The 68,718-nt window shown below is 38.1% G+C and overlaps 3 protein-coding genes and 1 long non-coding RNA gene across 5 annotated transcripts; 1 reads left to right on the top strand and 3 right to left on the bottom strand.

Annotated features, from left to right (window-relative positions):
* Window positions 1-3,619: 3,619 nt before the first annotated feature.
* LOC124218155 (anoctamin-4) lies at window positions 3,620-13,201 on the top strand. Of its 2 annotated transcripts, none has more exons than XM_046624607.2 (14): window positions 3,620-4,373; window positions 5,010-5,412; window positions 6,816-6,993; window positions 8,304-8,586; window positions 8,684-8,835; window positions 9,100-9,345; window positions 9,544-9,743; window positions 9,949-10,086; window positions 10,190-10,407; window positions 10,486-10,794; window positions 10,872-11,181; window positions 11,298-11,503; window positions 11,621-11,908; window positions 12,005-13,201. In XM_046624607.2, the coding sequence occupies exons 1-14, from the start codon at window positions 4,164-4,166 to the stop codon at window positions 12,311-12,313; spliced, it is 3,450 nt and encodes a 1,149-aa protein (XP_046480563.2). In that variant the 5' UTR covers window positions 3,620-4,163; the 3' UTR covers window positions 12,314-13,201. The 2 variants fall into 2 exon arrangements, with proteins under 2 accessions (XP_046480563.2, XP_046480564.2); XM_046624608.2 differs by having other exon boundaries at window positions 3,992-4,373; window positions 6,825-6,993.
* Window positions 10,485-11,986, bottom strand: LOC138190775 (uncharacterized). Its single transcript, XR_011176849.1, has 2 exons — window positions 11,601-11,986; window positions 10,485-11,531 (listed from the first exon to the last, which is right to left on the bottom strand). It is a non-coding gene; the product is annotated as an uncharacterized lncRNA (long non-coding RNA).
* Window positions 13,202-13,259: 58 nt separating the features above from the next.
* On the bottom strand, window positions 13,260-25,474 carry Sos (Son of sevenless). Its single transcript, XM_046624605.2, has 20 exons — window positions 24,852-25,474; window positions 23,639-23,902; window positions 23,437-23,520; window positions 23,220-23,300; window positions 20,685-20,861; window positions 20,218-20,426; window positions 19,749-19,932; window positions 18,780-19,026; window positions 18,468-18,698; window positions 17,855-18,218; window positions 17,534-17,726; window positions 17,170-17,406; window positions 16,898-17,053; window positions 16,565-16,747; window positions 16,351-16,468; window positions 15,969-16,258; window positions 15,668-15,896; window positions 15,181-15,503; window positions 14,855-15,110; window positions 13,260-14,619 (listed from the first exon to the last, which is right to left on the bottom strand). The coding sequence occupies exons 1-20, from the start codon at window positions 24,957-24,959 to the stop codon at window positions 14,528-14,530; spliced, it is 4,026 nt and encodes a 1,341-aa protein (XP_046480561.1). The 5' UTR covers window positions 24,960-25,474; the 3' UTR covers window positions 13,260-14,527.
* Window positions 25,475-27,312: 1,838 nt separating this feature from the next.
* On the bottom strand, window positions 27,313-33,167 carry LOC124216626 (uncharacterized). Its single transcript, XM_046621331.2, has 4 exons — window positions 32,585-33,167; window positions 31,126-31,248; window positions 28,602-28,725; window positions 27,313-27,674 (listed from the first exon to the last, which is right to left on the bottom strand). The coding sequence occupies exons 1-4, from the start codon at window positions 32,692-32,694 to the stop codon at window positions 27,624-27,626; spliced, it is 408 nt and encodes a 135-aa protein (XP_046477287.1). The 5' UTR covers window positions 32,695-33,167; the 3' UTR covers window positions 27,313-27,623.
* Window positions 33,168-68,718: the final 35,551 nt, after the last annotated feature.

Here is a 68,718-nt window from a genome sequence, read left to right on the forward strand (position 1 = left end):
TTTAGAAATTCAAGATTCGTGATTCATATTCTCACAATACAGATTATGGGATATTCAAAGGGATTCGAAACTGTCGGACAGTTTTCTTATCTTCCCGCTATCTCCACTTTAAATAAATCAGAATATTCCGGATTCGTTACTACTGGAATATAAAAATAAATCTGAAATATGGAAATATTGAATTCGAGTAAGGTGTATATTGTACCTACAGAACTGATAAATAATGTGGGAACTTTAACTACACTGATTCAACTGAATTATTAATTCCCAGTGACCTGCTGAATATTTTGATTAAAGAAATACGGATTCGTGTAAAATCTCGCAGCTTGTATGATAGGTAGTACAAATTAAATTGCATACTCAAATATCTTTTGAATACCGTGATGCCATTCTCATCATCCTCAGCACTAGAAGATCATGCAATCGTATACGGATCGATGAATCATACGCACAGCGAATGAATTGAAATAATTAATAATCAAGATTTGAAAGGTGCTTGGTTTTTGATCCCGAGTATATTTATAGCACCAGCTGATAATACAATTCTCGGTGATGAAATTGGCATGAATTATTTCAACGAACTCCTTAGAATAGCTCACTGCACCATGACATCCAGGGTATTGGAGAGGGCGGCTAATTCTAGATTCGAACGTTAAATTATTAACCATTCAAGGATTTTGCCCTCCGTTTCTCGGACGTCATGTGGTGACGTATACCTCACACATCTGTAGCACAGCATACATGTAACGAACGACGTACATAAAAAAAATGAAAAGGGTGGCCCACTGCTGTCGATATGCGCACAAGGTGAGCACTGGATGACGGTTGGACTGCTGACATTATTCTGGCATATGGTTCTATAAATTAAATAACGTATCTTTTTGTAGGCCACAGCACGTTCCTGGGGCGAATAACATAATACAAGTAATGCTATAATTTGTGAATCACAGCTATTATTGATAAAGTATAACATTGTTCTTGCATTATCCGATACACATCTGAGCGTGTTATGAATCTACAGTATTCATCACTATTGGCATTTTGACACTAGATTTATCGTGATATACTTCCTTTAAGGCATGTCGGCGCATTTTCCAACGCGTTGTACGATCAGTTCATTTCTCACTTGATGATATGCGCTTTGTTTTTCTTTTAACCACTGACTGATTCATTCATTACATACTATGTATGACGTTCATCCAGTAGGGTCGCAATGGCGATATATTGCTGTGAGTGTTTGAAACACATTTCCTTAGAACAAAAAATCGTTCGAACGAGAGGGTTGTTCCGTATTTGTCATGGAACGTGCGTAATGGAGTTTGATTTGCCAACCTGAATCGAGCTGCTTTTATTTCACTGCTTCATCAAGTATTTATAGAGAATTTTAGTGCGAATACGGCTTAAGTACAATTACGCGAACGATCGGACGTCGGCTAATCACATGTTGTATCACTAGCTTTTCGTGACTTCCAATTAGAATTTAAAAAAAACTTGCGAGGTATCCGAAAAAAGAAGAATGCTATACTGTTTTTTTTTTTTTTGTTTATTTGCCATGTAGTCGCATTTCCATTACCTCATCGCTCTGGGCAAATTGACTGTAACAAGTTTGAAAAAGGGAAAAGCCACAAACGTTAGAAGGTCATATACACGTATCGTTTCTCCCCCTGAATCTAAAATTATTGACAGACTATAGTAAACGTAACGAGTAGAATTTCATACCGAATAAGCGTGAATTTGGGAAGCGCAGCAGCGGCCAACTTCGGCAAGTTCGGTGCTTTAAAAAATCGTTTCATCGTAAGTCTAGTGACAATTTTACTAGGCCAGGAGGAAAAACGTCTATCTGGTTGAGACTTTTATTCGGACATTATGTGTTGATTTAACCCTGTGCGTTATACGTGTTACGTGTCGCGAGGCATCCTTCATCGTCCAACAAGTGTTACAACGGAAGGAAGGACGCGCCGAGTGACCGAGCACTGTCCGCTGCACACATACAAGGAACATAGAGCGTGTTGTCCACTCGGTCACCATGGATATGATGTGGCTCATCGGTAGCTTTCCTGGGGCAGGGGTTGCGTATAGAGGGGTTTTATGCCCATACGGGATCGTCGCATCACTCGTACATCCACGCAGCAGTTTCCTTGTGTGTTTATCGTCAGTCCGTCCGCCCGAGTTGAGCTGGTATTAGTTTCGTCCAGCTCCCAAGATAGTTTATGCTCCGTTCCTCAGTATGCATCATTACACCAAACCCAACGCCGCAAACGTTCGGAGATTTCCCCCTCGATCGTGTGAAATAAATACACGAGTGATACCGTCACGCAATAACGGATAAACAAAACGTATAGATTACAAATTTTTAGGGCTGCGATTCGCGATGCGCCCATCGCGATCAGTTGTTGCTCCGTTTTCGCGGGATTCGACTTCTTCGCAACGAATTGACTCTTGACTGTAATTCTCTTTTTCTCAAATCTTACAATCTGTACGTGGTTCGTTGTCGTCGTCATGCTCCTACGTTTGAATTTACCTATTTTCATTCGAATTTGCCAGAATTTTTCAAAAGTTGCCTAACGCCTTGTCGGAGATCACTATATGATGATTTAAAACTGTTACCAAATTACGATTATCAGCTTTTTACTTGTTGGCTGTCAAGTAGACCGCCGTTAGTCGTTGCTACGACGACGACGATGACGCTGCGCGTCGACGACGAGTTCTGAAATTTGTTTTAGCAAAAGTGAATGTCATAGTGTGAGCGGAATGTAAGTTTATTGCTCTCGTATTATTCAATGCTGCATCGTGGGGTGCCAGATTTAATTATTCCTGCCGTAAAAACCGACACAATCAAAAAAGACAGAATTTCAAGACTCATCCGCTTTTGGCAGTGCGATTGAATAAATTCGGTGATAATTTATACGCGGCGATCACGATCATACGAAAAGACTACAAGCTAAGCTCTTCGCGAAACACGTGTTGCGCTTAATTTCATTAATCTGATTATCATAACACCCGTGGTGTTTTAAATTTTCTTCAATGACGTCGAAACGCTCCGCGCGTAGTCGAGTATAATTCTTACAATGAGGGAGAACGCGGAGTACCTGCAGGTAGTGCATTAATAATTAAAAAAGGTCAAGAAAGGTTTGAAGAAAGCAATTACATCTGAAATGTTAATCGCGAATCTATTTTCGCGCCGGAGTCATGTGGCACTCGTTTTGTACTTTAGGGCTCGCTTGTACTATATGTATTATACATATTTGCGTTATGCCGTACAATTTATTTCATTGATTTTATCGGAACACTGAAACAGTGGAGTAGGATTTTGTTACCTGCGCGTATTTTTGTCTCCCGCATAATATAGACCTGTGTAAAACACAATCCGCGTTATAACGTGCAACAATTTAGGCATATATATCTAGTTCAAACGCGAAAAATTAAATTTCGAAAACGTCGGAATGGAAGAATTAATATACTACCGTGAAATTGCAGACTCGTACGAGTTGAAAAGCCAACTTCAGCCAAGTATAATAGGGGAGACTGGGGCAAAATGGAGCAAGTCAAAAATTAATTGAGAAAAAAAAAATATTGTTTTTTTTAATCGCAGCTTAGAAAGTGGTAAGTTTTTGTTGATTATTACAAGTTGTAAACAGACGTAGAAAAATATTAATCGAACGATCATGCAATCATGTTCCGTTCTTCACGCTTGTCCCATTTTTCACTGGCCCCCCACCCACCCCCCTCCCCCCAAACTCCAAAGCCTAAGCCGACGAGTCGTTTAAATTCGGGATATCATTAACAAGAACAAGAGAAACTAACAAGAAGATGTGAATGAAAGTAAAATTGAAAATGATTATGCCCTTGGCAGCACGTGCATTCGAGACCTATTTTTATTTTATACGGTTGAGATTACTCATAAGTCAATTCGGTGCGAGAAAATTGGTAAAAAAATAATCGTGACTTGGTATATACTGTGGGGGGTAGCTGATTATCAAGACTCAAGCGGTACGCGGGGTCAGAGGGACCTTCTTGAAGAGAAAAGAGGGTAAAAAAGGGAAGCAAGGTCTGCCTACCCCTCTGAGCGTTTCGCCGCTTGGGGCTTGTGGTTAGCCATTTATAATTAACAAGAAGTCGACCAACGCCGGGTCTCCACGGCTCCGAGCGATCAAAATTGATCAATGTCTGTTTCGCGCTACAAGCAGACTGTCCGCGTTCCGGATCGGGACGCGTTGCAGTTACCCACACCTTCCTTCTCGTTACCACCCTCGCCCGGAAATCTTCCGGGGAGAAGTCCGAACGATACCGTGTCCTCTTCACCGGAAATAAAATTCAATTTCGTCGACGAGGCGATGGACGCCGACGCGATCCGCTTGGAGAATGAAACCAAGGTACCTACTGCACAGGAAAATCCGGCAGATGATGTTTGAAAACGAAGACCCGTGTGTCTTTCGATCATTAAACTCAGTTCCGCGGTAAAAGAAGTAAGAAGAAAGTGTTCAAGTTCAGTTGGTGAAATCCTCTGAAATTAGAAAAAGGAAAGATCATTATTCGTTATCACACCGACGACGTATGGTTGTAGATGAAGATTTCGAGTTCTTCGGACGAGTGATCCTCGCGAATCACAGCCACGTGGTGTTCGACGCTTGGCGGTCAGGAACATGAATAATTGAAAACACTTGAAAAGTTTTCAGAGAACTGTGCAATCTGCGGTAGCAAATAAGAAAGTAATAAAAAATATTTTGACAAGCGTCGAGTACCTCGTCGCCACATAAATAAATACGCATACGAGGTCTATACGTAGTGCTGCTGTCACATCGAATCGATACACGAGGTCGACCAGTGTTTTACAATTCTGGTATAAAACGATTTACTTTCCACTGACGCGCTGCGTAAAGGCGGAAACTTGTCGAATAATAAATGCTTCTCTAATTATCAACGGCGTTTGCACAGCGAGACGGGGATGGGTTGGAACGAGAAGAAAACAACCCCCGCGATCAGATTTTATCATGATGAAATTTCTGCAGGACACTCACAGCCGGAGACCGAGTCGAACCGAGGGAGCTTCTCAGGTTATCCCAGAATTCAGCCCCAGCAGGTCACAGCTGAGCGATTTGGTGCATTCGGTCGGATCGACGGAGACGTCCCTGGTATCGTCGGCAACGCACACGCCGAATCGCGAGGGGAGTCCTGCGGGAAGGAGCGTGGAAAGACGTCCTGGAACCCCGTACGACGTGACAAAGCCCGTTCTCCAGAGGACGAGCGACGCCCTCTTCGAGCTGGCCAGAAATGGCCTTCAGCAATACAATCCGACGAGCGGCGAGTCGCCGTCGGGATCCGGGAGCCCCAGGATATCCAGGCGGTACTCGAGGGCGAGCGTTCATCCCTGCGTCGTCGGAAGCAAGTCCTTAACGGCACGCGACTTATTCGGTAAATTTGTCACGAACTTCAACAGCCGCCCCTTATTAGCATTAATTTCATTCTCACAACCGCCTGTTGCTGCGCTGCGTGATGAAGCGCTATACAGCGCCAAGGGTATTATTGCGATACTTGCGACGAAGAGTTTATTAGACGAGGTGTAATGGGGAGAAATCCGGATTCGTTGCAGTTGCCTGATCGGTCGGGAATTTTTAAACCAGTATATCTTTGTTTCGTCAAAAATTCCCCCTATTCATGCGATGAGTAGAAAGCTTTTCCTTGCAGAGAATTGAAGACCCCGAGGTAGGAATTTATACTTACAAACCAAAAGGGTGGGTAGTTCGAGAAAAAATATTCAAATTCGTTTACCAACTTCGATCCCTCGATAGTGTCGCACTATTGATATATACCTATATATATACCTATATATATATATAGATCTATATATATTCCACTGACGTGCTGTGTAAAGGCGGAAACTTGTCGAATAATAAATACTTCAACAATTAAATACTTACAGTATATATATATATATATATATTGATGTACTTATGATTACGAGATTCTGCAGACTGGAAATAAACTTTTTCCCGACTCAGTAATCCTTTCCAACTTGGACAAAAACGATAATAGTTGCAGTGATAAATGTGAGGATAAATGCATAGACAAACTATAGAAGCATAATTCGAACGTGAAGAGAATGTAGGACGTTTAACTGCAGGAACTTTGAAACTCGATGTAGGTACCCTGACCTCATTAGACAAGAAGTAACACACGAAACAGAAATCGATGGCTAATAGTTCCCATAGCATGGAATTGAATATCCTCGTGCCTATTCATATACGTACATGATATTTACAGTCTACTGTTTCGTACAAGATATATGATCGCCAAGTGGCCTGTTATCGCAATTGTCCACCGAGTTCGATATATCAGGAAAAGCTGATTAATTCGACCCTGCGCAAGTACCGTGAGTCGTATAAAAGGAAGATTCGCGGACTTTGCACAATGAGTTGAATGAGTACATTCGTAAAAAATTCTAGACTTAATACGATCACAGAATCCTTTTTAGGGGTGAGCTTACAGGCACTGATAGTTATACATAATTAATCATACACGATAATCACCTATCCATGAAAGATGTGAGATGCTGAAGCAAACTTGTGTAAAGTGATAAATCGTCGAGTGAAATTCTCACATTCGAACAATTTTCTAATATTACAGAAATAGAGGGATGAAACGTAACTAGTAGAAATCTTCTTTCGAATTAAACGATTCCATTCTGCGCGGAATATCGCGATAACGTTTACCGTTATACTTTAATAAATATTATAGATATACGCGATAATATTAGTCGAGGAACCGCTCGACTAGAAATATTCCATTGTTTATGAAATTCGTCAACATTTACTTAGCGTTTTTAGGACCAAAATTAACACCCGCACCACCGGACGCAAGCCCGTCGTTGCCTGGAACGCCTGCCCCCCAGGACTCGGACAGCGAACAGATGAGCAAAGAAGCGTTATCCCGAAAAGATGATGGATTGGATACAACGGTGGGACCGGAATCTGACCCTGAGACGTTATTTTTTCGGTGAGTTTTCATGATTTTTTATATTATACAGTTTTATAGTGTCGTAGCTAAATAATCGCAATTCGCATTTATGCATGAACTCATCATATATATTTCGCATAATGTACATGGAAACGATTACCGACAGTCAGCCAAATAATGTGGTTGGCAGTACGGTGCTAAAAATAATTCAACTATTGTAGAGTCTGGCTTAACTGCGTTGGAAGAAAATAAAAAAAAACACGGCGAAATGGACGAGATAGCGATTTTTTCAAATTTAGGCTCTAACCGTTGAACAATTCAAGAGGGGTTAAATTATTCATGCCACTCGTGACTGTAGATATGCTACATACGTGCTTCGTGGCCGGCAGTAAGCTAACAGCTTTTCAGGAGTGAAAAAATTCGAGATAGTACACCTGAGGCTTTTGCGTTATATTACGTGCTCGAATATCGCTCCGTATTATCACGAGAATGTTAAATTTGTTTCCATCTGCTTCGGGGTAAACACAATGAATTTCTGAGATCTCGCCGTGTTAATGATCACAGATGTCTGTAGGTACGTCACGTCCACAAAAAAGAAAAAAAAAACAGAAAAAACGGGAACCCGTAGAAACAAAGTATTCACGTACAAAAAAAAGTATGAAATGAAGAATTTTTTTCAGTGGGGTGAAAAATTTAGTGGGTACCACTTCGAGTTATTAATTATAATGAGATAGGGGAGACTAAAGATGTTAGCCACGATATTTAGAAGAGCACCACGCACCGCGTTATTTTTAAAAACTATAACGATCACATGCAGTACTTATACTAGTCGCTTTGTTCACGTGGTTATTAAAAAGTATGACAATTCTTTACCGTTTCTAACGCCGTTGCGTACAATTTCGTGTTGTATTCTCTATTCGTGGATTTTCCATGCATATGAATTTATGATAAGTCCTGCAGATAATTCAGTCAAAAATTTGGTACCGAACAATAAAAGGACTGAGACTGAAAATTACTGGCATTGCAAGAACCCGTCAAACGGTGACCGTCCGGAATCTTCCTGCGACAAAATCACCACTGAAAAAATCCCCCCGGATAAAATTTCCCAAAATAAATAAATAAATAGATAAATAACTGGGCGGACATTAATAAGCGTATAATAATATTCGGGAAGGGGAATTTTGCTCAGGGAAGATTTTGGAAAATGAGATTCTGGATGGGAACCGGTGAAACTTATATAGCTTGAGGTAAATGGACACATATCGATAGGGTAATTATACCAAACTGACTACGAATTACTAAGAGTGATTATTGAGAATTCATTTATTGTACCTTTTACCTTTGCGCAGCGACGGTCGCCGTCGAATAGACATGGTATTGGTCTACCGGGAAGAAAACGAGGGTGTGATGACGGAGACCGAAGCCAGAAGGATAGAGCAGCGGAAAGTCTTCGAGCAGAATCTCCTCAAGGAAGGCTTACAACTGGAGCTTGAACACAAAAACACATCGTTCGACGGCAGAACGTACTTTTTGAAGCTCCACATACCATGGAAGACAAAGATGCAGTACGCCGAAGTGATGAACCTGAAACTACCGACGAAAAGGTTCATCACGATATCAGTAAAAGCCTGGGTGAGCTTTGCTCGATAACTGTTGTTCGTCGTTTTTTGGAAATCTCTGAATATTACGTACTATCTGTCCTTTCTTACAATATCATCCGATGTGACAGGGCGGCGAAGGTGGTAAAGAGAAACCGAAATATTGGGCAAAATGGTCGCCGTGGATAGAGTGGATCCAGAGACTCCACTCCTGGGATACGAACAGAATCCCCGAGGAGCCGAGTTTTTACGCCAGTGCTGACGCCGGCGACCGGGAAGAAAGGTATAACAGTTTATACACTAATACACATACCAGCAAAAAATTTCGTCAAGTGGATTAAAAATCGCTAAGATCTGTCGGCTTTGATTTTTTTTAAGGAGGAAGGGCCTTTTCTACACCACTGCAATTATTTTTACATGCTTATGCTCTTTGCAAATTAGATCCTTTATTATATCAAGATCTATAAAAATTCTACTGTAGCTGCAATCAACTCTAATTATTAAATGGACTGTCGCACTTACCCCTTTACACGTTATCTGATATCAGGTTCGTAGTAAAGGACAGAGACACGGCTTTCACCCCGGCCCAGAGGTCGTTGATCGTCATGCAAATTTTGTTGAGGGCACGGTACGATGACAACCACGAACGAGCCGGGATCCGACGTCTTCTGGCGGACGGTACTTATCTCGAATGTTTCCCACTCCATGAAGGGCCTTACGATACTCCCGGGCCCAATGGCGAACTCTTCGACAGACATTTGTTGTACCTGGAATGGGCTCGGCCTTCTAAGTGGTGAGAAATAATGTCGAGACCAAGCTGTGGGAATCGGATCTAATCGCAACGATGTATTTTTTTAAATATCCTCTTTCATCATCAGGCATTTGCAAAGCTCGTTGATAGCGAAAAATTTGTTCGTCATATCTGAAACAGAGTTAAAGTTAAAGAGCAAAAAACATGAATTTCTTCCCCAGTCTTTAACTGACGTTTCAGGTTCAAGAAGCAACCCTTGTGGTTGGTCAGGAGATACTTCGGGGAGAAGGTAGCCCTCTACTTTGCCTGGTTGGGTTTTTACACGAAGGCGTTATACCCACCAGCTGTTGTTGGTTTGCTCTGCTTTTTTTACGGCCTTGGAAGTATAGAAAGCGAAGATAACATACCCAGTAAAGAAATCTGTGATCCCACATTGGCTGGTGAGTTTTAAAATATAGTGAAAAAATTAATTCTCATAAAATACGATATTATGTGTGTATTTTTTGGTAGAGTGTATAATAAACTTGAGGGAAATGATTACGTATGCGGGTGTTCGGATTGATATTATTGATACTATTATTAATTACTATGTATTAATAAATAATGTGATATTATGGATTACTTGATTTTAACCGATCATTGCAGGAAATATAACACTTTGTCCTCTCTGCGACAAGGCGTGTAAATATCAAAAGCTGAAAGATTCCTGTCTTTTTTCTAAACTGACATACCTGTTCGATAATCCAGCAACCGTCTTCTTCGCAATATTTATGTCTTTTTGGGGTGTGTACGAAAACAATATAAAAGAATCAGTATTAATTTTATGCCAAATTACAGTCACGAAGTAAGAAAAAATTATTTTGATAAATTAAACGTTTATACACAGCGACGACGTTTTTGGAGTTATGGAAACGTCGACAGGCAGTGATAGTTTGGGAATGGGACCTCCAAAACGTGGACGGTGACGAAGAGACCAGACCAGAGTTCGAGACCACGGTGAAAACGTATCGCGTCAATCCTGTGACCAGAGAAAGGGAGCCTTACCTTCCAGCATGGTCAAGGGTTCTTCGGTTCACGGCAACCGGATCCATGGTATTTTTTATGGTGAGCATGGGGGGGTTACTTTGGGTCTCTTTTCTTCACGTGTTCTTCATTTCACTAACGGACCGAGCTCTGTTCCAGATTTGTGTTGTACTGGCTGCGGTTCTCGGCACAATCATATACCGGATATCATTAGTGTCAGTATTTTATAACAGCGGCGGTGAATTCTTGAAGAAACATGCAAAAATTTTCACTTCCACGACCGCCGCCCTCATCAATTTGTTCATCATAATGATCCTGACCCGGGTTTATCACCGATTGGCAAGGTGGCTAACGAACATGGAAAATCCGAGAACTCAGACTGAATACGAGGATAGCTATACTTTCAAGATATTTCTATTTGAATTTGTCAACTTTTACTCGTCGTTGATATACATAGCTTTTTTTAAGGTAAATGCCGTTTCCGAATTATCGCAAGCCTGATAACAAGAGGTACAAGTTTAATATACGGAAGTGATTCGTTGCAGGGAAGATTCTTCAAGCACCCAGGTGACCGGAGTGCGAGATCTTCAGAATTTTTCCGTATTAAGACTGATGTTTGTGACCCAGCCGGTTGTTTGTCAGAACTCTGTATCCAACTGGCAATAATAATGATTGGCAAGCAATGCGTCAACAACTTTCTGGAGATTTTATCTCCAAAGATGTGGAACTGGTGGCGAAAGAGAACTCAAAAGGCAGCGACGAAGGATCGAAACAGACCTTATACTCGCTGGGAGAAGGATTATCAGCTTCAGGATCCCGGTAAAATGGCACTGTTTGACGAGTACCTTGAGATGGGTGAGTGTGAAATAATTTCTCAACATTTCCTGCCGAATGTGTCGAAGGGACGGCGAATATCGACAGATAATTCACTTTTCTCACGCATCCCCCTCGTTTCTTGGTATACTTTTCAGTCATACAATACGGATTCGTCACATTGTTTGTCGCGGCGTTCCCTTTGGCTCCGTTATTCGCTTTGTTGAACAACATTGCCGAAATACGACTTGATGCTTATAAAATGGTGAAGGAAGCCCGAAGGCCTCTTGCTGAGAGGGTGGAGGACATCGGCGCCTGGTTCGGTATTCTCCAGGGTGTTACTTACGCAGCTGTGGTATCCAACGTAGGTGAAACGGACGTTACAAAGTTCTCTGACAAAAAATAAAATTAAAATAAACAAACAAATAAACAGGAATTTTATGATTTTAATGCGAACCAACCACTTTCTCTCTGCTTCCAGGCGTTCGTGATCGCTTATACTTCAGACTTTATCCCCAGAAGCGTGTACGCCTTTGGATACTCGGACTCGCACAACCTGACCGGGTACATAGACAGTTCATTATCGGAGTTCAATACTTCTGATTATAGGGAGGACATGGGAAGTGCTGACGAGGATCCCGATCCCCCCACATGTCAGTACCGAGGTTACAGAAACGGTCCAGATCACCCGGACGCTTACGAACTCAGTCCACACTATTGGCACGTTTTCGCAGCGAGACTCGCATTCGTCGTGGTGTTCGAGCATGTGGTAAGTTAATTGCTGTAACATACATCCATTCATTATCACAGAGTTTCTCACTCGGAGATAACAGAGACTGATGACGATAACCGGTTGAACTTACAGGTGTTTGCACTGACGGGTATAATGAGCTACGCAATCCCAGCGGTGCCAAGGGCAATTGCGACTCAAATCCAGAGAGAACGGCTGTTGGCGCAGGAAGCGAAGTACGAGAAAGGTATCACGGGTCGGGAAGACGAAGACGAGCTGTTAACCGCTTTGCGGGAAGCCGGAAGTATCGGGCGACCGCAAGGAGGTCGAGGAAGCTGGGCGAGGCGTTTCAGTAAATTGAGTGATGGCCTCGACGCCCACGTGGAGGTGGGCCCTCGGGCACACAGACAAAGTAATTCGTCAACGGTGTGGGAAGTGATGTAGGTCTCTTTGATGCGTACCGTTATCTGAAAGATACGAAAGAGTCACGACGTTATAAGTATATAGGTGACAGGTTGGATAATTAGCAGTACAATACCTACCGCGATCAAATAGGTCAACGTTTGACGTCAAACAGACTGCAAGATCGCCTGTTTACTCAAGTCCATTCATATACCTAACAAGTACAAATCATCGTTTTAATCAAAAGAAGACATAATGTTCTTTTTTCCACACTTATCGGATACAACATTGCGATTACTTGTATATAGAAATGTAGTAGAAATAATGATACCTAAGTGCGCTGTGTATACATACCTTTGTTTATGTAAATAGAAAAAGGCCACAAGATGTCCGAAAACTCAAAACATATCGTGAATCGTAATACGATTATATTAAGGTATATGAAGTCTGGTGGATAAAATTTATGAAATGTCAGAGAAATTGGTATTATGTACATGGAATTTTTTTGAACTCTCATTTCTAATTTGTACAAAATTTTTCATATTTAAAAGCAACATGGAATTTGAAAGATTTTCACCAGTTTTATACAGATGGAAAATTTTACAACTTCCAAATTCCTGTGGAAATCAAATATCAACTAGAGAGAATATTCAGGCTTTAATGTTTTATTTTACAATTCAAATTTCACCCCGAGGCTAATGTATTTTGTCCAATGAAAATCTGAGATTGTCTTGAAATCACTGTTTCAAATTTAATTCTAAGCGTAAAAAACAAAAATTATATGCCATGTTCAAGCATCGTTATCATTCTTTAAATGTTACGCTTATTACGTCAATCCAGTAATCTGTTAAGACTTAAAAATCATGCCTGCATCATGTAATATATACAATATAACATAAAAAGAAATGATTAAATTCGTATTAAATGAAATAGGTTGTTGAACATAATTTTTCAAACAACTTTCCGAATAACAGAGATCCGTTGCACATACTACACAATATACTCTTTATTTTACACGACCTCAATATTTCAGTTTTTTGTCTTACGTGCGTCTGACATTATTACAATAATAACTATCAATAGAATATATTTATAATAATATACATATACATATTCATTCTTCCAATTGATTCAATTTATATATGTATAATTAGTTAGGTATATTGGCCTATCATTCGTTCAATTCTGTACTTTACTTACGCCTGAAATTTTTTCTTCAAATATTATCGTATGATTTTTAAAAATTTTTTTAAATTTTTCTCTGCGTGTGTATTATTTTTCTTCAAGTCTAAACGTATAGTTTTACATAACATACATACCCACGTTTACAGTGTATCACAGTTGTATTGGGGGGAGAGGGAGGGAAGGGGGGGGGGGGGGGTAGACAGGGTTGATTGGGAATTGGAGAGGGGGCCAAAGCTCGATTATAGTCTAATCAGTAAAATTCTAGGAAACATTTCATACCACACTCAGAGGTTACATCAATGTTTTGACGTTTCACGTGCTTCTGAATTCCATTTTTTATAGATATTTTTGGACAAAAATAAAATAATAATTTTTGACATAAAATGACATAATTTAAATGAATTCAAATAACAAAAAAGAAATCCTTTTTGAACACATGTACGTGACACAACAGGACTTTTTCCAACAGTTAACCCTAGAATTGTACACTGGGTGTGCAACACTCAGTACTTTTTCGCCACCGTGTGGTCCTTTTATAAATCAGTGTTGCAGAATTCGACTTTATCCTACTTCTCAGCATTCTTGACCGTTCAACGGAAAATTCTTCGTTGAGTTTATAAAGAAATCTTCATTGCAGCCACAACCACCGCTTTTTGAAGTCGGCCACGTGGCAAACACCCAAGTGTATCGTTAATGATCGGCTGCGAAAGTGCGCCGTTCTAGGGTTGAAGGTCGTTCTGTCTATTATAATTAACACTACACACTTTTTTTTACGAACAGTACTACAAAACACACTGTTTTATCTTTTCAGACAGTTGAAAACCAAGTTTAACAAAGTTAGTAATTGTTGGAAACATGTGAAAGCTGTGAGAGATGCTGTAAATAATGTTGCGCTGTAATACTTATGACAATAACGTGATGCGTGTGATCGTTCTTGCAATCTCTACTCAATAGCTACCTAGAAAAAAACAAATAAAAATTTACAAAACGTATAACTGTCTTCCATAAGCTTACTTAAAAGAGTACAAATCAGCCTTGTGGAGTTCATTAATAGGGAATGGGAGAAGGAGCTTAACTAGGCCCAGGCGGGGCGCTGAAATTAAACATTGTCGTCGGTGGCCTTCCAGGTAGCGGCTTTGGTGGTAACCTAGGAGTCACTGATCCTGAAAATTAAATGCTATTTGTTACGAGGTTATTCAAAATTTGAGGATTATTAAAATATGATGGATTTGTTATTTTTGTTAAATGAAAGAATCGAAGATCTTTCTGGATGTTCTGTAGTATTCTCACTAACATTTTCCAAAGAAAACAAGAGGCTCTTGCTGTTTGAAAAATTGATATCACATCGCACACGAGAATCAAGATTAAAATTCCAACAGAATACTTTCATCTATATACCGTTGGGTTGAGCAGGGGGAAGTTTGGTGGGACTAGGCCCGTTGAAAGACATGTGCCGCCTAGGGTGGGAGGGAACTGGTCCCGTTGCTTCCAGAGTGGAATTCCGCCTTGCCAAAAGTCCTGAACTGCTAGGGTTCAGAGTAGCCGAGAGTCGAGGTGGTAGCATAATGGGGGGTACATCTCTCCGTGGGGGTAAAGGAGGCGGAGAAGTACCCTCTCGTGGTGGAAGTATTGGAGCATTTGGAGCTTGTCGAGCCTAAAAACAAACGGGGAACACAAAACTCATCACTGTGTTAGCAATTTTCAGACAAAACGAAAAAACACACCTGCTGCGGTGATTCACTGACAGAGCTGTCTCGTCTCCGGTGAGATCTAGGGGGTAAAGGTGGTGGCGGTTGGTTCGGAGGTAAGTGGCTAGGAGATGACGGTGGAGGCATAGAAGCCCCAGGACTCCCACCGGATGACAAACCCGTCAAGGCGCCAACGACGCTAATTGTTCCCGAGTTGAAACCAAAGTGGGTTGTCTGAGATTGGTGATACGGTGGTGGAAAGTGACCGGGCGATCCAAGTTGCGGACTGCTACCAGGCGAGCCAAGCGAAAGACCTGACATACTGAGAGGACCAGGGGATCCAGGTGGAGGGCCTGTTCCTAGAAAAGGCCAAGAAAAAGCAATCATTGAAGGGCAAATTTGAGTATTAAGTTTATAACTCCATGGGATTGTAGAATAGTTTTATTTCCAAATATTTAGCATGTTTCCATAGCAAATATCTGGTATTTTCAATTTGATGTAATATAAAATGAGGAATGCCCACCTCCTAGTAGTACAGGAGCAAATACGCTATGATCTCCCGTGTGCGGAGGTGCCATTTGAGAGGTGTGCGGGGGAGTTTCAGGCAACTCAGGAGGAGGTGGAGCTTCCGGCGCTGGATCATGTAATTTGACTGTAGTCGTCACTGCTTGCAAGGGCGCTGGTAATCTGCCACTTAGACTCCTTGCCTTGATGCCAGGCGACTTCAAATTTAGATCCGGCCATTTACGTGGCTGAAAAAACGAACATACTTGTGATCAGACAATTTATTCCGTCGTTTTGTCAAGTTCAATTGAGACACTTACGACTCTGGGTGGTTGTCTACAACCTCGGGGCTCCACTTCCAAACTCTTGTTATACAAATAGTTGCCTATATCGGCGTCTTTCATATTGGGGTCAAAAGGAGAAAGGTTTTCAATAAAATGTCTTATTCTAGGTTCTACGCTGAGACAGTAGGGCTGATTTTGATACTGCTGAATTTCGCCTGTGATTTCTGCGACTTTCCGTCGCTTACTAAAGTTTATCAGCTCTGGACTACCCTGAAGATAGTCAGAATTTCCTTCCTCAGTGTGTAAAATATTTGTCAGGTACATGCCTGTGAACGGTTTACAAATGTATTCAATTGTCAACAGGTATTCCAGATATTAAAGGTACAGCAGTTATGAAATATTGGGATATCATAATTACCGAAAAAAGGTACGCAAGGTGGATTAATAGATCGTAATTTTTCTTGGTACTTTCGAAAGTGATCACTATTCAACTCTCGGGCGTCTTCCAATGCCTTTTCCAATCGCGCCGGTATTTGCTATGATAATGTAATTCACAATTTATTTCTCGTCTTACTTTGAGATGTGAGTTAAGAATCTTAGGTATTCGAACAACAGATAATCACATGATTTACCTGAAAAGTGAACTTCAGCCGATAAACAGACGCGGAACCCATAGCACTTACAATAGCTAAAACGCCATTGAAATTGTTCAGATCTTGTAGCACCATCATAATTTCAATTGCCCGAGACACAATGGCGACACGCTCTTCCAAATTCTCGGCTTCCACTATAGTTTTTTCAAGCCATCGTGTGACCTAAGGAGTATAGAGATTATTTATTTATTTATTTATTTTTTTTTTTTGAGAGAAAATTTCACAAATTTTAGTATTCTAATGTACAATTCAATTTAGTATATTTAGTATGACTAATAAAAAAATTATACAGTAAATAATCATAAGGCTTACATTGTTTGTGTGCTTAATCATCTTAAGTAGATTTGGTGATGTCTGTTCTTTATCTTTCTTGGTCCAAACTGAGCCGACTAATTCTGAAGGCTTTACTGTTCTATACAGTTCGAATTCTAATAACGTTAATTGCCTCGCTAATTCGATAGGGTGTAACTATAAAAAACAGCAATATGTTGGTCAAGTGTTTGTAAAGCAATATGATGTGATATACAATGATCATGAACGAAGGTTCAGCAAAATTCTATTTACGATTACGGAAATGCACTCACTGTGAGTATTCCCCACGTTTCTTCAGGAACTTTAAGGTGCCACTCAATTGCAGGTGGGGATCGTTCAAAACTGAAAGTAATTGGCCTTTGTTCGGATGGCTCGCATTTTCTCTGAACAATTTTCATAACTGAATCCACCCATTTTCTCATCGATTTTCCGCCTACCGTGTCTAAAAAAGCCTGTAACTTTTCCAAGAGTTCTCTGTCGCGTTCAAAGTCATAAAAATGATGGTCTACCTGTGAAAATAAATGCAAATGAAGATTAAAGGGGTATAGAAAATTTATTGCACTTTATTATTGGTTTTAAGATCGGTTTAAAAATATCAAAATAGCTATTATTAAACTTGATACTTTGTACACATACCCAATGCCTCAAAACATTGAGAACCCTGAATTGAACAGGTTGACAGTACTCCTTTTTGTACCTTTTCCAGTCTTCTCTAGCCCCAGCTTTACACCCTGGTGCTTTGTCCTCATCTCCATACACTACCGAAAGCTCTGGTATGTCAAACCTCTTGATGAGTAAAGACAAAAGCTTTTGGGGCGAGCAAAAACTCCTATTGAAATATCAGAACACAATCTTCGTCATTACAAGAGAAAATTGTGAAGCCAATTCATTACTCTGCTGAACTAAACGCAATCACTATGTAACATTGTCATCCTTAATCACTTAAATCCAACTTACCTATAAGTAGTAAGGAATGTCCGTACAAAAGCTGGATCTGCGTATATATGGTAAGTTAACCTTTCAACCAGTTTGATCAGTGTAGCACCTTTGATCAGAGGCACACCTCCATTTTCTCTAGCCTCCAGTACTATATTTTCAGGGGAATCTTGTTCGGAAAATTTGTACAAATGAGGTGGAGGAAGTCTTAAAGGATGTTTCGTTTCTTCATCCAACAGTATGCTGTCAAGCGTTCTCTCTAGCATGCTTTTAGTATTAAGCATTACAAGATCGGCCATCCAGCTATTTTTGTCTTCGGGAGATTTTGCAACGAGTGTAACATTTGGGTGGTCTCTTGGAGCAATTTCAAAAGTGTTTTTCAATTCTGTGAAGATTTTTGTTAATGAGTAAATGAACCAGTGAAAAATTGGAAGTGTTACCAGAAATAAATGTTTGATCAACTTATTTGTAAAATTTCAAAAAATTAATTTTAAGGCTAACACCATTCAATATTCAACAAACAGAAAATTTCAGTCATTTTAACGTATCGTATTTGTTGGATAATTAATTTTACATGTTTCAATAATCTATTATTATTGCATTTACGTTTACTCAGTAAAGTAACGTAACTGACCATCAGTGTCTTCTCTGTCAATGATCTCCACTTTTCTGATGAAAAAACGCTCTTTCAGGCGGAGTTCAACTTGGTGCGCCGGATGTCCCCCTCCTACCGCAACCGGTCCGACACTAACGCTCACTCTTTTTCCTCCAGTTGGTTTGCAGAGTACCAAGAGCCCATCGAAAAGAAAAGCTCGCCTTTCGGTTAATCTTCGCCCGCCGCTTCCAACTTTTCCTAGCATATCCTCTGTCATCGGACACAATCACGTCAAAATTACAGTTCGGAATTTTGCCCTGGTATTTACGACGAATGTTGCGAACTAATCACCTCTTATAAACTCGTTGCAGCATTGCCCGATATCCCTTTGGTCCCAACCATCGACAGTCTTTTGCAATTCACTAGTCTTCTCAAGTGCAGCTTGCCTTCTCGCCCTACTTTGCATCCGTAGGCCTGTGTCTTTTTTTGGAAGATTTACGACGGATTTCATCAGTTCCATTTGCAGAGGTCGCAAAAGACCTTGCACTTGTTCTAAAGTCTCACGATCGTCTGAATTTGGAGTCAAGTTATGTAACACCTGTAATTGATGAATAACGAGTATGACATTAATTTAGTACTTTTGTCGCGATGCAATAAATAAAATTGGTAACACGTCAATTAACAGTTGTGACAATGAGGTATGAGTATAATGTAACTAAACAATGACTAAAACTGTTTATACATCAGTGTGTTAAATCCTAGCTTAGGAACCTAGGTAGTAGTTAACGAAAGAATAAAAATCAACTCTGTAGCGATATCAAGTGATATCGTGTAAAATATGAATTATGTCCTGGACTAGTGAAAAATAATAACCATAATTTCGGCGTCGGTAGAATCTGCACTTGAGCAAATCATAGGCATAATATACAGTCATTGCCACTAGACCTATAAGAAGACTCCAATAAATGAATTTTGCTATAGCTGAAGCACACATCAAAGCTATTATTCCCATAAAACAACACAAAAGTCTTTGCATTCTGGTCGTTTTTTATCAAGGTTATCATTTTTAGTACTGGCGAATTTTGACAGCCGAAATAATTGAGCAGTATTTCAGTGCAAGCTTTGTTTCATACTGAAAATTTTGACAATCATGAAAGTCGCATTTCCCTTAATGCTTCGAAGTGAATCAAACCTTATGATATTGATATATGATGATTTCCAAACCGTTTTATATAAATAATAAAGTATAACGTTATCAAAGGCACGTTTAATTTTCATAACAATTTCTCACAAACATAATATCATGTTTATGTCACTCACCTTAATGTAGTCAAAGTACAAGAAGCAGTGCCACACAGGTTGAAGCAATAGTTTTGGTAAATAATATTTTACAGCTTCCTTAAACCCATGACCTGCTGTCCGCAATGCTTCGTTGGACTCTGGTCTAGCTAATAACCTCGTCAGGACTTCCCTACTGGTCGGACTGTTCATGTCCCTCGCATATCTGTATTAAGATTCATTCAAAGTTGATCATCTGTAGTGTTATTTTGAAAATCTGTGTTCGAGTTTGAAACATTCGAATTATTTTTTATTCAATTCAGAAATCTTTTTTAGAAGAATTATGAGAATCATATTTATGTAAATTTATCTTCGGTCTCAAATCGTTTTTTTTTTTTTTACTATTATAAGAAGCCGTTTATTTGACACGTAAATAAAAGAAGAATTTATCGATCACATACCATTTTCTGTAAAACATTCTAATAAAATATAAATATTGTAACTCACGTACTTTATGTACACATCAAACTCTGCAGCCTCAGCCAATTCTTCAAAACAGGATCCAACCGTAGGAGTCTGTTTCTCTTCCGTAATTTCCATAATATCCTCTAAACTTCCCAACAGTGTTACCGTTACTTCATAAATATCCATTATATTACTAAATAGTGCATCGAGTTCGTGGGGACCTTGAGCCATTTTTTCTATCTCTTCACGAAACACCTGCGATAAACAAATGCTTACTAACACTGAGATTGTTAGTAATTAATGCTAACACGTAGATTTCATTATTCACTTTTTGGACTCGACATTTGCGATTGTTATAAAAGATTCTAAATACTTAACATAGCTCAAATCAAAAATACGGAACTGAAACATTTGCATACAAATGTTAGGGAAATAAAGAAATCGATTCTTTGGAAAATCTAAATAACAAAGATCTTTCCAAATATTTTTATGTTACATCAATAATGTACATACTTTGATTATCATGTGGAGATCACGTAGATAGTGTCGTTCATCATGTATAAGGTCACGAACAAAATCTTCGTAAGACGTTCGTGGGGAAGGTCCTGGATCATCGACTGATACAACCGCACCTAAGCCACTTTGGGGACCTTCGGTACAGTCATCTTGATAGAACATATCCAACAGGACCTGTTGAAGGATGGGAATTTATGAGAAACGATTGAACAGTGCTTCCGACTATATTCCATTAAGAATATGTAAATATCCAAAGTAGGTATGAAGGAAATTTGCAGAAAAGTAGGCATATACTCAATGAGAATATAACAGACAGGATGTTGAGATTGTCGGAACAAATTTTGTCGCAGACAGAACCAACAGCTTATGAAAAGCAGACAAAGACAGGATCACCTTGTTCGCACATTGAAATAATGACATAGTTGGAATACAGTAAAAATATATCACTGAGTTTTGAACATTATCCACATGTGAATTAGTGAGCCAACTGCTGTAGCTCAGCCGCTACAGCACAGGCCGCGCGGCAAAGTAAGGTTCATAGTGGTAGACGTAACAGTAATTAAATTTGAATTGAATGGTTAAATGCAGACAGCCAAGAGTTGAATAGGCAATACGTAGGCTGAGGTGTCCAATAACGGAAAACTGACTGCTTAAAGAAGTGGCAAAGACTCTACCAAGACTCTGTCTAGAATAAATATTATAAGAACATTTACTTGCGGTCGATGGTTTTTGAAATGAACCCACGCAAGATTGAATAAAGGCTCAACAACATATAGACAGGTAAAAGATTTAAATTTGAATTGATTTCTCAGTCTAAGTGACAAATATGAAAAAGAAACAAAATAATAGGCACAAAACATTCATTAGCTAATTTATAAGAATATATACCAGCCATGGGTAAAAAAAATTTTTTAAAATAAAAGTTGTTCACCTCAAATCTATTACAGATACAATATAATAGTAAACCAGAAATATCAATGTTGAGCATTAGCATAAACCTTGAACGTAGTCCATTCCAAGTGTGCCAATTTTCATGCTTGGTATTCCAGAAATGGTTACTCGCGCATGCTAGTTTAATGATGAACTCGAGACAAAGAATTTCAAGTAGAGTTGATCGTAGATTTTTCTAATTAGTATACAAGTATCAAACAGCAACAACGTGAGCTAATTAATGTCGTAGCATGTGATAATTCACTAATGAATAGATACGATAAGCCCGCTTGAGTTGTGGGCTGTGTTGTAGGGAAGAAATTTACTTTCATTACCTATTTTGACACAAATGGAGTACCATGTTAATTATTTTGAAAAACAGTAAGCCTGCCAAATTTTTTTTTTTCAGTAATTTACAGTATCATAAAAAGTTAGTTATTTAGCTCCGTTGTTCACAAAATTTCACAAACGATTAGAGGATCATGAAAATGTAATAATTACTGAATGTGTTCAAATAACTTTCTACAGGGGCGTCGCAGGTACGTACCACCTAGAACAGCGTGAGTAGAGGGCGAACATTGTTGGTGTTGTTTTTAGTTGGTGGAAAGCATGTAACCAAGCAGAGAACATTTGCAGCCACAATTACCACTTAGCCTGTGTCTAATCTAGCATAGCCAGTCAGTGGTTTTTGGATTACAACAACGGTTATTACTAACTTCTAAGATTTGTTTGCAATTTATAGCCCCCTTTGACGAGTCAACATATGTTCGGTATTATGTATACTAAATTGCAATGTGAATTTCATAAGGGAGGGGGAAAAGAAAACCAAGAGAACAAAACACGACAAATAACCACATCTCCAGAAAAATACTTTTAACGAATGTCATATGTGATTCCGGATAACTTCATTTCTGTAAAATCCGTACTTTTTCAAAGTCAATACACATGTACAGATAGCAAATTGAATTTTTGACATACGAAACATTTTTAAATAACCGTACGAATACTTAATAGCGATAAGCTGATGCAAATGAATTACATTTATTTCAGAACCCGTCTATCTCGTAACACTAATTGTTCTCAATCCAACTTATTACCTAGATAAAGCTTATAACTATAAGCTATGTTACATTGTATGAAAAAATGATAAGTAGGCCCAAAGTTCCACAAAATCTTCTGACACTAAGGTGACGTAGAAACGTATAATTAAACAATTCATAGAAATTATTTCGATTTTTGGGGTTGCAATAATTTTATTGTAGCTGTTCCATGTACAACGATAAACTTAATCTTGAATAAATTAGTATTTATTAAACGAAAAGAAAGAATTTCAGTAAATATGTTTGGAATTTTCAGAAAATTTTTCCGATTACTGACATGGAAATAACTTGTTTAAATTTGTTCCACTAGTCCACTTACTTGAAAAAAGTAAATAAAAATGATCCCTCATATATTTAGGACGGACTTTCCAATTCAATTTTACTAATTTAATTTACTAATTAATATTTGATGTACAACAGGAATGTAGTGAATGTTGAGCCAAAGGACACAGACAAATTAAATATAGTGTAAATGGCAAAATTTCAGTAAGTCATATGTTACCTTGTCAGCGTACATCGCCACCCTGATGTCTTGACAGGAAATTTCAACATGGCGTATATTCTTAACATAGTTTCCAGCCAACTGAACAAAAACATTGTTGTTCATTAATTGAAACAGTTTAAACCTAAATACTAAAATATCTGCGAGGCGATTACGGCAATAAGGTTTTCTGTACTACGACTCTTAGTAGGACAATGTAGTGTTCAAAATTACAAACCTTCAGAATATCAGCCGAGATGTACTCCAGTACGGCTACAACGAACAAGCTGACTTGCGAGTCAATTTTGTGCTGCAATACTTCCTGCAATTAAAAATAAGAATTCAGAGTGTATATTTAAATAGTTCAATCGCCTGAGGACAAGGTTACGTTTGAAAATGTAGATTCAAGTAAGAACCTAAATCTAATCTGTACTACAAACCTTTTGTAGCAGCTGATGTATTTTATCCACAGGTAATACAAGAGGCGATTTTTTCTTTCCCTTTTCTAATGCTTCCTTGGCGTCGCTTAAAGCCCACCTATCAATTGGCGTTGGAAAAGTGCGCCTAACACGTTCTTCAACATCTTGAGGAGTGTGTGGTGGAGGTCGGCCACACAACATTCCTAGCATTCGAAGGATCAAACTTTCCACATAATCAAGTGCGTCTTGCCTCGCTTCCAAACTCGGGTGAACCTGTTCCAATACCTGCAATAAAAGAGATCAATAAGCGAAGTCAAACGTAGCAGTAAACACGAATGATTGGTTGCCACACTCGTCTTAGGAATTCTGCCTAATTTACAGATTAATCAGATTTTGCTAAAGAAAGCTGTATGTTTCTGTGACAACGAAAGGGCAGATTGTGTTTTTTACTGAGGTTAAAATTAATACCATTAATGTAACAAAATATTGTTGCAAAAACCATGAGTTTGCCATTTTGTTCATGATTCAGAAGCAATTAAGTTATGAAACAGTGTGTCTGTGTTGCTTCGTAATGATTTACCCAAGTTCAGTCAATTCTGATATTGTAAGATTGATTTTTCTTTAGAAAAAAAATACATAGTTACATTAACATTACGAATTTCAACTCCATTTCTTCGAAGATATCACTTTTATAAATTACTACAAATAACTTTTCAATAACTCTAAAATCATCATCCTTGTCAATAAAACGACACTAATGAATAAATAATGGTGGAAAATTTGCGCTTTATTTTTTACCAAACGTTAGCGATGCATATATTTTAATTTAATTATTTGTAGATTTTCATTGTACATTTTATGGTATAAATCGAATCCATATAAATGAAGTTCTGTAAGCTGAAGATTTGACGATAAAATGGAAATGAGAATATTTCGATTTGTTGTTCTACAATTGAATAAGTTACTTTACAAACGATTACCCGAAAGGTGATACAAAGTTGATAGAATACACCAGCTGATTGAAAAGAGTAAATGCGGGGTGTCACCTGACTTTGACAAGGCTGTACGTGTGCATACGAGCGAACTGGTGTGTAGTAACATCGCCAGAGAAGTCTGAAGGTAGTAATAATTGAGGAAAGAGAGCCGTGAAGGAGGCTCGGAAATTGTGGAAAGTGCGCGTGGCGATCGTTTAGGGAAAAGACGGATCGTGAATGAGGATCCGAAGAAAACAAACCTTGCGTAGGGAGTTGACAAACACCCCCTTCCACTTGGCGGCGTTCTCTTCTTTCTCAAAGTCGTAGCCCGACGACTCGCCCACCACAGACGCCGGCGTTGAAAACATCTCACTTGATTAACTGGCGGATTTGATTCAAGTTGAACAAATTTCACATTCGATATACATTATTTTCTCTCACAAATAGACTGAGTCTCTCTCTAGTTCGCGAGACACGTTTTTAGAAAAATCACAAAAACTTGACAGAGACGTTCGTCTATCCGTCCGTCGTTCGGGGCGCAGACATCTCTTCTTGTCTTTCTCACTCTTTCTTCCTCTCTCTCTCTCTCTTTTTCTCGCTCGCGCTCTCTCGCTTTCTCTTTCTCTCTCTTTCTCTCCCTCTCGTTCTCGCTGCAAAGATGCGACAGCTAAACCTTTTCACCCATTTTTCGTCCACTTCTCCGTTTTCCCGCACTGTTTAACCTCGATATCACTTTTCGCCGATCCCCTAGCTCCTTGTATTCCCTGTCTTTGCACATTTTTCACCTCCTTTCAACTATTTCTTATCAAAACGTCGTTCAGAGAGACCCACCAGTATCGAGAACTGCCATTGCGCGAGCTCGCTCTCCGCGTTGCGATCGATATTGCGATACTCGTCGACTCGTCTCACTAACGCGATATATATCGAACAACGTCCATACCCCGCGAAACATATCTTTACTCAATCTTGCTGGAATTTTTGTCGATGACTGTATTCGCGCCTCCCGGATAATACGTACTCGTACCGATACTATTACCCATTACCACGCGGGGAACTCATAGTTGGACATTACTGTACATAAATACGTATATCAGCATATTTTAAACGTCGTTTATGCGCTAGGCGTTCCTATTCGATTCTTTCTTCAACCGAAATATGCCGTGTTATTTTGTGTAGATTTTTTTTAATTAAATGTAATTTATTCCAATAATATTATAAAACATTGCGATGAATTAATTTCAAGAGCAATTTTATTTTAATTTGTATATGCACCTCTGACATAAGTATTAACTTGTCTAACTTTCGTATTCACGTCTAGTGCGTGGTAAAACCCACGAAGTAGTTAGTATTACCTCGTGGTAAGACCGTAGGTAAAAGGAATTGAGCAGCCTACCATGCACATCGATATGTATGTCCGGTGGCCTATAACCAGGCATGGGAACATCGTGACGCACATCATTGACATTGATCATTATTTACTGTACAGTTACGTAAATGATATTTTCATCAATTATATTATGCATTACTGAGAATCAGTTTATCCATTAAACGAATTTCAAGGTTGTCACAGCACTTCGCATGAATCATATAGAACAGTAAATACTAATTACTTTTTGGTGTCTTTTCACAATTATCGTTTGAGACGAAATTAAAAAAAAAAAACTACAGTATTATAATTTGCATACACGATGCATACAGTCCAAAGTCTGTTAGGTAATAGATCTTATAGTACATGAATTTTTTTGCATAAAATCCAATTAATAGTTACGAGTAGGAAAAGCGACCAAACTGCATTCGTTTTCGGTACCCGAAGCAACGGTTTCGTTAAAATTAAATGTTTTTAATTTCGGTTTTAATTTTAACAAACTGTAACAGCATGTTTGGGAGGTACAGACGAAGAGCTTGATAAATGTATTATGTGGATTAATTTTATTGCGTACGCACTCACGTACAGTAGCAGGTTGTCTATGGACATGAAATTAATGTATTTTCACATTCCGGCGAATGCGGTAGACAACAACACGTGCATAATTTGAATAAATAAAATGACAAAGCAGCCGTTAACAATAACATCTTAAATATATCACATGTAATTGAGATACAAATGGTGAAATGATAATAAATAAATCTCTCTTTACGGAACGTTAAATACATAATTTGATCTTTGCTGTCAGTTTAGAAGTGATAAAATCTCATGGTTTTACCGAAACGTTCTATTCAAATATGTAGCACATATGGACTTACGTAAATTCTTAAAATACTACAGCTTATAAATCACTCTAACAGTAATCACTAAAATTAGATACTGTCTTGAATGTATGTTATTTCGAAGCAAAGACTGTTGCAATTTACTGAAGTACTAAATATCGTAGAAATAATTCAACAAATGGATTTTCAATAGTTTCATCGTTATTTTTTAATAATTGAGCTGCAAAATTTTATCTTATATATATCATACGTATATACGATTTAATTCGGCATGTAGACGTATCATTCATTTGAGCATGAATTTTTCAATTAAATAAACGGAATAGAAAACGGTAGAAAATTAAAAGTAAGAATATATTATATTTATAATATATACTTAACGTCAATAAATTAGGTAAATTGAATAAATAAAAAAATTTAGCATACATATTAAATATAAATTAAATAAATTACTAAAATTTATGACATGTACGAAATACTTTCGGAAAATACCATCAGTTACACACACCGTACACTACATCTATTCGCCAGTGCAGACCATATTACGCTCGGAATCTTTGATATAAATTCTTTTTTTTTTTTTAATATATAGAGAATGGAATATCAAATTTTCGTAGCGCAGTTCTTGTTACGATTAACGCACGAGACATATAGTCGAATCGTTTGATTCACCTTAAAAAAAAGGAAGAAAAAAAAAATTTAGACTAAAGCATAAAAATTAAACTAAAAATCAGACGGCAGAGTTTTTCCGCTAATACTGTAGAGGGACGAGGGCTGAGAACCTCTCGGTTGACTTCTTAAAACATCTCCGTAAGTTTTTCAAATTATACTAATTGTTCCTCCGTCTCCTCCCCTTGTCGATGTTGATGGTTGTTCTGGAACCAAAAAAAGGCGAAACATGAGTTGACATGAATATGCCAAGATGAATTAATGCTAACACGGTTCACATGCTACAAATTGCGTAAATCACGAGTGTAGTTTATTAGAATTCTAAATTATTGCTACAACTCTAATTAATTAATAGGTTAGTCAACGGGATGATAAGTCTCGCTGATGGAAATTCCCTAACGATTGAATGCACCGACATTCGCTATGAGCGTGTGTGATAAAGTAGACGAAATAGTTGAATCAAACTTTATATTATAACGCGTACTCGTAATTAATTTCACCTGTGAATGAGATCATTCAAATTCAATAAGTAAAACGCGTCTAATTGGTTATGAAGTGGTACAAGTTGCTCTACCCGAATATAAATTGCGAAACTGCAAGTAATTATATGAGTCAGCTGATGTTTCAGATCGTGGAACTCTGAATTCTGCCTGACTTCAAAAATTGCAATATTCATTTGTATTTTCTGGCCAGATGCAGTCAGTGAAAATGACAATTAGTAAGTACTGTGAGGCGTATTACAATTATTAGTTCGTTGAAGCGGATGCATGTGCCACGTTAACTAAATGGAATCTGTTTTTATCAGTCTATACCCGATGAAATCCTACTGTTGTGAGATATGAAATCAAGGTCCATGTTTGCATAGTTTTCTCATTAAATAGAGTGCAGTAGTGAAGGAGGTAAAAGATCGACATTTACGAAAAAATTTTATCACTCCTTCCACGAAGAAGAAAACAAATTCGGTGTTTTCCTAATTAATAAAAGGTTCAGCTATATTTTGCAATAAGATATGTAAAATCGGTTTTAAAGAATAAAAGAAATTCTCCTGAAAGTCGAGTAGTATGAACTGCGGTAAAAATTATTATTATATACCATGTACTGGGTATAAAGCAGCGAGTAGAAACTGAACTTACAAAATACGATTGAAAAGATTCGTCACTTTCTTGACCAGCGGACAGAGAGTCTCGTTCTTCAGCTTCTTGCAGAAGCCGTTGAAGTCTTTGAAGCCCACTTTCCATGGATCGCCGCCTGCGGCCACTAAAACAGAGAAGAGACAAAGATAAATTAACGCGCGGGTCAGGATAAGGTGCGAAAAAAAAAGAGAAGAACAATTAACAACAAACAATTACTGAACCGCACTGAGATTGTGGTAAACAATTCGAATATGGTTCGCGCCATTCTCATTGCGTGACAAATTCTACAACCCGGAAGTGAACGCGAACTCACCGGCATCTAATTGTAATTTAGAAGAATAAGATGCGTTTGCATTTGCAGCGAAGCACATGCAAGTGGAGGAATAAACCGTTAGTTGTGCACAAAAGTGTCGTTTCTTCTTCTTTTTCTTTTTCATTCTCTGCGGCCCCGTTTTATAAGGAAGGAAGATATAAATGCAAAAGACTCGAGAACGATAACCGAGTTAAATGCTCCATTACCGGGACAGTGACAAATTGACGGGGTGTAGATATAAAGTAGGTATTATTGCGTCAGGCTTTTGCCCGCTGCAGATTTAATTACCGTAGGAACTTCTTTGGCATTTTTTATATTTCTTAATACATTAAAAGAGAGCGAGGTAAGACAGGTAACGGAATATACTTAAGCAGGTACGTGTTTCATCTGAAAAGCATCCCACTTGTTCCCCGAAAGGACTACATAGAAAAAAAAAATATCGTGTCAATTCAATTTCACACGTACGCGGTAGATGTGTGTAAATATTTTGCGGAGCGTTCCGAAAAATCAAATTATTCCATTATGAAGTTTTGCAATGTTTCGATCTCCGCGAATGATTATCGTTCGATTCAAATGTTAAATTTAATTCTAAGAAACGATTAAAGTATGTCTTTTAATCGACTAACTCAGATTGGTGAATAGTTCGAAAAGCGACTTGAAAGGGATTATTATTGGCAGCTGAAGAAGTTAATGCGTGTAGTGATCACTCGGTCTGGAATGTCGGCACTTCTCATTGTCAGCTTATCTTTCACGTAAACGACGAATGCTCCGGTACGCATACGCGCGTGATAAAATTTGATAAAATTTCGAATCGGCCACTGACTCACTAGACGGTAAAATGGTATAATGTCAGGTATGAAATATGATGACACATTTTCACCGATCAATATAGTAATTACAATGCTTTACATTATCGCGTCTGGACTTGTTAATTCAATATCGATGCTCGTCGATTCGCAGAAAATCGCTCACACCCGTGCCGTGTATGCAAATGTACATATAATGTTACTCATCACGCCTGTTGTTTTTTTTTTTCCTTTTACAAATTTATTAACCTGTGGTTTCAACCAGTAAAATTGAAGAAAGCGTGCAAGGAGTATAAGACGTGTGACCTGGAGGTGGAATTAGACCCCCGAACGATTGAATGACGTGAATCATTGATTGAAAAAAAAAATCAAGCGTATTTCAAATTAAAATAATACTAGGTAACGGAGTAATTATCGATTATTTATAAAAATCGTTGAGAGAGAATGAAGAATTTTTATTCTTCGTATTCAAACGCGCAGAGAAATACCACCCGACAATCTCACGTAACAACGTGTCATTAGAATCGTTTGTCCGATAAGCGCCACGACCAATCCAACTTGAATAAGGGTAGACCGAGATCAATTTTCACGCGTATCGGACAAACATATGTATCAATATAGGGGATCAGAGGTATGAATATAACGTTTAGACTTCGCACGTAAGCTTGAATGGATTTACGGGTGGACGTGTTTCAAATTGCAGCAAAGTGTATAACTCTTTCCAATTTTCTAATTGATAAAACGTGCACAATTGAAGTAGACACGTATTAACGAACACAAGATTAGGTGCAAGTGGACGTGCAGCCTAAACTAGAAAATCCAACGGAGGATTGCCACTCTGCACGCCGTGCACGACTTATTATACCTGATAAGAATTGTATCCAGTTTTTACCGGTTTTCTACCGAACACTTTGTCGTTTGCACAGATACATTAATAGATTATTTCAGTAGTGGATTGTGCATGCCCACGTGATCGTTTTGCACGTATATTACATACGCACATGATGGGACATGTAACAATCACGACTCGCGCTCACGTCGACGATGGTTTCAGTCTGTACAATCGGTTAAGAAATCGTTCATAATTTACGGTCTGGCATATTCGGGAGTTCCCTTTGGTTAACAAATTGCGAGGTTAACGTTGTCATCAATTTCGTCTGGCACGTCAAGTGCCTGAGATCCGGAAGCACGTCAACGAATAACGAAACTATAAAGAGTTTTCAGGTTACTATGGTCCGACTGCGAGACGTTCAAAAGCCACTCTCTCTCTCTCTCTCTCGCTGTCTCTTTCTCTGCCTCTTAACGAACATCAAGTTATAAGAAATGTTTCACGCGGTAGAAGATTGGCAAAGTTCATCCGGGAGAAGAAGAAGCGACATTAATTTGGAATACGTAATATACTTACATTATAGTCGGATCTACTTGGCCGAATGCAACGGGTACGGTAACCAGCCGCCCACGTAATTTCGACAGTGCCAATAACGTCTCAAGTTCCGCCAGACGCTGATCGGATACTCGTTTCTGCCTGCTGTAATCATTGCGAAAGAACACAGGTTCAATTAAGCCTTCTCATTCGAGTGACTTACGCAAGCGTGAGAAACCGTCCCAAGCTTCGAACATTATTTCCGTATTTTCAATTTTTGGATCATGTCTGTTTAAAGATTCAGCATTATTGTCATCTGACATATTTCACTATGCCAATAAATCACTTGACTGCGTGCAATGTCTAGAGAAGTAAGCTTAGCGTGACGAAATTTTCGTTTGAATGATCGGTAACTTCAATCTTATTGCATCACTTTACACGCATAGACGATTCTACGTACAGCTCGTATACACCAATGAACTTTTACGTCAACGAAGATAAAAAGTTGTTAACGATAAGTGGAACAGAGATCTGTCCGCGTGCGTACGCGTGTCTCGTAACATAATTGCACGAGAGTGAACGTACTGCGTTTTAAATGTTCAACACACGCATGATGGAAGCGCATGGTAATAATGTCGATGAATCTCTCATTCACTCTGCGTGCATGTCGTTCAATTCCGTATATACATACATATATACAATATATATGTACGTATATATATATATATATATATATATATATATGTGCGTATGTATGTATAATTCGTATGGGAGAAAAATACGATAAATATGTGATACATTCGCTCGTGCAACTTTGATAATTATCATTCTATGTGTAATATACGTGGTGACACAGCAATGTTCAAGATTATCGTTCACCGAGTTGTCATATTTATAACGTATACGCAAAGACGCGGAAGTTGAGCTTTAAGTGAAACGAAGTTTGGTAAAATTAAGTAATTTTATGCAACAACATGGGGAGAAACTTTCGTCTTTATGATAATACCAAAACTACACAAGACATTGCTATCCCTTATTATAATTTCGCGTGTAAATATGTACATATATTCTTGAGGATTAAACGACCTCGCGCAAAGTATGCCGGTTGCGAAAAGTAATAATAAAATGGCGGAAACCGCGCCAGGCAAAACTTGTTGAATTTAACTGGGCATCTTTGCGACGCGAGAGTTCAAGTTAGCTTCCATCTTTTATTTCTCTGTAGAAAAGAAAAAAGAAAAAACAAAACGCTAATGCAAAAGAAAGGTGAAGAGAAAAACCAATCACGATCAATGAATTTCTATATGATTAATAATTTGTAAAGATCAGTATGAAAGTTGCCTTCTCAAATTCTCAATTCTCAATCCCAGGCGTGCAATTATCAGGCAATATTCAACTCTTCACAATGGGTGAAAAAATTGACAATTTTGCTAGCCGATGTCTCGGCCAGATGATCAATTATACGATAATTATTAAAAACTCGACGAAAGAAGTTTGTTCCAACCTGAGAGGTCCCGATGGTCGAGCATCGGTGTCTGTAGCCAGCAATGCGAGAATCAGAAGAACGGCACCGGCGGTTGTGAAAATGGTCATCCTCTTGACTGGCGAACTCATTGTTTCACGATATGGGAATGTAATTACACTTGCGAAGAACTCGGCGAATGTACGAAAGAAAAAGCAAACAATAATAATCACTCAGGGGGTTGACGACGATTGCGACACTTGCAGGTTTGTAATCTCTGCTGCACTGCGATCACGAAAAGTGGGCACAGATACGAATAACGAATAACGAGTAACAGTAAAAGTAGCAGTAGCAGTAGTGGTGGTGATAGGCAGTGACGTTAACGAAACGAGGGTTTGTTTAACGTCGAGAAGATCGTTCGGCGTTTGCAAACTTTGCTTCTTAAATCTTTTTTTCTTCGATATATCTTCGCAACGATGTTAATAACGACGTTTCTTTTCTTATACAACTGTTTGTTGAATTTTTCTTCTTCTCCTTTTTCCTCTCCTTCTTCTCTTCCCTTTTATGTAGGTATAATATGTCTTTATCTCTCCGCTTGTCTCTTGCGAACTCTTGCACGGTGCTGACTTTGCTCCGTATATATACTCGGCGCCCAACCGACGCTCCCCCCTCTTCACCCGCTGCAGGTCGGGTATAAGTCTAACTTGATCCGCGATAGGGAGACACCCACTCTTTTTACCGAAGGAACTTTTCCCCGAGATTTTCATTTTCCTAGGTTTCCTGCAGGACAACGGTTTCAAAAAAAAAAAAATAAACAATATAAAACTACAGTTTATAGTTCTCATTCGAGACTTTGATTCTTCCTCACCCGAATAAATTTTATATTTTATCCGAATAGCACTCTTTCGGCTAATATCATTTTCCGCAACTTGATTCTGCGATAGTTGATCTCTGATCATCGCCTCGTTTTTTTTCATTTTTTTTTTCTTTTTTTAACTTCCGCTACGCGATGGCAGATAAATTTTTACAATATCCGGTTGAACTTACCGATGACTCGGTGACAGATTCATGTCGGACACGTACTCAAACTCATCATTTCGTAATAAGCGGATATAATTAATCGATCTCGCCGATTCGCGTACAGCGTTGCATGCGCGATAGTAATTATACACAACATCTGAACAGTTTCGGATAAAATATTTTTGCATTAAATGCAAAAGGGATTGCAAGTAATATAATAGAGAACTAAGCGTTATAATGCTGCGTCTTTGATTGTTTAAACAATAGGCGCGTCATTGCATTGATGTCAGATGTAAATTATATACCCCGTATCGGACAGAATCGACGTATAATTATAGGAAATATACGGACGCGTTATCCGTACGGCGAAGCCGCGTGGCCTGACTTTTGAACAGCTGTAATGTCACGGTATTATACCTATAACGCAAGCGTGCACGCACCTATTTACCTGATTTTCTCGTATTACTCGGGACTGAAACTGCGTTGTTTACCAAGCATACGATGAAATACAAAGGGGGCGATAATTATCGTCAAAGCGAGTCGTTCGAGACGTTAATTAATTGCAAGATAAAAGCCCGCGCGTATGGCTAACCGCGATGATCGTTTCCGGCAAGAAAATTGGACAATGGCGCATCTCTGGGAAAACTAATGCGAGCCGGCAAGGCAAAGAAAAAAAAATGATATAACAAATTCCCTCAATATGTACTGATTTAAAAAACGTCTCTTGAACTCTGCAGGATTGAACTGAATTCGATCAATCCAAATGCTTCGACTCTCCTGATTTGTGTTTCTTTTTTATTAACTGGGGTGTGGTAAAATCTTCGTCATTAAAGGTTTGAAAAATAAATCGCGGGTCGAGAAATCCGTTGCAGCTTTTTTAACTAACGCGTAATTCCTTCACCTTAAAGTTCTTACCATCTTTTAGCGAGCCGGTACGGCAGTAAAAACTTACCGGAATGATATGCGAAATATTGACGCTCCGAGGCTTTTTGTTTATCACACTTTCCACATCATCCACCCTTAACGATACTCATCGTTCTTCCCATGGTACCATAAATATATACTTTCATACATCAATTACGCAAATCCCCCGCATTAGAAATCGAGATAAAAGCTTTCGCATAGAATGTAGAGAAACTTCTTTCTTTTCTCATCGTCTTGTCTTTTCCAGCTGCTGTAAAAAAATTAATATTTAAAAATTGAGACCCGGCGACAATGTTGCGCTGTAGCAATATCGCGATTAATCCTCGACAAAAATTGGCGAAGATTATAATTAAATGTTGTCTGAGTTCCGGTTCCACTCGAGAATTCGAAGCGTAGGTAGTCGCAGATAGCGGCGTTTCGCACGGATTACATTGTTTTACCGAGTCGTAAATCGAACACTAATACGTGTGTAATTATATTATCTATTCGTGGAAATTTTTATAGAAAAAATATTGCACAATCACGCGCAATCTTGGATAAATTGTGAGTGTTCTACAGCGAAACGACGTCGCACGTATTCCTGTATTATCAGTGATTTATACATTATACATACAATTTTCCGAAACATAATCGGTCAAATGCACATTTTCATCGTATCTCTGGTGCGTACATACATTCATCGTCAAAGCGGCGAGATTTTTTTTCTTTTTGTATTGTCACACTGACGCGTGATATTTTACCTGCAGTATCATTCCATCATCCCATCATCGAATAATATTCAACACTATCAAAAAACCAGTTCTCCCCACATCGAAGCGTAGGTGCAGCTACGTGGCATAATGATACAGAAATGCACGACGCCATTTGCAATGTTGAATTATCCGCCGTGGTGCATAGAGAAAAAGAATCGGTGTACTTGGAACAAAAGTTTACGGTTGAATGACTTAATTTGTCGAAAATAAGTATTGATTGATTGACTATTGACTACTCAAATGACTGATTAAACTAAAATATAATATTTGCCTGTTATACGTGTAGTTTCATGCAGCCAAACGGTTCATGAATTCTATCACATCACGATATTCAATGAATCAGATTGGGTCAAGATTCGACGACAATGGAACAACTTTCTTAGATAAAATAAATATTTGGTTGATCGCACGACGTAGACATAAATTCAGGATTTTGTTAATTCGACAAAAATTTTGCCCAACTTTTTTTCTGAATGATACGTGCTTTTGAATCGTATACCGTTGAAATTATTAATTTATACGTAACATAGGAGTGAGTGCAAATTTAAACGTGAACTTTTGATTGAGCTTAAAAGCATTCGGTATTGGTAAATTCGTTTCGAAGATACAAATTTTCCGTCCTTTCCAATCGGTGGGTTGATTTCGAAGATAAAACTTTTCCTTATACATCGTGCATGCAGAGAAGAAACTTCTTACTCGCACATAAACCGGGCACAGGAAGACAAATTCGAACTCACTGGTGATGAGAGAAGTTAACGACAACAGAGTCAGGGCGGCTAGGTGGTCTGGTGGAGTAAGGCTCCGGTCGAGCATCTCTAGACGCCAGGTTCGATTCCTAGCTCCGTTGTTAATTTTTCGAAATCACCAATTTTTCGAATTTACATTCTTTCATAAAACTTTTCCGTTCCTTCCGATCGGTGGGTTGATTTATATCAAAGGAAGATAACTCTGTTCACTTTAATTACTAAAAGCCTTATGTCGTCATGCAATGAAAATTGTCCTGCATTCGAATCACATGTATTATACATGTTTCTTTCCATTCCCAAATTGCTGACGTTTGTACTTGGAAAAAAAAAAGAAAAAAAAAATGAAGGATTTCCACATGCTAATTTCGCCGAACCGTAGAAGAAAACGGGGGATATTCTGGCTTCGAAGATTCGTTCAAAAAAGATTGATCGAGCAAAAAAATGTACACAACGTACTCGCGCTGTGAATCAGTATACGTATATATTCGAGAGTGACAAGTACCAATGACGCTAACGGCGGCTTGCTGCGCAAAAAATGGTTCCTGCATCCGGTCCAGTTACAGCATCCTTAAAACGTCACATGAAGATGATCTAGGCATATAGCTCGAAGAAATCTCGGCCAAGTCTTTACGCTTTGAATTGCATTAGAAAATGTCTTCATTGTATTTGGTCTCTCTCGTTCTCTCTCTTTCTCCGCAGATGCCATAAATGAATCAGTTAAGATTTATCGCAATTAAGCTCTTACAGCTGCATGATATTATTTTACGCAATCGAGAGATAACCTCCGTGAAACTGAAAGAAATTTCTAGCCGATTTCTTATGATATGTAACACATATCAATGTGAACGATTTTGAAATCTAGTATGGTATAATACATATAGTAACGATTGAATAGTCGTGCTAAAAACGTACAGAGAGAGTAAAAAAAGTGATGTAACATTATTTCAACATTTCAGGGTCATGTTCTGGTGTTTAATAACATGAGGGACTGAAGCCTGATGAATTTCCCTGAAAATTTCCGGACATGACTTTTCAAAGGGATACAAGATTCTGTACCTACCGTGTAAAGTCTTGCAGAGTTTCTTTTTTATCTTTTTTTTTTTTCTTTATTCGCGTTCCATCTTTTTCTCCCCCGAGACTCCATCTCATCGCGCCAAGATGAAGTCGATTTCTTACAAACGCGTATACAAAATATGTAATATAACGGATCAGAAATGAAACTAAATTAATCCGAACCAACGCGAAGTAATATCCAAAGTTATAATATAACAAAGTATCGAATATGAGCAAAGAAGAAGAAGGACTTTCTCGTAGTACAAATAATAATAATGTCGACAGCAATAATGATGATAATTTGGACAACTTTTCGATGATCCTTCAACCCGGATTGTCGTATGTATCTACTTTTTCCACGAATTCATCGATACTCATATCCTTGACGACGTTTCAAGTAACTCGCAGCTATATATGTTATGATATCAAAAGTTTTTTCCATTTTTTTTTCCGGGTAGATAGTTGGACGTTAACCGAATCTCTCTTCCTCTGGTCACGCGTAATATTTTCGCGATCGCACTGATTGGACTTTGATTGAAACAAGTTGGCGAACATGCATGAGGAACTTGGAGGGATTCAGTCTGTTGGATCAGAAGGGTGGACTTTATCAGCGCCGAAAATAGATGGGCGTTTCTAATTTTACTGTGCAACGCAGTGTCATTTTTGGACAACTGGCTGTTACAAAATCGTTATCCAAGATAAGATAACATCTCGTTATTAATATTGTCGGTTTGCTAAATTTAACCACGTCGTATTTTATTACTCCGTTCCCGGGTCGTTTACCCGTAATTGTCGATAAGCCGAGCGGATTCGTTCATGACACGCGACCGCAACTCATAGCTGCAGTTTTGAATGCAACAAGTGATCCCCTTCTAAAGCCTGCAGTTATGAAAATACTTGTCCCTGCTCAATTCCGTAGGAAACTTTTGCAAAGCTTTAATTTTCCACTGCGGAGATGAACTCGGAAACGATGTGGACTTCTCAAGTTTTACCAGTCGGTCATTACGCCCTAGATTGCCGATTCCAGATTCAACAAATGACGCAATTACACCCACCGCCATTTTCTTCAGCCTTCCTCGTCGCGTTTCTTTTTATTTAAATTCTTTTTCGTTCCACGTTTGCTTCTTAAAGTAGCGTTATGTATTATACATGCACGCATTGCTCAAGGCACAATGAATAATTACAAGTCAAGTTGTAAAAATCGAACATCGTGGTATCGTAGAAGCCAAAAAGCAACAGGACGATAAGCGGACGATGTTGTCCTTTACAGACGATAATACTTCTACGACACTGTTGATAACGTTGTAACGTACAAGCTTGTAATGGGTGATAAACGATCATGCCAGTGACGACGTGCCTTCCAGCACGTTTCGAACTCCAGGAGAAAGTCTAACGTCCCCGTGTACCTACCTCGAATCAACATACGTACAACGTGCAGTGACTGGTCCGTTCTATTCACTCTCGAGACCATTTGACACGGTTTTATTTTCATCCGTCTTTTAGTCATATTCGAATCAGCTGGTCTTCGACCATCCCCTTTCACCAAAGTCCATCATTCCTCACGAAACGGCCGAATGTACGAACGTAACAAGCCAATTGTCATCTCTCGGCATTTCCAACGGTCGTTTATTGGAATATCGTCAACTTTCGTAAGCGAACAATTATTGTTCTCATCAACACCAACGTCCCTATTTAGTTAGTAGTGGTTTAGTTAGAATTAGGAAGTCGTTGCGTGAATACGCGAAATTTTACTTTCCTAACAGTCACGCGAACGCCATGGCGATCTGATTACTTGTAATCTAGGGAAGTGTAAGTCAAGCCCTTACTTTCGTCATTTCGCCACGTGCGAATGAACTCGCTGAAAGGAGGAAGGACCCCCAAAGTGCTAAATCATCGATTACATTACTCGAGTACAGAGAATAAGTAGCACTTGTTGGCCAACGTGATGCAACACGTATATTCGATTAATCATCGCCGAGTTTCGAAGGCTCGGTCGTAGATTCGTTCGGTTGTGTGTAGGTAACATCCATTCATCAAACGCGCCAAGAATAGAACCAGAGATTTCTTCTGAGCATACTGATTCACCCGTTGAGCCTGTAACAATTAGCCAACGGTTTGGACCACCTCTCTAAAATCCGTGAAAGTCACTTCCTACCGGTGACGAAAAACCCAAAGGCGGTACCAATTGTCGAGTGTAAGTCAAACGTGTCAATTGCCACGCGTAATTATGTTCTCGGTATCTTCTGGGATGACCCGAATTCTCATTTATACACTTTCGCATCCTGGATTTCATTTTCACCTCTACGATTAACCTCGAAGAGTAAAGAAACTACGATTTTATCAGGTCGCGAAAATCTGCGGAGCCGCGTGACTTAAAGTTTCCTGCGAAAATGATCGCGGCTGCATCCAAGAGTCAGATTCGCGTCTACCAACGACGCGAATCAACCGCGTCACTCTAGCGAGCATCGTAGATACATATCGCGGTGTTACGATATCGGCAAGTTTAATGACGCAATCGCGCCTCCGTTTCATTCAACCGTTATAGTGCCGGCGTAACGTCATCCGCGAAATTTGGCTATCTGTGACCCCCACGATTCGCCGATTCCACACGCCTTCGCACTCGATCGGCACGCGTCGTCAATTACGTAACAAGTAGATACGTTATACGTGTAATGTAGGTACTACGTACGTCTTGATTTTTCCTGGTAAGATAAAAAATCTTATGGAATTCACCCTATCTTATCGGTTTATCACTGGCAGACGATTACAATCTAACGCCAAATTCCAATTCGAGCAGCTGCGAATTCCTCGCCCTGAATGACCGCGTACAAGATCGTTGACTCGTAACGCGTGTCAAGACTACCATCCTCGTCCATGAAACGACGAACCTTCGACGATTCTTTCGCTGCAGCGCAGTTTGCACGCGTTACTTAACTCACTTCGACTCGCGCACCTTGTAGACTTGTAGTTATAGACAAGCTTAGTTACTTGCAATCGGTGCTAATTGATGCCCGCTTGCTTATAAAATGCAAGGTGATCGTTGCGTGCACATGTCACACTCGCAAGGCTTTACCCAATCCTGGTGCAGTTCTTTAAACGAGTTAGCAAGTCGATAAAAAAGTGAATAAGGCATAGTCACGGATAACTCTTGCCGACGACGAATATACAGCGCGTCTCATGTCGTCTGCAAACAGAATCTACATGCATCGTATGACGAAACGAATTGTAAGAAAAACATCATCCCAACTTTCGAACTTGAGGGACATACATGAGAGTAGGTACCGATAAGAGCAGGTACATACAAGAGAAGCCCGAATGTGCATGCATTACGGGATGAATGCAGACGATCTTCTGTCGCGGGTGCACTTGCATGTGTAAATATGCACGTTTATGTACACCTAATTCTGCTCGATTGGCGAACGGTGTGTATAATATCGGAACAGTTCGGTGGTGGAAGAGCGTTCCATGCAGGGCACGTGGAGAGGCGTTGTTCAAAGACACGCTCCTTGATTCGTCCTTGATGAGTAAGGTCAGTTCGTTCACCGTCGTAGCACGGTGTGTACGTACGTACCTGCGTATTATACATATACTCTTACGAAAGGCCCGACCTCGTGGACGAGCCACGAGTCAAACTGGTTTTTGTTACTGAAAAATGGTACACGTAAGACAATTCTCCGCGAAATGGTTACACTTATGGTTATACATAACCCAGTCTGCGACGTGCATATAATATTATATGTATAAAAATAGAACGGTGTTGATTATTTTCGGCCGGCAGTCTCGTAACCGGTACCCGATTTTACGACCAAGTGTGGGAGAATCCGGTTATTACAGCTATGCGATAGTGGGAGAACTCTATACGTAGAATGATAATAACTCCGGAGGCTGGTCGACCACTGTTACAACAGCCTTACTTCAGGAATCGAAGACGATTCGACTCAATCTGCCCGATGATTTCTGACCCATGTCAACGTTTGTTACATAAAACATAAAATTAAATCGACTCGCTTCGAAATTTGTGATAAAGTCTCTGCGGAGGACGAAATTGGGAGTTGGTTCGTTGACTATTTTTATGATAAATCGGGAGGATGAAAAGAAAATCTTTACCCGGCATTGACTGAAACGCCGATCGCGATTTTTGGACGTTCACGTCTTGGTGCAAGCACGCGAGGTGTTAGATCCGTTTTATCGGGAATTCTTTCGCAACTTTCCATAACTCGGTTCTCGCTGACGTCCTCGCTCAATTTGACACGCTTGTTACATGCGCAGTTTTTGACAGCCTCGAGTGGCCAGCGGCTGAGCTGTTGTTTGTACTTTTCGAAATTTTGCAATTCAAAGACGGGGAATTTCAACGTTCACGTTTTTTCGCACCGCACCGGTAATTAACTTACGTTGAAAATATATTCGTAATACCCAGAGTGCCGCACCGCAGGTCTTTGGGCATAAACAAAAATTTACAGCTGATCAAAATTCTCAGAGAGAACTCGCCAGCTTATTATTACACAACCCCCCCATTATACATAGTAATAAAAACGGCGCGAAACGTTACTCGGGTATTAAAAGACTCGCATTATATTTCATTCGAATTCCATTAATCGATTCGCCTTTCGAAAACATTTAATGGCAATTTTGCACCCTCGTATAGGTTTGATGGATCAAACCTATACTAGGGTGCAACATCTACAATATAAATCTAAATAGGCCTTCCTCACCCTTTTAAAAAAAAACCCAGGCACAAGTCTATAATTTGGGAAAGAATTAAGAAGAAACGCAGTTTGACTCAGCTACACTGCACCGACGTACCGCAACCGCAGGTGTTTAAAAAATGATCATGTCGACCGCTGTAAAATTTCACCGAAGTCAGCCAATGGCAATCTTCGAACTCTTTCGCATCGGCATTTCCGTTTGGCGCTGAGGTTTTTCTACATTATAGGTATTTAATCCGCGAGCTGATCTCGTCTCATTTATCCGCAGGGTTTTCCGATAAAGAACGGGCTTGGAAAGTTCTGGAATCCAGTCACCCTGCTAAAAACTACGGAGTTGAAAGCGTCTTGCAGGATGTAGGCTGTAGCCTGGAGGTCTGGATGCCTGGAGGCTGTGCAAGTGCGGAACATTCGACTTTGCGTCATTGCGGCGGTATTCCCCAGGATATTCTTTTGTCTTGCTTGAGCTGTTACGGGGAATCGTGGCCGACCATTTCAATTTACGTCTGTGGAAATAATCTCGATTTATATACATGCGGACGATACAATCGAGAAGAAAAATCTATCGTTCAACGAGTCTGACCAGTCAAGTGTGCCTGTATCCGTGTACATAATCTACACCTGTATGGTAGGTACGTAATTTCGGGATGAGGAACAGTGACGAATCGCAATTTTTAAATTAATTACGTAAGTCTGCTTCGTGATGTACGTGGGCATCGATCGCAGTCTGAATAAAGAGAGAGGGAGAGAGAAGAGAGAGAGTATAGTAAATTTTTATATTATCCACCTTTGCTTTTACCAAGAATTTAATTCCTGCTATCCTGTAGGTAAAATCGAAGATCACCTCCAATCTTTTTCTCGCTTTTTCTTCGCGGAAATACCACGAAGGTGCAACTTGTACCTTTTGTATGCATTCCGATCACGACTGCAGTGACGGTGGCGGAAACCCGAAAACTGGTACCAAACTAAAGCGATAAAAAGCAAGGTGAGTCCAGGAATCCGACGAACCTTGATATTTATAACCAGGTCACGTATCGGTTGCTTTTTGTTTGATTCACCTGTAACGTATTGACCAGGAAAATTTCAACCATCGACTAAGGAAAAAAGTACATTTCAGGTATCCACTCGGTGGGGAATCAGCGATTTTCCAGAAACGATGAATTGCGTAACATTGTGTTACGGATCCGGGACATTATAAAAAGGCAGTTTGTATTCAAAGAACGATTTTATGGAAGATTTTGTGTTAATCGTTAAAAACGGGTCGAGGAAACGCTATCAATATAGGTACGAAGGTTTTACAGAATGGCAATTGCGACGGTTTATTACTGCGCGTAACGGAGAACGCACAAATATTTCACGTTTTTTCTGAAATGAGCATATGTAAACATGATTTATTAATATTTTTACGTGTACATATAATCGGAATACGGACAATTGTGGACAACAAAACGAGCAAACAGCACGGTTTCAAATTTTTTAAAAGTTATAAAATCTGGCATAAAGCGTGGTATAACTGTACAGATATTCGTGGTAATTGAAACAAGGATGTCTCAATGTCGGTTGGGTCAAGTGCGACGAACAAAAAATGTCGTTACAGCTGAGAACATTCTCGATCGCGATGCAATTCCATGCGTCACTCATCACGCCAGCGGCTAAGTCAGTTTTAAAATTATTACAAAGTAAGAAGCCTTCGGTAAAGAGTAACGCCATCTTGATTCATCGACGCGTTACAATTGCCGCCAATTAATGTTCAAACACAGCCAGTAATTCAAGAGCGACTCGCGTTACACGCATGCCTAAAAGAATAGATGAATTCTCATACAGTTATATACATTTAAATCATGTACAGTAATGTTCACTAATGGCTTGGGCTTCGGATTAGCTTTTTTTTCCATCCAAAACCAAATGCAAGTTTCGATTCTATACGAGTTTTGTGACAATGACTGGCGATGTAGCCGACGTGAAAGATTGGGAGTCATTGTCACATAATTCGTATAGAATCGAACTCGAATTTTGTTTCGGACCTTAAACAAGTTTGCCGAAAGCCAAAGGCATTAATGAACAATACCGTACACACGAAAAGGCTGATTTGAAATCCATTGAAAATTGTTTCGTGTTGAATCACGCCGATAATCAGTAGTTTGCAGGTGTCAACGGGATCAGGAGATAAACATCAGGTGTACGTACAATAAGGCGTGGATATGTGGAAATCAATAGTGTACAATCTCATTTTTGATTCGATATGCGTAATACATTACGTGTCTCGAGTTGTTTATAGATGCATATTATAGCAATACGAGTTACGTGCTCATTCATATTTCGCTGCTTGCAGCCTCGACGTATCCATGATGCTCCTCCTCCTCCTCTTCCCCGATATGTTGTGCTCTTTGTGAATTCATGTAATACGTACGTACACAGGTATATTACGATATAACACCTACGCGGATGCAAATCTTCGCACATTAATTCGTTATTGAAACACACTCTCCTTCTCCCTCGGGCTCTCTAAATCTTTCTCAAACCATGTCTATACATACACCGCCATACGCTGGGTCGAAAGAAATTAACGTCGGTTCGTACAATGTGACACCATCGATAAGTGATTACTTGATGTCGAAAAATTTTCTCGCGAGTTGCGGCAATTAAACGCCGCGACAACGAGTAGAAGGGTAATCTGCATGTACACACGAGGGCAGTGATTCTCAGATGGCTAATTTTCGGGACGATTCGATTAGGTTGGCAATGCAGAATCCGCCCGCAGCGCCACCACCGGCCACTCGTGAAACAGGCTCAATCTGACAATACGGAATTCAAAAGGTTCGCGACTGGCCGGCGGTGGCGCTGCGGACGAATTCTGTATTGCCAACCTCATCGACTCGGTTGAAAAATTAACCGTACGCGAATCGCTGTCGCTGTGTGTACCGGTTTGCGGTTTTAACTTGAACGATAAACGAACGATATTTCCGTTGTATAATGCATCGAAAACAGATTTAAGAATCGGGGCATTATGCAGTCGAGAACTCGCGTACAATTGTATCCTTGAGAGATATTTTGACTCATTGTTAATGCGATTTCTTCAGAAGCGAATATACGTAGGTTCAGTGCTGTATGGTAATTGTGGTAATCCCATCCCATCCCATCCCACTCACAATTGTTCAATGCGGATAAACATATTATTTAAATATTTATATATTCTTCTATGCGTCGTTAAATTTTACTCGGAAATGTCCTGATCGAGCTTTCTTCTTTTGTTTTCACGTACCGGATCATTTGCACTTGCGTCCAACAAGAACTTCAATATTCACAGAGTTACACTTTCAGCGATCACGGCATAGTGATACTAGATCTATTGGATTAAGCGAAAATTAAAAAGGTAGCATAACATATTAGAAGACAACACGAGCAAAAAGGTTTTCCTTAATAAGTAAATTTGAAGGATTATACTTACAAAAATGTGACAACCTCTTTGTGAGGAAGTAATCTAATGGTTATGATTCAAAGACATCGTTGATCAACCTTGAAATCAATACACTGCGATTGATCTATAATCGATGAATGACGCCGCATATGAAAAACCCCGCAGATTATAAATTATCAATAATATCGGAATAGAAATCGTTTAGACTTTGTTATACCTACACCCGTTCTCTTGTTAACCGTGACGTTTCTATTCCTACTGATAATACCGATATACATATATATATATATCATCTCTTTAACACTGCTTTAATACTACTGTATTTGTTGCGTTGTTCGAATTTTTTTTTTCCAAACCCTACGGGTTCGGCTTATGCAGGGATACAACGTTGTGCGCGTTGTAGAGTGCATCGGAAGGTGATTGACGAACACCGTCATTGATGCCGGCGTGAATCTCTGACGGACGGTTTTATGGCGGTAGATTTGAGGCTGAACACCGCCTGGTTTCGTACATAATGGAGAACTTTGACGGCAATCAGTTGCGCTGTTTGCCCAGCCTATCTCTCTCTCTCCGGGATTAAATAGAGGGGCTCAAACTTTCAAAGCACAGGCGGCACTTCCTCTCCGATATATGTCGCCTCGTCGGCAAAGCTTTTGAGAATAATTGCGTATAGATTCCTATATGCGCGGCCCACGTATACCTACGGATCAGGATGCAGGTGTATTATACGCGTAAGCGAGAACCTGCAGAGTGCGTCATTGAGGAAAGGGTTCGCTATCAGTTAATCACTGTCGTTCAACATTGGCCGTGTGTAACGACTAAAGACGAATGTCGGGCAATCTGCCAACGGAAGGGTTTTCAGGTTAATTGTATCAATGCCTTAATCGGCTGTAATCCAGCCGTTTTCATCCTCCAGCCTGGATATTTAATCTTTCGCCGAGTCGATAATCCAAAAATTGATTTTTCACTCTTTGTTAATTGCAGACCAGGTACAGCAGAGATTGTATAACTTGATCGATGGTCGTGTACGGGTAGAAGGATCAGGCATATCAAACCCTATTTCGCTTTTACAATTAGTTTTTATTCTCGGATACTTTTACCGACTCACTGGATAATAAACCATTTACACGATACTGCAATAAATTTCTCCATGCCAGTTTTAGTACGGAAAAATATACAGGTATACAAGCGTGGGAAAATTGTCTACGTTCGATGCTGCTGCATTTTTTCACGATATCTCGTATCATCGTGGCATGGCTTTTTAGTGTGTATACAGCAAACGGGCATCGTGTGCAGCATATGTTTTATATCTGAATTCCCGTTAAGTCTTATCAACTTATCACTGTTCGGCATCGGCAGCGGTAAATTGCCTCGCGTGATATACGTCGACGCTATAAATCTAAAGCCGAGTGTCTCTCTCTCTCTCTCTCTATCTCTCTTCTCTTTCTCTCCATCTTTTTCTATCCAAATGCAAATGCATCGCCATTAGAAAGACCCTTGAGGCTGCGTACAGTGCTCTTTTGACCTGCGACAAGAGTTCAAATCGCTGCAACTTGGGTTCCTAATCCGCGAATCAACGGATGATAGATTTAATTTTTGTATTTGCCGCTTACGGTGTAAGCTTGCAGCGCGTTATTGTGTTTTTCGTATAATTGCAACGTGGGAGATAGAACAATGAATGAACGTCGGGTGAGAGAAAAGAAATGAAAAACAAGACAAAAATACGCGATAAAACGGGGATAACGAATCCAGACGGCGTCGTAAATCAGGGAAGATCACAGAGGATTTCGCAACTCCACAAAATAATACGACTAATCCATCCTCTATTTTCTTGCCCACAATTTTTCTAAAAATAGTACCATATTATTATACCCAACTGGATTGAGTTATCCCACTTTCTACCGATTCTTGACCCCGCACGCCTTCTTCATCTGGATAATTCACGCTGCAGACTGATCCAATTCAAACTGCTCTGCTGTTCGGCGAAGTAATTAGTTTTGGAAAGTATGCTGGAGCGATGACGTTGGCGATTTGAAAAGCGTCATCGACGTCACGAGTGCGTAAGCAATAAAGAATTTAGCGTTTGTCACGTACGCGTATACATCAGTTTTTTTACGCACTCGTGTATCCGTGCATTCGTGTAGTTTGTTGGTTCATTTCTTCTCCCTCTCTCTCCCTCTCTGGGCTTCCCTCGCTTGCTCTAATTACTCGATGACTGGGCACTTGGTCCCAAGTCTCGCTTCCATGTAACCTCGGGACTTCACAGCAGTGAAATATTGTAATTCAGCATCTCTCCCGGTATCGGGTTCTCACGTCACAAGCACCACAGCGTCTGGGGTTACTCGTTATACGAGCATAAAGCGTAGCGAATCAATTTTCTAAGGTCCTAAAAAAAATTCCGCGCTGCATGCATGATTTGGCGACATTTAGCTGTACTCCACTGCACGCATCGTCCGGTACAACATATTACACCGAATAGAACCGCTTGTCATCACCACCGTAGAGTCCGCGAACTTTCCGGGTTGTAGGTGTTAATCGCTTCTTAAAAATAGCCGGAAATACCGTTACACCTACGTTTCCTCGCAATGATTCGAGGAAAACGTCTTTTTTAATTACAGACGTCTGTGTGATCCAGCCGTAAAGTAAACGTGTGTACATAACAAATGCTCAATACGTTGTATTTGTAGCTGAAATTTCAACCAACGACATTGGCAATTATTTCGCGGGAAAGAAATGATAATAAAAATCCGAGGATCATTGTTATTATTCACAACTACAAATCGCAGTATACTGTAAATAATTTCATTACATAGCAATGCCTTTGCAGGTTATAAATGTTGAGCAAATATTCTGAAGAATGTAAACGCGGTTGCGGACATTCTTCTTCGTAATTCTTACCCTGACCCGAATGTTTTAATTACGTCAAAATTCCACATTCATCCCGAAATTTGACTCGATGAGTTTTCCTCAAATTGCAAAAAAAATAAGTAAAAATAATCAAATAAACCGCTCATCCCGCAAAAAAAAATTAACATTCCGAGTCTTCGACAAGCCCTGCATTATTTTTATTACATTTCTGTGACTAATTTTGAAAAATAAAGAGGCACGAGAAATCAGAGAATCAGAGAGTTTGTTGATTTTGTATGTATAGCAACTAGATCACCAACTGGCGACCAGCCGATAATGTATCGTGTGATTGCTTCACTGTCATATTTCCACTCGAAAAGGCATTCATAACTTTGACCACATAGGTAGAAGTGAGTAATGCGTGTAGATCAAAATTTCAGCAGAGTGCCACCTTGCGAATTATTATCATTCGAGAAGAGTTACTTTTTTTTCAAAGCGTTCTTTGTTGTTGTTTGTTTCTCTCTCACTATTTTTGTTTTTTTTTTTTTTTTCTTTTGACATTATTCATATTTTCTTCCGCCACACTTTTAAACCTCGATTTGTAATGTGGAAAACTTTGCCGAACAAATTTGCAACAAGGTCTCCTTTAAAACGTCACCGAAAAACCGCATCCCTAAGTCCTCATTACGCACCGAGCTCCGATACTTTTTTTTTTTACTCTTCTTACGCAACCATCCTGCAGCCTGAGTTGGTGACCCGTGACCCATGACTCTTGACCTCTGAAAGGCCAAACCCACTTAAGTTGAAAATGATGTAGCATTAAGTTGGGTACCACGGTTTGACTTCTTTTCCCACCGTTCCAGTTCTGATAGTATGATTCAAGGAAGTTTGGGTCTATTTTTATTATTTTATTTTATTTGTGCTGCACATTATTTTTTCAATAATATGTAGCGCAGATCAATCAGCGTCTTGACCATGCAGCAACCTTTCAGCCTGTATCTGTAAAACATCCAAAAAAAGCGGCAAAATGAAGTTGCCACGTGCGCAATTCAGTTACCTTAAAATGAAAAAAAATTCAGGATTTTGCATAGAATATAAAAAACATGACAAAAAGAAAGAAAAAAAAGGATAGCTGCACTGTAGTGTAAACTATTTCGATTGCATACCATCAAATTTTACTTCATATCAATAAACAAATGATTTCCTCGTATAATATTTATAAAACAATGGAATAAAAATCAATTCAGCAAGCAGGAAACCATTTGTTTCACAAAATTTTATTCATACAATTTAAAGGCTCATGTTTATAAATCAAGACTTATGTAATGTTATGCACGAACTTGTCATCCCGTATACATGTATACATGCACACGTCTCACAATCGGTATAGTTTTGGTATGAACGGGTTGTTACCAGCGCGACGAGTTGTCGTTAGGTGCTTTTAGTTATCGCTTACTGAAGGGTAATCAAATCACGCGGCCACATGCACTACGAACAATGGCTGAGTACTCTTCTAATAATTTACTTATCAGTGAGGTGTAAAGGGGGGAATAAAAATCCGCCGAGTGTATTTTACTGCTAATAGAACCCTGATTGGAAGCACTCTAATTGCAGGTTGTCGTCCCATCAATTCCACCATATGGAATGACATATTGGAAAAAGTGATTCGCTACTCCAGGAGTCTGGATATTTAGACTTTGTCAAGCGCGCATTAAATTTAGCGATAACTTCACAGGCATCGTGGAATAAATAAGCAACAGTAAGATAATCTCATTAGACGACATCGTGGCAACCTGAATATGTAACTCATTAACACCTTGGCGCAGAAAAATTTTGTTTTAAATAAAAGTATACACCAACTTGTATACGATATTTCAGATAGTAGCGTGGAAGATAGTCGAATGCAGGATTAACGGATCTTCTACTGATTCATATTCCGTTCAGATCGGAAGTGATAATCATCCGTAAAGTGAATGTTCTAAATTTGGCCGATCAATTATCGGGAATTCGCGGAAAGACAGCGAAAGTATTATATTTTGACTCATCGTCATGCGTCTGGTGTCTAATATATACCCGACTCACAAACGGCACCCAAAGCAATAAAGTCTAATCACGTTGACGTGATTCATTCGGTAGGGATAAAGAAGCGAATAAAAATAATCTAGACAAGGTAAACGTCTGAAAATCCGTTTTGTTCACTGACTGAAACACCCCGCGTTCTTCGAAAAACTGTTCGTAAGATTGAACGAGGAATTTTGAAAGTCGAGGAACCTATGTAAATAATTCATGTGATGTACATACGTGCGCTTTGATTTCACGATGTTGTTAACATTCAGGAACATCGTTCGAGTGAATTATATTTTGATACACGAGAGGCACGCTTTTGAATTCACGGCAGTCTCACGATTTCGGGTCATGTATATTATAGGAATATAGTTTTGCGAAAAGTGAATCATACGTACACGTGGATATTTCTCATCGAATTCCAAAATTTAAGTCCGGATATTCGATTTACAATTGCATTGACTGAGATTTGTGAACACAACCTAATCTTTTTAAAACCTGACAACACTCCTAATATCTTAATACGGCGATTTCTTTTCTACACTGAAATGGGTTTGTGCAAAAAAAGCATTTGATTAAAATTATTTCAAAATCACATTCATCTTTATCATTATCTCACAGTACCTACAGGTACGTGTATAAAGGTAAATCAGTACACATTCATATAGAAGTCAAACTTTATGTAAAATTTTCGTTTGGACTTCTTTATTATTTTTCTTCACCTTATCACCTTATCTTCACCATGTTTTTTAATTTTGAACAAATATATAGCGAATAAAATAGCAAGTCAAAAGAAGTTAAGAGACCGTCAAAAGAAATTGAAAAAGAGCGGGTACTGCATGTCATAAACAAAAATATAGAAGATCATTATTTTTAAATAGACCTTATTTAGTAAAACTTCGGATTACTGCGATGAAAAATGTTTTGTTCGGTACAAAAAATGTTGATAAAATCCCGACCTAAATTTCGGAATTTGATGAGAAATACCCACGTAAAATATATCAATTCAGCTCCGAGATCCATTCGCGAAATTTCAGTCCACCCAAAGGTGAAATTCTTAATTGATGGTATAATTTTCAGAATCAATTTCAGCGTTATGCAAGAGAAGGGGAACCCATGAAACCGTTATTACAAAGCAATTACGACAGCTTTCGTATAAATTGGCAATAACGTTGCAAAATAATTTATAATTTGTTTCTTCAATTTCCACGAGAAAAGAGGCATAATGACATTCGAATTGAACAGCCTTCTCAAGGTCGTTTCAAAAATATGCAGACTGTTTTGGAGACCCGATTCATTGTCAAGGCGTCTTATAATAATTTCCGGCGTAAAGACGGATTATATAGTCATGTACCAAAGTGGCACATCCGATAATGAACAACCCTTGGTCTATCCTTATTGCCATTCCAAGCGGATGACCGAATTGTCTTAAAATATACAAATCACCCTTCAAGGGTTAGACATCCTGGTTAATTTAATATTTTATCAATATGTCTACACCGCCAGAGTTGAAACTTTGAAGGGATGATTCGTTCATGAATAATGATTGGAAGCGCGAACGCGATTTGGATGCAATTCAGATTAAATGATATTGAATCCAATCACATTTACGTTAGGAGTTGAAACAAAAAAAATGCAAAAAGGAAAAAGATTCTTACCGAGCCAAATTTTTTTTTAATGCACAGTGTTCGAGCAGACTCACTCTCTATTTGGAATCATCGTAAGAATCGACACTCCAAGGCTTGCACAAAATTTCCGACCAAGTAAAAGAAATTTTCAGTCGTAACTGAAACTTTTACTGCGAGAAGTTGTACGCCTAAACAGTTAAAACAGTACGCCTAAATCGAATAACACCTTGATACACATTTTTTGGGTCGAAATATATACAATTTGTATTTCAGTGGATTCATTTTTAGATACCTGCGAATTTTTTTCTCTTCTTCAGTTACAGTGATTTAATTTCTCATCGTTATGATCGCGTTTATACGACCTATTTTCAAATTCAGCCAGTGAAGCTGAACATTATCTTGTTTGTTCATTATTCAATCTCTCATTTTTTTTTTTTGTTTTCTTGTTTGTTTTTTTCTTCTTTGTATCTCGACGTATGCAGTAGTGAGTTTCTGATCCTCTTTGTTTTCTTGCAACCTTTCATGAATTTTAAAATTGTTAAGAACTCGGTATTAAAAGCTAGGGTGTAAATTTTGTACACAAATAGTTTAAAAAGAATGCCTTGCTCTGTTGCTTTTCTGTCGGGCGTTCACCGTGATTGTTTATAATTTATTGGCACCGTTTCGATTGAAATGCAAATTATGCAAGATTAGATCTCGGAGTTATTAAAGGTGTGTTCAGGTACGCGCCGCGTCGGCTGCAACCTGCACTACATGCGTGCAGGCAAAGTAACGGACGGTTTGGCGTTCCAACAGAAATTGAGATGCGTGAAATGGTAAAAAAGGATGTGAAGTTGCATTCATAATTATAATTATAATTATATATTTCTCTAATACGATTTCTCGGTAGTATTCGTAGCGGAAAATTAGATGCCAATCCTTTATAGTTTAAAACTTTTTGCGTAGAACTATTATGGAAGTTGTTTGATTGCAAGTCGATACTCTCTGTATATCTTCGTTTGTAAAATTCCGTATTTATATCGATATTGTCTATTGTTATATAAATATAAATTCTATATTCATTAAAGTTTTTGCAATCCTTCAATATACATAAATAGTACGAGATTCAGATTGATTTCCTCATCCACTCATTCGACACGCATTGAAATGGTTCAAGGTGATGATTAGATCTTTTCGCGAAACAGTTTTTTTCTTCCAGTAAACAGTTGAGTAACGTAACAGGTGAATAGAAAATAGAATTAAATATATTATACGTATAATTATTATCCATATATAACTTGCGAAATGTTAATAGATACGTATATACCTATAATTTAGTGGACACCGGTATAAACCAGCTTTTATATTGTAGGCATTAAAAAAATTTCGATGTACATGTAATTGATAATTATAGCTGCAACTAGGGACGAAGGCTTACAGTTTCATTATGTGACTAAAAATAAAGTCTGAACGACTTTTAATTATTCGTCGTAGCGTCTGGGAGGTTTAATGTGCACAAAACTTATAATGTGTAAAACTGCGTATAATGTGCACAAAAGAAGCGTGTACTTTATAGCTGTGAGACAAGTTTAATTTCAAAAGTTAAATAGCTCAGTGGATGCATGTTAACAACTATCTTCTCACTCAAATTATATTGATCAATCAATATATATATATATATATGTATGTAGGAGACGAATTTGCGACATGTGTGTTCTCTAGAAATGCGTGGATACTTTTCGTAACGAAGTTGACTAAAAATTGTAATAAGTAGGTGGACTAAAAAACTACATATATATATAGGAGACGAATTTGCGACATGTGTGTTCTCTAGAAATGCGTGGATATATATATATATATATGACTTTGCAAAGACGGCTTTCAGGTTGTGCAAAAAGACGCCGTGAGGCTGGATTCCTTGGACAATTTTGGGACATGGATTTTGATACGTCGAAAAGATCCCTTAAAGATGAGTTTAATTCGTTGTATTACAGCGGTCATCGGGTAAAAAAAAAATTCCCTTCGTTTTTTGTACGTGGGTTATAGATAAAATTTTCTTGATGTTTTCACCTAGAAAACCGCAGAAGCTTTCCATACTTTGGTTAAATTTTGTTACTGCGATCACACACAGAGAAAACATTGTGTTGAAGTATAACAAGATAGTTTTCTTGGGATTATTCGTTGAAATTTTTGGTGGAATCAACGAAATGCTATGTTCTATTTATAAACAGTATCAAAACACAATGGTTGAGTGTGCAAAATAATTTTTTTGAAATTCTTTATTTCAAGCAACAAAATATACCTCACAGCACTGTTTATTAAACTAAAAATAATCACGCCGCGCAGGCGCAATGCAATATGCGTGCAACAACCGCCGTAAAAACCGGTCACCTGCGTTCTTTCGGAACTTTGTATCGGCATTGGTCTTCCTACGTGTACGTAATAATTCGAATAAGCAACAATCGGTGCAAAAAATTGTTTATCGGAGATACGCGGAGTGTTCGGAAGTTCTTAAAATTGTGGAGGTTTCATTCTCTGAAGGCAGTTTTCAACACAAACCAATGATTGCATCTATATGTATAGTGGACCTACTCGTGACAAGTGAATAAAATTTGTCGCAACTTATAAAATATACGAAGAATTTTAGTGGATCGATAAAAAATTTATTGTCTTGCAATGTGTTATTTGGTGAATAGTGGTTTTCAGGGTGATTCGCGAATTCCAAAATTGTTTTTTTTCGAGAGATTAAAACGGCAGATCTATTAACGAAACACATAACATTGCTTCAACAAAAAATGATTTACTGCTTTCTCAAAAATTTGATTGAAACAACTAAACTTTCACTCAACGAACAAAGTTAATTTAGTTCTGATTCGCGGCGTGAATTTTTTCTTGAATTAAAAATAAATTACAAGAAAACAATCTTGTTACTTAAAAAATTAGATTTTTTGTTTACCCCACAAGAAATTTCTTTTCCGTTGAAACAACAATGTTTTGATTATTTTAATAAACCATTTTCCCGGGTGCAGAACATTGTAGATACAATGCTGATAAGGAAAAGTAATATATATGTAGTACATAATTTGCCACGCATTATTTCTGATTTGAAAGCATGTGAAAATATCGATAAAATCACGTTAATATAAAAGTTACAATGTGCGTTTTTCTTTTGATTGAAAAAAATTTCCCACATTATTTCAAAATATTTCCCAAAATTCTCGTTCTTTCAAAGTCTTGCTATACTTACCAGAAGTAGAACAGTTGGTACCTAAAGGACTACGGTGTGATCATTGGAGAATACCTCTGATTGTGAGAAAGAAATGAGCCCAGGCTGAATTTCAGAAGGCCCGACGTATTAGAAGACTCGCAAAACTTTGTAGCGAACTGAAATTAAGAAAAAATAAAAGTAAATACATAAAAATACAACCGAAGTCACATCTTACACGCAGTAAGACCCGAATATGTAACCTTGGTTGCCTATCTACCGGCGAAACATCGCAAGTGTTGGGACCATTCGTCGAAAACTCCCGGTACAATGTCGTTGGTTGATAATTGACATTGGGTAAGAAACAATTTTTTATTTCAAGTTTAAGCAATGTCACTGTGTTCTAAAAATTTCGTAGCTTATAGGTCAACTATTATAACTCGTACAGTAATATTGGGAAAATATGACGTAGTTAAAAGAAATGATCAGTAAATTTGAAGAAGATTCTAAGATAAAGGAAACGGTTTTCGGAAGACATTTTTTAATTTAGTTGAACCAAAGAGCGCATAAATTCTGTTTTTCTAGAAATCGGTCTGTCCCAATGCGCAGCCACTATTTGTAAATTGGATAAAGAAATATAACCATAAACGTCGTGTGAGAAAATGTCTATTATATCAGTAATTGGGATTACTAAATAATTATGTTGAACCCATTCAAAGCTCCGCGCTAGTTTCGGTCGAGTGAAAATTCCCAATCTGCACGGGTATCGCGTAGTGCGTTATTTTGGTCAACCGTTGAAATTGGCACTAACTGTTGCAGATTTCAGAGTAAGGACAAAAATTTGCCTTGTGTTTCGCATTGTTTTATTTTTATTATTTTTTATCGTTTTTCGACATTTCTCAATTAATACGGCGATTGAAAGAATTTTCCCTAGGGTCGAATCGATTCACTTGAAAAATTTCACTCGACAGAGGTCAAGTTGTAATAAAAAGTGGGATACTTGTATTATTTTTTTTTTCGTTCACCGGTAATAAGTTGTTGAAAAAATTTTATTGAAAATTGAAAAAGTTTTCTTTCTCGAAAATTCAATACCGGTGAGTGAAAAAAATTTTAATTCGCTGACCACCGGCCGAAACCCGTCCCGTTTCGCGTGGAATAGCCCATATACACATGGATGGAAGAAAAAAGAAATGAAAGAAAAAACATTACGGTATATAATGAGGATAATTTCATCGAATCGCATAGCTTCTAAATAAAAAGATATCTGGAATTATGTGCCGGCTGAAGGCCTTTCATCGCCTTGTCATTGACTGCAGAAACTTGCCAATCATTTCCCATTGCAAGCGAGTATGCCTGGACAGTATCAACATTAACTCGATGATAATTTTGCACAGAGTTCCTTGTTACTAACGTCAAGTCGAATAATTGCTGTATTGTTCTACACTGCATAATACACGCATATAATTACGTACAATTGAGTATAAAATCGTTATTATGTTGATATTATACCTATACCAATGACCACGGCATATAATTCAGACTTTCAACGTAGATGCTGAGATGGTAGGACCTCGTTTATTTACGAGTTTCATCACCACTACAAGATTTCCTTACGATCGGTACGAGGCGTGTCTGTACAGATGTTATCCCCTCTGCCTTTCTCTAAACTCGTGAAATCTAAATGTTAAAGATTGGCACGCGTCCAGCGTTATTTTCATATAAATTGACGAATATAAAACCGATTGCTGAAACGAAACCGGTCTCGTCAACATTACGCATTTATCACCTCGATCGTGTCGGCTTGCATAAAATTTCATTCTACTTTTCAGGAATGTACTGATTATATTCGGCGTCGATTCACCTGCAGGGTTTCTCAAATCGCCAGAGAAAATGTACCAGCTAATTTACATACCAAAATAGGCGTGCGGCACAATTGTTATGAAAACGAAGAAACTTTTCATTCTTTCAAATTGTACGACTATTTCAACTTCAGCGTCAAATCCACCAATTTAAACCCACGCAAGCCGGCATCGCGAAAACAAATTTCTGAAAGACGTTTCTCTGCACGGTTACATGGTATGGAAAATAATTTTTTGAAGTTATACTTCTTTAGGCGCGTTATGAAAAACTGATGAGAGTGAAATTTCAGGATGCGCGCGCATCACTGTAACACAAAACTGTAACACAAAATTAATAGGATGAAGTTGCCCACTCAACCGAATTCATTAAGTCTCGAAAAAAAGCTAATGTTGGTACGCTTGGCGCCTCTGATCACTGTTTTCATATTTATTTATAATATTTATCCACATGGTTTTAGTTTTTACAGTCACAACACGTGTTTTATTTTCATACAAGTGCGAATTATATATGTGGCAATAAAATATATTCAGTAGTGATTTAAATTGAATATTTGGATTAATATTATTTACTATTTGTGAATATTAGTGAAAAAATTGTGCTAAAATACTTTTTCAAGTGCTCCAATATAATTGAGGTTAGTTATCCGTATGTATTATTTATTGATATAAATTAAAATATCATTATTTAATATAATTAATACTAAATATTATTAAATTATCAATGTTGAATATTTATTATTGGTTTTTTAATATTTACAAAATAAAGAAATAAATTTAATAGAACATTTAATAAAAAGTTCGTGACAAAAATTTAATAGATTATTTAAATATAATGTAAGACATCCGTTATTTGTTTTATTGTTTTTTATTACATACTTCTTTTCTTTATCATTGTGTGACAGAAGATTTTGACATGTTGTGTATTTTTTAATGATGCCAAAGAAGTATAACTTCTCACGCGCGTACATAAGTACACGCACCCATTTTTTCCTTCACTCGACCCTCTTAAAGTAACGCGTACTCAATCAATTCTTTGCTCTCACGTTCTGCCCATAATTTGTTTGCACTTAACCTCGCAGAGCAAAGGGTGTGAAGCTGTATATATATTACGGATATGTGTAAGGTACGCAATACGGGTGTTCTGGCACGTGAGTAATGAAATTGAAAGTTTTTCGTACCTCTGAAGGGTAATTTTATAGCGAGAAGTGATCCTCCGCATCTTCGAATGTTCGAATCAAAGACGACGAACTTTTTACTAACGGCTTCTCGCCGTCCCAGGGATAATTTATAACCGTCGGACAACCGTTTGTTATTTATTATTTTTTTTATTATTAACATTATTATTATTATTATTATTATTATTACTTCGCTTTTCCATTTTCTCATCCCTCTTAAGAGTAATTCGCAAACGCGCATTTCATCGTCAGTTTAATCATTATAAGTTTTTCATATACTGTAAACTTGAATCTTGCCTTTGCCTTAAAAAAGATGAAAAGTAAAACATCCGAAGGAATATCGTAACTCAAAATTTCTGAAGAAGTTTTTAAAAAAAAAAAAAAAAGAAAAAACGTAAATAATATTATTTAAGATATCTTCCATTCTTATAATACTGTAGACATGTTATTTCTGTTCTCTATTCTATTTCTATTTCCATATTTCGTATTGTTTGACTCCGAGCTCCGACTATTCGCATATTTTGTTTCATCGAAGGATCATTGCATATAATGCAATAAAAGATCAAACGACTAAACATATGCTTGTGGTGCACGGTGTCCTTGAAATTGATTTCAAGAATAATCGAATAAATTTAAAATAAGAAAAAACAATTGAAACAAATTATTTTACAGACGTTGGAAACGTTTGGCGGGTGTCCTTCAGCAGGTGGCATTTAGTCGAAGGATGAAAGTATAATGTCCATATCTCATCTGGGATGAGGGTTAAAAAAAACCAGTTATATGCAAAAAACAGGTGCGTATTAGAGTTCTATGCCAGTTTCTAATATTCCGAAACTGTGTCAAGTTTGTGACAATTTCTAAAATGACGGTAAAACGATATCAGACAGACAATTATTAAATGTTCCAAAAATATACCGAAATTACAGAATCGCCACGTATCTGTAGGTGTTTCCCATACGGATCAACATTTTGCAGGTATCTCCATATGTATATTATCGGCAAGGCGAAGTTTCATAGAAAAAAAAAAATAAAAAAACACAGGAATTTGCATCCTCGTAAAACTACAATAAACAATAAAATAAGGTACGTCCACGTACAAGGCTTACGATGTATCCGATCTTAAAATAAAAAGAAAATGAACATCGCAAAGTGAATATCGAGTGGTTAAAAATCATGCGAATGAGCTATGGATATAATCCGAGTCAATGCCTACGGCCAATGTTCACTAATCACACGACGTCATTATAGATTTGCACAAGAATTCTAGTGATTGCAAAATATATACAGAGGAGCATTGCAATCGGGATGAAAGGTCAGGTGAACGTGTTTATAGGTGTATATGTATACATATATGTGCGTGCAGACGATTTGTGAAAATTATTCAAACCATCTGAGTTGCAGAAAAAACTTATTGCATACCCATAATATCGACGAGAAACTCTGGCAAGAACAGTAATTCATCGGTTAAAAAATTTCATCCTGAATAACCAATAAATAACGCATCCGAAATATTCCTTTGAAAAAATAAATATTACGAATCATGGAGAAGTAGAAAATTTACAAAATACATGTAACTATAGCTGTGACATTTTCTGCCAAGTTATCATCAGGTCTCATTTCAACGAACTTATACCTTTAGCATTTGGGATTTTTTTATTTTTAACCTGCCAATTTCTCTGTACTATTTCTCAACATTATTCGAGTCGTATTTTCTCACATTGAGAAATGTTCGTACAGAAAATATTCCTATACAAAAAAAATTTGTTACAATTTTCTAATTAATGATCGGGAAAAAAAATAGATAAATAAAAAACTTTATAATTTTGAAGGAAAGAAAAGAATAAAATGAAAGATTGAAGAATCGTGCACGTGTATAGAATTTATTTCGTGAATGCGCAACGCATTCAGCCTCGTGGCGATAAAAATCAGTAATTGTAACTATGATGATGCATACGCTGAATTACAAAACGTAAAAATTACGTCAGTCCTGCCATTGTATGCCACGTATATGTACAGTACCATTTATTAATTTTTTGACCTCGTGTTTCAGCCCCAGCTGAGTGCCCGGGACACATCTTAGGAATAATAAACTGCAGTTAAATCTGGCTTACCTTGATGAGCCAGCCTGCGAACTTCGCGCTCGCATGCGTTTCGAGCTTAGAAAACGTTGCGAAATCATTTTTTATTCCTCGTTTCCCATTAATTTTCAATCGTATATAATTAAAGACGAAAAACGAATAATAAGGAAGTTATTATAGTCAAGTCGGGAATGAAATTTGTAATTTTCACTAGAACCCCGCGTTTCAAGGTTTGGAGAACGACCTCCATTCGTTTCTTTACGAGCTCTCAGTGTGTGTATGTGTGATGAATTTTGGTTTGACGATATCTCGAGATAGAACGAATGGATTTGGATTATTCTGGTTTAAATTTACGTAGTTTTTCTCAACTCATAACTGATTACATTTTGGATCTGATTGGTCGATGGTTCTCGAGTTATTGATATTCATTGTTCTATATCTGTCAGTATGTCTTGTTAAAATCACCAAAGCTTAAGCAAAATATGGATAGCGTTTTGCGTTTTTCCACACTCAAGCATCACGAGAATTTTATTAGCTACCCAGGCATAAGGAAAAATTTATTCGTCTATTTTTTGTTACGTTTAAAATTTTCTTTTTTGATATCTGAGAAACGGCTGAACTGTTAATATTTTAAATATATATCGCGTATCTGTAAATGATTTCAAGTTGTACGAAATTTCTTAACTTCTCGTTATGCATAAAAGAGGAAAACTTATTACGATCAGCTCAAAAATGAAAAGATTAGTTTTCACTAATAACCTGCACGTTTCGAAGACAAGAAAATCACATCTATGAACAGGGTGAAGTTAAAAAATTGATGATTTAGCGACAGGTAACGGTAAGCACATTATGTATACTGTTCGGACACAACGTGATGCAAAAAAGATTGAACAACAGGCCAAACTCTGAAACATCGAAACCGCAGTTGGGAAATAAAAATGTCATATTCCTGTTTAGTAAACTAAACAACGAAGCTGTAACAACAACAACAATAATAATATGACGTTTTTGTTCATTCAATGTTACAGTTTATATTACATATGCGGTTGCAGAATGAAATAATAAATTTCGAAAAAAATACATAACACACGTTGAATGATATTTGTTGCTATTCCCGTATTTCATTTATTTCATTTATCCAAAAAAAAAGAAATCTAACGCACGCAGACACGCGCCACGTCGCGTCCGATTGAATCGACAATGAGAAGGTGACAAAAAGTATAAGGCATGTATAGTACATTATTCATGTATAGGCTCGTCCGGTTATTCGTTCGTGCCGACTAATTATGGGGGACAAGGTTAACGAAAATTAACTTGCAAGACGTATCAAAGCACGTGAAAGAAGAAACTCCGGGCATTCACTAATCGGACCTAGATAGATTCATTTGCAACTATCGGACCCACTCGTGTTACTATGCTAATATCGTAATAGCCCAGAGGTAATGGCCGGGCGGTATTATAAACCTGCCACAAATGCAATGCGAGTTCTGTTTACACGCCTGTGTTATATTATACGGTCTATACAGTGTTTAAGGGGGGACCTATACTTCTGCGACCGGGCTTATGAAATAATAACGTTAAATGATCGCTGTTTTGTTTATTCGATTGCTATATCCATCAAAGATTAACCTTACGAAAAAGCTCAACATTTTTCGATTACTTCATCACCGTTCACAAAAATGCGAATTGTGATAAAACGATGAAATCTAAAATTCAATTCGATGGATTGTTCGGGTTAGTCGTTCGAAGATGTGAAAAAATCAACGATTCTTTACGTTGAAAATTGTTGGAGGAGACACGATTTGAAGGTGACGAAATTTTAGAAAAAGCAATTTTCGACGGGATTCGTTGCCGTAATTTATTGGCCCGACATTTTACAGACACGAATTGATCTGACCGTGAACGTACAATGACAAATAAAATAATATGCAAACCTTACGACGAGAAACACAATAGAACCTATAAACCCGTTAATATCGCTGTTCCAGTGCGCGTTTAGAATCAATCGAACTTGTTATCAACTGCTTTCATATTGCGTTCAGAAACTTATGCGCATATATAACCTCCAGTTTCTTAAATTTTATAACACCGTGTAGGTACCGGAGAACTTCGATACAATTTTATCAGCGTAGCAGTGCGCAAGACTCAAAATGTATCCCGAGTAAACAAATCCGTAAAACCGATATACCGCGTGACATTCAGGCATAGGTAAAGAATAATGATTCGTTGAATTCGTGTAACATTTTTTGCTATCGTTCGCTAGACAAGACATTAAGTTTATAGAATATTCGAAACAGTCAAAATATAAGTACAAAAGAATCTATAGATAGCCTACCAAGTGACTAATTACGTCAGATTGAACGTATGAGGTTTCATTGCATCAAATACTGAACGGATCTATGTGAAATGGAGTCGATTACATATCTATAGTAGTAACATAATATTGGGGAGCTTGGCTAATGGGTGCCGGGGGGTAATGAGAGCGGTTGCAAAATTGACTTTCCCGATACTCGTATTTGCGCAAACGACTCTCGGGTGTCTTTCCGAACATTTGACTAATTGTAAGATGGCCTCTCTCGGGCACCCCTCCAGAATCCCGCGTTTAATTGCACGAGACGGTTGTGTGTTTTTCGCGTCCACGTTTATAAAAAGTACGAAATTTCAACGTTCCAGGTAAGCATTAAAATGCACGGTCACTGTATTGTATTTACACCAGCTATATCACCGTGTATCTGTCCAATTTAAGGTGTCACTAATGAAATTGCAATAAAAAACTAGATGAAATTATAATTTCGTGTTATTTTTCAACTCGGTGTTATGCGGGTAATGGGAGCTATATACATGATTTTGTTAGCAAATATTTCTTTTTACTTATTAACAGATTAATGATTACTTAGGCAAATAACATTAGAGCATTTTCAGACAGGTTGAAACCTAAAATTAGACTTTTGTCAGACCGACTAGAATTAATGGCTTCCATTTGACATGTGGGACACTTGATGAATCCCATTTCCCGAAGTGTGGGGTAAGACCAAAGATTATTTAGCTCAATGATTTTTCAGTGATTTTCTGGTAGCCAGATGAGTAAGGCTTACACGTCCGTAATTATGAAAGGGAGAAATTTTTTTTTTTTGGCAATTAGAGAGCGTTGTATGATAATTATTTAACGAAGGCATAAAACGAATAATCGATAATTAAATAAGCGCAGAAGTCTCGTCGATAAACGGAATTTCATGAAATGATGTTGACATTGCTCTGCAGTGCGAACGGCCAATTTCATGAACAGAAAAGTTGAGAAAACGGGTTTTTGACGAACAGTATATATATATATATTTTTCTTCTTTTTCTTTATTGCGAAAGTAAAAACAATATTATTAACTTTCGCTATGGAATCGATCGTACTGCTGATTATCACATACATCCTGCAAGAAATGAAACTGAGAATAACTGCAACAAAATAATTTTTAAAAAATCACTAAGGGAGTATTCTCGTTTAAAACTTTCAAAAACAGAATCGATATGTGTTTGCTCGTTACTTTGATTGCAGTATCCAAGCGCTCACAAATATGTACGTAAAACGCTTTCGATAAATTGCCACAATCTGTGAAGCTATCGCAGTTTCAAGAACGGAGGTCACGTGTGGCAGAAAGGCAGCTGCCTCGAAAGAAATCAACACTGTAGAAATAGATACGATATGTATATGCATAGACACATGGATAGATAGGATACGAAGAAGAACGGTTTTACCGGCGTTAGGAAAGTCTCATATCCATCTTTATGGCCCTGGGTTGCCGGTGGATTGACCAATAAGTTGTGAATAATTTGGATTATATCTGATGATTCAGTAAAAAGTACCTCATGGTCGAAGCGATAAGAAAACTTTGAATTACATTTTTGCAACCGATGTAGGCCGTGATATCTCGAGAAATCACGAACCGATTGCATTTAACGAAAGCTCGTTCGATATTTGGTTGAATTTTCCGCAGTTCCTGCAAGCATCAAAACTATTCATTGATTGCTTACACTTTTTATAGCCGATAAAAGTTTGAATAATCGTTTGAAAAAATGCTAAACTTTTTTCTTTGTCACCGCATTAATTGATTTTTCGTGATGCGGTTTTCAAATGATTTTAACAGGATCGATGCACCGACAATGTTTCTATCAATAACTGTAAATATGTTCTCAAGGAAAAAGAAAAGAAAAATCATCAGTTCGTCTCTGTAAAAATTTACTTTTTTCTTTCTTTTGTTATTCATTCGGACGAACGTCAGCACCGCAAACATATTCCCGTCAACTACCGAATTACTTGCCAGGCTTCATCGATCTGAAGATTACGCATATTCGAATTTTGCATTTTGTCCGGTAGAATTTTTCAAATGAAATTTTGAAAAGGCAATTAATATGTGTTGAAAAACGTCCGAGATGTGTGTGCGCATTATTTTTTTTTTTTTTTTTTAATTTATTTTTTTTCTCCTAAAAAAGAAACGTGGAACGGATTGGTCTTCGTCGCTTAATTAAAATAAGAATAACTGTCATCTGAAAAACTCTTTACTGTAAGCATATATTTCGTGACGTCATAAGCACTTACAGCGCCCCTGGACGTTGAACGTTGAACTAAGGCCGCTGATTTTATTGGTTTATTCCGTTAGATCCAACCAATGAAATCACTCACAAGTCGAGACAGACTTCTTTTGGATCATGGACGAGTTTCTGTCACCTGAGAATTTCCTCGTCGAACTCTGTCATATTTACGTAAAGCTAACCGATGGAATAGATTTTCCCTGGTTACGTGTGTACATTTAGACGTGTCTAACTCCCTGTCGGGAGTGAAAGAAATTCTGAAATAGTAAACGCGGTGAATATTCAACGAGTCGGTGATTCCAATCGGTCATGTTTCATGTGGCGTGATTTTATTCATTTCATCATTATTCGTAATAAACATAGTCGGTAATCTACGTTAACAATGAATGAGTTAAAGATGTACACTTTCATTCAAGCTACGATTTCAAAATTTTCCTAGTCAGATTCGTATCCCCGTTCTCGCACAGTTCGATGAGGAAGTTTTCCCGCTACATACGTGTCGAGATTTTTCAAAATAAATGCAGATCGCTAGAGATCCTTCAGGGACTTCGAAAACTTTGCAAGAGATGATTTGAAGGAAATGAAACGTTTAATAAAATAAGATTTATAAAATTTTGCGATCAGTCTGATACTTTCGCTGAAAAAGTAGTAGAATCATGAAATTGCTGTAAATTCAACTTTGACCTTAGATAACATTTGTAAGAGTAAATTTATCATGAAACGATAACGGACCTTTTTTGTAGAGCGTTCAATTCCCTGCAAAAATACGTTCCGATCTTGTCGTTACGCTAATGCGTTGACGAGTTACAAAATTCCAAAGTTAAAAAAAAATAGTCTCTATCTTATTCAAATGAGAAACTTTGATAGCATTTTTTTCGTCACGTTGAACAATATTTTTTACTTTATAGGCACAGGTTCAAATATCCGGAACAGTTGACGTTGACGGGATCCAAGTTTGCCATTTATTTCTTTATCTCTCCTGCAATCATGCCTCGAGTGAAAGTAAACGCATTTGATCGCGTTAAGCGCATTCGTGCTGTTTATAAACGTCAGTTACAGGTTACGTGACGGATTCGTGGTCAGGCGTTATGTGCAGTTTCCACATAATTAGAATCAATGCTTCGTACATGGACTATACGTACGTACAATGGTTATGCAGTTTCACGAACTTAAAATCGGCAATTCAAAGAAGTCGTGAAAACGGGAAATTCATTTTTTTAGAAAACAATAATAATAGATAAATAAATAAATACTTCTTTTCTTGAACGGACGTGTCAAAAATATGTAACCAAGTTTAGAAATGCCGGAACGCTGCCAATCACTCCACCATACGTCTAATATATTATTTATATTATCCAGTTTCTGACGTGTTGCAAATATTTATTTATATATCCACTCATAGTATACACGTTACACATACAATATACTATATGTGAGAAATTTTTCTCTCCATGTGTAGTGTGCAAACTCGACCTCGCTCTCGTTCCGGGGCACTTCAAATGTTGTTATACGTTACTTTTACCCTATGATACGCTACACAAAATTATTCGATTGTACAATATGACAGTCGAGATTTGGTAATTAAATATTTACGGCAACCATATAAAAAGATAGGCCAATTGAAACGGTTAAGAACCCTTCGGGTTATTTGTGCTTCTCAAGTGCAGCGTGAAAAGTAGCGGTAAAGAAGAAAAACTCGCAGAATAATCGGTTTTAATAAAGCGGAAACATTATCGTTTGAATACTATAATCGCACGGATAAAATCAATATCGTACACTGTTCTGGAACAACGACATTGTGCATTATATTTTGTTAACCGCGATCGCGTAGCTGCTGACGATTTTGTTTCTTTTCAACTTAATTCACACTACTTTACACCTCAAAAATTGATACGGCAATCGGACGTCATTCAAATAGTTTCAGCGTATTAACGATGACAGTATATTTCCAATAGTCTATCAATTAATACTCTTTGAATAATGTATATTTTGAAAGATACGCATGGCTGGTACGTAGCTGTTAGGTGAGGGCATCGTTGAGATTTCAATGAAACGGTGAAAAGTTTTTCCGCCGTTCACACATTTCTGGCTAAACTGTCATTAGCGACGAATTATAGGAATTTGCAGAATTGGAGGGCCACGGGATTTCGTTAACTTCATAACGTATGACCGGTGTAAAAACTTTTCACCGCTTGATTGAAATCTCAATCATGCTTCGTTTCACAGCTAGGTAATATAAATCGCTGAAATACGGTAAAACTTGGCTTATCTTGACTTGTGGACTCGATGAATCCGAACTCCTGCAACGAAGAAACAAAATAAATTGGGTCACCGAACTAGGCTAATCTGCAATAACGCTGTATTTACGTTGTAATGAAAACCGCCGTGTAGATTTTTACTTTCAGCAACTCTTAGAACAGTTTTAATTTCACGTAAGCATATAAACAATGTATGAAAGCTACCGGAAACGACAATATTTCATTATTCCTGTTTCCGTTTCCTATCACGTAACAATTTCATGAGCAAATTTGAAATGCAGAAAAAAAAAAAATGATCTCCGACAGTTGGCTGTCGTCGATAAACATGAGCCGAATATTACGAAACCAGTGAGAGAAAGAAATACATATAAAAATGAATAAAAATATGATTCACGAACCGCGTAAATGATCTTAGAATAAATCTAGAAAATTTGTGATGCAAATAAAGTGAAATCTGCGAAATCGAGATGTGACTCGCGGGCTGGTTGCAAATTCTTTGAAAAATAAGACATCCGACATCGTTTAATCAACAAAGAAAACGGAACCGTTATCGAGTGAATCCGGCCACCGATCTCTCTGCAGCAGCATTCGCGACGATCGTACGGATCTTTGAAGAAACAAGTCCAACGACCTGGATTATCTGGCACAGCAAGAAGTATTTTTCTGAACCTGCAACGTCTCCGACGGAGACAAACTTTTTATTCATGTTTTCTTCTTTTCTTCAAACTCCTTCTGCTGCGTGCAGCGCGTGTGAAGATAGAAATCGTGGCAACAGCATCGAAGTGTAGAGATTACGTTGATTAGAATCGGCAGAAAGTCGCTTCGACTATCTATTTTACCGACAGAGCGAGCAAGTTTTATCAAATTTCTAACGTTTTCTACAAATCGTATATTTTCTTACTCCGTTCAGTCGTAATACGGAAATTCTCCGATCGGGACACTCGGATATTTGAATGAAAACGTATAACAACGGCATCCCATAATACCGCGAACTCAGCAAGTTACGCGTGTGCGAATCGAGGGATTACAATGGACAAGAATTGATAATGATAAGACTTTCGAATAAACAAATTTCGGCATAATCAGCATAAAAAGTATATAATTCGGTATCGAAAAAATTCATAATGTATTACAAAGATATGGATACAATTATACGAAATGTATTGGGACTTGACGGACACAAAATGAAAACAAAAAAGAAAAAAACATCTGAAACTTATCTCTGGATATGTTCGATAGAGATGTATTATTTACACGCAACATGCACGTAAACGGAATAATAACCACAAGCATATTTCGGCTTGGCAAAATTTTTTCCGAAAGTTTTAAAAGAAAGATACATGTATAACTTTTCTATGTTAGATCGATAAAAATACTCAAATGTTTATTACGCACGTAACATCGCTCGCAAAGATTTGAAATTTGGCACATTCTTCGAACATATTTAAAGGTACGAAGTACGATTTTCACTCATTTTTTCAATAACAATAAAACTTAAACTCGTAACATTACTTCCGCGAAGTGTTTGTATTAGAATATTGATAGTTTACCGGTGACAAAAAAAATTCTACAAATATCGCAATTACACACCATGAAATATACTCAAAGAGTGTGCCAAATTTCCGATTCTTCCTACTGATATTATGCATATAAAAAATAAACAAGTATTGGTTTCAAAAAATTACACTTATATTTTCGATATCAAATTTTCGAAACATCGGGGCACGAGTTAAAATTATTCGAGCGTTTACTAACTTTACGCGCATTTGTTTGTTTGTATTTATTTATTTCATTTTTTTTTTATCCATGCTAATCTTGATTATATTTGCAGGCGGAAAATAGGGGGGGGGGGGGGGGGGGGGGGGGGCAAAAATTTTTGCCAAAGT

Source organism: Neodiprion pinetum, chromosome 4 (genome assembly GCF_021155775.2).
Source record: "Neodiprion pinetum isolate iyNeoPine1 chromosome 4, iyNeoPine1.2, whole genome shotgun sequence".
Taxonomy (NCBI): Eukaryota; Metazoa; Arthropoda; class Insecta; order Hymenoptera; family Diprionidae; genus Neodiprion; species Neodiprion pinetum.

Coding starts and splice junctions, on each gene's coding strand:
- LOC124218155 (XM_046624607.2), top strand. CDS start 4,164: ATGTCTGTTTCGCGCTACAAGCAGACTGTCCGCGTTCCGGATCGGGAC. Junction 10,087..10,189: donor AATATTTATGTCTTTTTGGG/GTGTGTACGAAA, acceptor GTTTATACACAG/CGACGACGTTTTTGGAGTTA. Junction 11,504..11,620: donor ACGCAGCTGTGGTATCCAAC/GTAGGTGAAACG, acceptor CTCTGCTTCCAG/GCGTTCGTGATCGCTTATAC.
- Sos (XM_046624605.2), bottom strand. CDS start 24,959: ATGTTTTCAACGCCGGCGTCTGTGGTGGGCGAGTCGTCGGGCTACGAC. Junction 23,903..24,851: donor TTGTCAACTCCCTACGCAAG/GTTTGTTTTCTT, acceptor CTTTTATTGCAG/GTATTGGAACAGGTTCACCC. Junction 15,504..15,667: donor TGCTCCTGTACTACTAGGAG/GTGGGCATTCCT, acceptor GGCCTTTTCTAG/GAACAGGCCCTCCACCTGGA.
- LOC124216626 (XM_046621331.2), bottom strand. CDS start 32,694: ATGAGTTCGCCAGTCAAGAGGATGACCATTTTCACAACCGCCGGTGCC. Junction 28,726..31,125: donor CAAGTAGATCCGACTATAAT/GTAAGTATATTA, acceptor TCTCTGTTTTAG/TGGCCGCAGGCGGCGATCCA. Junction 27,675..28,601: donor AATCTTTTCAATCGTATTTT/GTAAGTTCAGTT, acceptor TTTTGGTTCCAG/AACAACCATCAACATCGACA.